The sequence below is a fragment of the Serinus canaria genome, chromosome 3 (assembly GCF_022539315.1).
Source record: "Serinus canaria isolate serCan28SL12 chromosome 3, serCan2020, whole genome shotgun sequence".
Lineage (NCBI taxonomy): Eukaryota > Metazoa > Chordata > Aves > Passeriformes > Fringillidae > Serinus > Serinus canaria.
In genome coordinates, this window is record NC_066316.1 from 28,989,405 (window position 1) to 29,061,493 (window position 72,089).

The 72,089-nt window shown below is 40.5% G+C and overlaps 1 protein-coding gene across 1 annotated transcript; it reads left to right on the plus strand.

Moving 5' to 3' along the window:
- Nucleotides 1–3,625: 3,625 nt before the first annotated feature.
- Nucleotides 3,626–38,140, plus strand: LRFN2 (leucine rich repeat and fibronectin type III domain containing 2). The gene is made up of 2 exons (XM_009091431.4): nucleotides 3,626–4,998; nucleotides 37,222–38,140. The coding sequence occupies exons 1-2, from the start codon at nucleotides 3,626–3,628 to the stop codon at nucleotides 38,138–38,140; spliced, it is 2,292 nt and encodes a 763-aa protein (XP_009089679.2).
- The last annotated feature ends 33,949 nt before the right edge of the window (nucleotides 38,141–72,089 follow it).

Genomic DNA, 72,089 nt, shown 5'->3' on the forward strand with positions numbered 1-72,089 from the left:
CTTGACACTTTATTTTCTGTCTTAGAAGAAAATTACCAGAAATAAAATCAAAACGATTTCTATTATACATCCATCTCCTTGGCAACTAGCAATTACCATGGCTTTGTGGGATGGTTTAGATTTTAAAGGATATTATTATAATTGTGCAGGCTCAAGAATTGCAGTATGACCTGGAATCATCCCTGGAAGCGCTCAAGTCCAGCCTGCATAAGGCTCTGAGCAGCCTGGTTTAGTTAAAAGTGTCCCTTGGAAAGTAGGTGGGAACTAGATGATCTTCAGGCCCCTTCCAACCCAAACCATTCTATCATTCTATTAGTCTATGAATTCCTACCTCATCTTTGGCCCAAGTGCTTTGGCTGTCTGGAGAGAGAGAATGGAAAATCATTTGCCCAGTGGAACTCCCAGATTTTCTCCTTAAGGAGTCCTGTCCATTTCTGTTGTCTCCAGTGTCCTGTAGGAAGTCCTTTTGGTTTATATCCTCATCCCTGAATTGTGAACTGTTCACTTCAGGGTTACATTGTAGAAACTCAGGGCTCGAAGCTTGCAATAACAACGCTAGTAAATGATCACAAAGGGCAGAAATTTCCTCTGTAAACAAACAATATTTACATTAGTACTCTCAAGTGCATGCAATAGCTGGAATGACAGTGGCTGTTGCCAATTTGCCCTCTTGCTGGCAAGAGCACATGCTGCACTCTCTGTGACTTTCATGCACACGTGCAAGCTCACACAGGCAGATGATGTGCTTTCGAGCCATCCACAGATGGTTTCCCCATCAGGGCTTGCTTTGCCATTTAGGCCTCCTGCTTCACATCCTCCTCTTGGTGCTTCATCCCTATTTTATGTAATTAACTTCTGTTCCTCCCCCCATTTTTACTTCTTTTTCCCGTGAATGCTCTTTACTCTGACGTTTAGAGTCAGCCATCTCCCCGAAGCACTGTGATATTTACCAGCATCCGGAAAAATGTGGTTAGAGAATTGAGACACTTAAAGGAGACACGGCTGTCGTAAGTGTGCATTCACATTTCTGAATAGATATTCAGAGGGTGGGAATGTAGATGAGGGAGAAGCTATGAAAGGGCTTATTACTAATTAACTATATCTATTTCTCTCCCTTTTAAACTGCTTTTTGTTTATCATTTCAGCTGGTAGGGTAATACACTAAATTAAAGCTGCATAATACATTTATAATTGAGATTGAAAAAGCCAATTGCCTGTTACTAAACCACCAATTGATAATATTGTAAGGGATATTTATAGCTCTTTGGTATGTATGCCACAGATTTGCATCAATAACACACTTGCTTATCTCCAAACATTTTATTCAGTAGCCCTTTATTTACTATTGAAGGTAAGATTACTCTTCTCGAGCCATCCTTTCTAAAAGTGCCTCACTTTCATCTTGTTTGTAAAGCTCAGCAAACACAGATGCTTCAGTCATTTCCTCTGCTATGAAATAGTAATAACAGTATATAATTACCATCATCACACCATGCAGAAAACCTTGCCATAAAGAACACACTCTACATAGTTCAGCACTCATAACATCTTGCATTTCTACAGCTCCTTCTTTCTGACTCATCTTGCATATCCTAGAGAGGAGATACCAAGCCACCTTACCCAGGGCATGAATTGAGACATTTTGGGCAGAGCCCCAAACAGAGTCCCTTAGGGGCCTATGCCCTCTACCATTCCTTTGACAAGAAGGTAGAGCAAGACCTGTTTAAAGGGTTCTTAATAAATTGTTGAAGGGACAGTTTTTGTTTTGTGTTTGGTGTGTCTTACTGGGGGTTTAATAACTCAAAGTATGTGCCAAGAAACTGCCAAGTGTATGGGCACCTGCATGTTGAGAAGGGATATGGCACAGACCAAGGAGTGCTGCAAGTTTACATGGTGATTGAAGGTTAAAGAGAGGCAAAATGGCCACGTTCAAAATGAGAGCCTGAACTGTGTCTGTAGCTAGTGCCACAGGGGAGGGTCTTGGAGACTGGTGCACACCATCCTAGCAAGAAACACCTGGGAGAGCCCTTACAAAAATACAGCTTTTTGTCTACCTGCCCCTTTCCTCAGAAAGAGAATGAGGGCTAGAAATGATCCACCCATTCTTCAGCCCTGCTGGATAGCAGGGTCTGGGAAAGGGATAAACAGAAAGAAAGCAAATTTCCCTATATCCTGCTCATGTGGGAAGAATGTCAGCAAACCTGTGTAAGTATTCCCAAACCTGAAGAAGGGCTTCAGCTTCTCCCAGCCACAATTGTCTCTCCAAGCCAGCCCAATAGTGAGTTCTGTTTATCAAAATTCAAAGATATATCGTTGAAGTTTAAGCTGGAAAAGTGTGTGAGAAATCAGAAAAAAGGGAGATAATGGTGCAAAGAGGAATTGACAGGGTGCAAGGGAGGGCCATGAAGATGGGCAAGAGCTTCTCTGTCGCTACAACAGTAGGGGTTGCATTTTGAGAGCATGTAGTTGTCAAAAAGCTTGCCAGGGGCTTAAGGTAGCATCATCCTCCCCTTCTCTTTGGAGCTAGATGCTGTCACCCTTTCCATGGTTGGGCTGAGCACAGTGTGAAACCAGGTGGCAATTACATAAGTGATTTCTGCTTCTAATGCTGTCTGTCATTAATTTTATTATGAGTGGGCAAGTGACTTGCCCCAGAACTGGCCAGATAATTACATGGTCATTATTAACCACATTACTGAAGGGTAAAAATGCAGTTATTTTTATCCATAAAGTCAGCTTCTTCAACCCTAAAACTAATTGCACATTATTATGCAGCAGAAAGTAATTACTATAGATACTGATTCTAGCTTCTACTCCCAAAGAAGCAGACACTATTTAAAATTAAATCTTTCAGGATTTTTAATAAGCCTTGCAATCTGCAGTAAAAGAAAGAAAGAGAGAGAGGGAAAGGAAGGAAGGAAGGAAGGAAGGAAGGAAGGAAGAAGGAAGGAAGGAAGGAAGGAAGGAAGGAAGGAAGAAGGAAGGAAGGAAGGAAGGACTGAATATGAGAATGAAGTCCTTCCATCTACGCATTACTCCTTCCTCCTTCCTCTCCCTCATCCGTCCTCTCCTCTCTCCCTCTCTCTCTCCTCTCCCTCTCCTCGCTCTCTCCTCCCTCCTCCTCTCGCTCCCCTCCCTCCTCCCTCCGCTCCCCTCCCTCCCTCCTCCTCCCTCTCTCCCTACCCTCCGCCCTCCCTCCCTCCCTCCTCCCTCACCTCCCTCCCTCTCTCCCTCTCTCCCTCTCTCCCTCTCTCCCTCTCTCCCTCTCTCCCCTCCCTCCCTCCCTCCCTCCTCCCTCCCTCCTCCCTCCCGCCCTCCGCCTCCCGCCCTCCCTCCCTCCTCCCTCCGCCCTCCCGCCCTCCCGCCCGCCCTCCCGCCCGCCCCCCTCCGCCTCCCTCCCGCCGCTTTTCATCCTGCTTTTCTCCTTCTTTTCTCAGCCCTCCTGTCCCATCCTGGAGAGCTGATGCCTTTAGCTGTGACTCCTGAGAGGAGGCATCACAAAGTCTCTCTGGAGGTAGATGTTAGGAAAAACACAAGAAGAAAGCTATCATAATTAGTACATCATAATTGCTGATGTTCCTTTTCACTCTTTTTGTTTCTTCCAGGTACTGTTGCGTGATTTACAATGGAAAAATTGCTCTGCGGCATCCTGGTGTTTGGAATGGCTGTCACAGTCAATGCTTGTCCCAAATACTGTGTCTGTCAGAACCTGTCTGAGTCACTGGGGACTTTGTGTCCCTCCAAGGGTCTCCTTTTTGTACCGCTGGACATAGATCGAAGGACTGTTGAACTCCGTCTTGGGGGCAACTTCATTATCAATATCAGCCGACAAGATTTTGCCAATATGTCTGGACTTGTTGACCTTACTTTGTCCAGAAACACCATTAGTTACATCCAGCCCTACTCTTTCACTGACTTGGAGAGCCTTCGGTCTTTACATCTGGACAGCAACAGGTTGCCTGAGATTGAAGAGGATACTTTGAGAGGTTTAATTAACCTTCAGCATTTGATTTTAAACAACAACCAGCTAAGCAGCATTTCTGATGATGCCTTTGAGGATTTTTTACTGACATTGGAAGACTTAGACCTGTCCTACAATAACCTCCGAAGCATTCCCTGGGAATCTATAAGAAAGATGATAAACTTGCACCAGCTTAGTTTGGATCACAACCTAATAGATTACATAACAGAGGGGACATTTGCAGATCTTCAGAAATTGGCCAGATTGGATCTAACATCCAACAGACTTCAGAAGCTCCCCCCTGACCCTATATTTGCTAGATCACAAGTAATCCCGTTGGTTGTTACCCCGTTTTCACCACCTCTGTCCCTTAGCTTTGGGGGAAATCCACTTCATTGCAACTGCGAGCTACTGTGGTTAAGGCGGCTTGACAGAGACGACGATATGGAAACCTGCGCTTCTCCTCCAAGTCTAAAGGGAAGGTACTTCTGGTACGTACGGGAAGAGGAATTCGTTTGTGAGCCTCCTCTTATTACACAGCATACTCACAAGCTGCTGGTCTTGGAGGGGCAAACTGCCACGCTGAAGTGCAAAGCCATTGGGGATCCCACTCCCATCATTCACTGGGTGGCCCCCGATGACCGTCTCATCGGAAACTCCTCGAGGACGGCTGTCTATGACAATGGCACCTTAGATATACACATCACCACCTCCAAGGACTACGGAACTTTCACATGCATAGCAGCCAACGCTGCAGGAGAGTCCACTGCAACAATTGAGCTCTCAATTGTCCAGCTCCCCCATCTCAGCAATGGCACAGGCAAAGCAGCTCCACCAAAATCCAGGCTCTCGGACATCACCAGCTCCACCAAGTCCAATCGTGGTGAAACAAAAGGTCCCCCAGAAAGGGCTGTCCTGGTGTCAGATGTGACCACTACCTCAGCTTTGGTCAAGTGGACAGTCAGCAAGTCGGCCCCTCGGGTAAAAATGTATCAGCTGCAGTATAACTGCTCGGATGATGAAGTCCTGATCTACAGGTAAATGCATTTTTTGTTTGGTCCTCTGATGGTGCCAGGGGGTGAAAATCAACATAAGTCTTACTCTTTGACTTTATACTGATTTGACTTGGAACTGAGATGGTGCTGTGACCAGTGGCATTAGTGGTATTTGATAAATTTGCTTTCTCTCTGTCAGTTTGCCTGTTGGTCTGTTCATTGCTTTTTTGTCCAAGTCACACATTGCAAATCTCTGTAGTACTCATTTTCTAACAGCTGTTTTCTGTAAAATTTTCAATTTGGGAAAAAATAGTACTGCAGTTGGTAGCCTCCTTAGTAGGCTTAACAAAGAAAGGAAAACTTGACGACTCAAAGTCAGAAATTTCCCTTTCCACCTCCTGTAGGTGGGATTGAAACAGACTACTTAGAGAGGAAGCAACGTGGGAGGAAGTTTGTGCTGTCTACCCATAACACAGGCTCTAATTATTCTGTGATTCAAGATTTGGGGTTGCTAACAAGACATTTTTCACCTATATGAAAAAGCTTGTTTCATATTTCAATAATATCTGTTCTATACAACCGTAATGGCTGAAAACTTTGGAGCACTTAGTTTTCTATACCATATTAAAAGCAAGAAGAGGTAGATATAATTTTAAGAGCAAACCTTGAATCTTCTTCGTGATCTTCCAGTTTTCAACTCCTCTGACTTCAAATGATGTAAAGCAGGAATCGCTCTTGCAGTGAAGCAGCAATAAATTTTTCTGGACTAAAAATGTGTAGGAACAGTACTGCTGTTTTTTCCTTGTGTAATGGAAGAATGATTGACATATTCATGCTAGTGATGAATCCCTAGAAACCACCTTGTCCTTCCTTTTTATTGCAAAGTTTCATTGAACTGAACTGTATCTTTGGTTGTATATGATCTATGAGCAAAAGTCAGAATCTCATGGAAAAATAGAACCAAACACATCAACTCTTTTACTTTTTAGCATCCTGAAGCAGTGGAGAAAAATTTGATCTGGTAGAGATATAATGGGATTTGGGGTTTGAATCTAATTTGAGAATAAACTCTGGCCAAAATATAGTCAAAGGCATTGATTTCCGTGGTAGGTTTGGTGTTATTTCCTGATGACCATTCCGTTCTCCTGCTGCCTGCAGGGAGAGCCAAGGCACTCATCAAGCCATGGTACTTGGCCTCCAGATCCCACAACAAGCCTCGTTATTTTCTTCTTTACCACAGGGTGGTTTTCCTTAGCATGAGGAAGTCAAAAGGAGAGGTAGTAAACACTCATGTGACATTTTTCCCTCGCTCTTCTCCTGCAATGAAATTTAATTTTAAAACTTCTCCAGAACAGAATTGTTGACATGGACAAAATTTTGTGCCAATGATACCTTTGTCTGAGTCAGTTGTAGAGCAGAAAGAATAAAGTGATCAATTTAGCTACTTCAAATTCACTCACTCATTGCCAAAAGCAGGAATATTGACCAGCAAGTCCAAAAAACAATTTTTAAAGGATATTTATTCAAACACTGAATTAATCTGAGGAAATTGAGTTCTGTCTACCTCCATTCCTCAATTATAAAACTATCTTGAAATAAATCAATTAGAAAGTGAAAATTATTTCTTTTGCTCTGGGTAATGTACAGTGGAACCAGCTCTGGGAATTGCAACTATGTGGAATTAAGCAGAATGAAAGGATAAGATAAAGTAATGAAACAGTATTAGGAATAGAATGGAAGAAAACATGCTAGTGCAATTTTTTTTTCCCAAGGCAAGGCTTTTGGCAAAAGCTCAGCAGTAATTAAGATCTTAGGCACAGTGTAAGGCTGAAAAACAATCTGAAAGATGTTTTGTCATATGTCCATTATAAAATGAATTTGGCCTAGTGAACAGGAGTATCCCTGCAACCCGAAAGATAAGTTTGCAGGGGTTGTCAGATGTTGGAAGTGGTTGGATGTGTCAATTTTTGAGGGAGGAGGATGGCCAGGGTTAAAAAAACCAAGCCATGCAAAAGCTCTGGCATGCAGCCGAGGAGCTGGATGGGTGAGAATTGGGTGCCACAGTGAAGAAAGATGGCATCTTGCCAGCCTGGTCTGGAAGAAAAAGTTGCTGTCAAGATTTTAGGCAAACCCAAAAGTCTTTATCATGTCCCCACTTCCATCTCCCAGTGAGGTTTTGGTCCTTTGCTACTTTATTTGGTTGTGGCTTAGTTTTTCAGAAGCTTAGTGAGGACAGTGTTATTTTGAAAAATCTCCCATCAGGCCTTTTTTGAGGATTCACTGATGATGCATAGTTCTTTTTACTCACAGCTCTCAAAAGCACTTCACCAAAGAAAACATTTTTTTTTCCTCTGCATTTTGCACCAGGGAAAAATGAAGCCTAGAAAGATGAAGTAATTGTCCAGCATCTGAGAGTTAATCAATGGTACTCATAATATCAAAACCAGTCCTTACAACTTCCAGTCAGGAAACCACTCAGTCCCTTAGAGTTAATTAACTAAAGCTGTTTTGCTTTAATTGGTCAGATGCATATCACTGCAATGAATGTGTGGAAAAACCTAAGGGAAAAGGATTTCTACAGTGCTCTGCTCCATAAAATGCTGTGTATGTGCTAAATGGGACGTGATACTGCTTAGCTGCTAAAATGATGGGCACTCAATATTCGCTAAGACATTCGGTATTCCAGGACTGAGACACATCAGCTGTGCTCAGCTTTTAGGAATCCTGCTTCACTAGCAAGAAATGTATGCACAAAACAGAAATCTGATGCTCTCTCTGCTAAGAATTTTTCATGAACATTGTACTCATTGTGAAAGAGTGAAAGCAGAAGTTCTCCCCTCCCTGTTGGTATCAACATTTCTCCTGATCATCACCCAGGACACCAGTCCCATTTCTCCTTCCATGCCAACTGTGATTTTCCACAGGCAGGGTGGTGCAAAACGGGACTACAGTCGGGTGCAATGGCTCAACAAAAATTCAAGTTTTGGGACATTCAGGCAAATGCTGTCTGCTGGGCCTCCCATTTGCCCTGAGCTGAAATGGTACCAGAATGTGAAGTTTGGCTTTGGATATACCAATGCCATTATAATGAAGATTAGCAGGAGGAGCACTGTTTGTCTGCCTTCACATCTGACCTTCCCTTGTATTTGCTATCTCAGGGCCTTTGCTCCAGTTCATAGCAGGTTTTTGTCTCTTTCAATGCATTCAGGGTGCATGTTTGTGATTGTGATTTAATGAGTAGGTCCTGGATCTGCATTCCATGGGTTTTAATGCAGCAGTCCTTCCATTCTTTCACCTTCTCTGTAATACCAACACCAGTGCTAGTAAATTACTTTTAGACAAGACCAGAAGCTTGTTGCAAATTGCAGAACTGAAAATCACTCCTTTTTAGAAAGAAAAACATGCAGAAAGAGTGACCAATGTCCAATGGAGAAAGGGATGGAAGAAGACCAAGGTCTGTTCTTGGAATCAGGGTTAAAGGAGTGAACACTGGGAAACCTCCTCTGTCATAAAGATCTTACCTGCTCCTCTCAGTCAGGGCTCCAAAGTGTTTTAGATGTGTAAAAGCATCTGGAATAAGGAATTTAAATGAAATAGAAATGTTTAGAAAATAATATCTTTGAGCCTCAGTTTCCCATCTTTAACCTGGGTGACAGCACCACCTTGCTTCATGGGAGATAAACACATTAGAAAATATTATGGAGCCAGGAGCCCACATAAATGAATAGGGAGACTTGCTTTGAAGTCATTGTGTGGTCTGCAGCAACAGGGATAGTCATGAATGATTAAGATGGAGGATTACATAACTGCAACACTTGAATTCAAGTGAGGCATCTGGGGAGAGAGATTGTGGTTTTTTCATGCATAGAGCACCCTACACGATGGGGGACCAAGTCTCAGTTTTGGCTGGCAGGCATTAGTGTAATCTATACTTTCACTACTTTTCCAAAAGCGAATAAATCTGCAAGTGTTTTGTAGAACTTCCCAGGTCATACTGAGCCTTCTGGCTGTGTTTTGAATTAAAGCAAAGATGCAGCCATTTAAAAATGTGCATCTGAAGTGCGACACTGCCATTAGATTTATGAGACATTTAGGTCTGTTTTATTTTGTGGTATTTCATAGTAAAAGTGATGAAAACAGCTGTACAAATTAAGAATTACTGTAGTGTTATAGTCTCCCTAACTTATAACTTCCACACTGGGAAAACAAGTATTTTATATGTTTCTGAAAGCTTATTTTTTAAATATATATTTTATGTAGCAGGCAGTCGAAATATTAAAATATGAATAAATGGCTCCACATCTCCAGTTTATTTAAACAATGGTGCCATGGATTAGATTACTTAAACAATATAATAATGATTTATATTTACACATCTCCTTTTACTGCAAGTGCTTTACAGGGTGGCTGAACAGAGATCCCCACTATCCTGTCACCTCTCAGTTAAATATTGGCTGTACTTTAGCAGTCTGCAGGTGATTGTTCAGTTCCTTTTCATGAGCAAAAAATAGCTCCAGCATTTGCACTCATGGATACTTTAAACTAGGGAGGAAGTAATTAACTGAGCTTGAATTTCCCACAGCATGGTGGTATAAATATACCCATGCACTCTTCTAGTCAAGTGCATGTCAATAAGAAAGTGCTTCATGACTGAGGTGCTGCAGACTTCAGGAACATCTGATTCACATAAGGAGTCTCTCTCAAACAGCAGTGCCACACTGAGCATCAGAGAGGATGCCATTGTTTAATGCTTCTTGCAAGGAAAGCCTACTGTGTGGAGATCTTCCAGCTCAAGACTGAAAACAGAGGAAACCCTGTCCTGTTGCTGGTAGGGCAAATTGTCTCAACAGCCTGATGCTATAGCAAAGTGTGTTTATGTCACTTTCTGTCCAAGGAAAGTTAGAAACACAGAGTACGGGTTAGCGTTGGAAAGGAGAGAGAATTCATTTATTCTGAAAGACCCAAACACCTGTCCTTACTTGTGATTTGGTCACTGGGTTCAGACACATAAAGATCTGCAGATAAATGTCTGCCACGCTTCTGCCCAATTTTCAGTTCCACCCTTCTCCAGCCTCTCCAGGCACTGACCTGCCTCCATGGCTCACACCTGCAGTAAAATTCCTGACTTAGCCTCAGCATATGAACTGAGCTATTCCCCTTGCATTAAGTGCAGGATAAATCCTTGATTTGGCCAAAGCATTTACATATTTAAACATGAAATAAAACAACAACTAGGAGGGAGGACAGCACACGAAGATGTTAAGCAGCATGCATTAATCTTTTATGGTAAAAAGGTAGAAAGGTAGAGAGCACCAATTTATAAAAATAAAAACATGAAGTCACAGTCCAAAGGGAAGTGAGATTTATATAATCAGTGCAGAGGGAAGTCTGGCATGGACATGTGGTAGTTCAGATCATTTGAGAGGGTTTTGCAGCAGGAGTGTGTATTGGCTTCTGGAGTACCCTCAGCACGTGCAAGCTTCCTGCAAGGCACCAGTCATAATGAAGAATTTACTTTACAGATGCCTGTATTCTGGGACTGTGGGGTTTTATTTGTGTCTGCTGAAAACATTTTCATCTAGCCTTTTTTTTTTTGTTTTCTTTCTTTTGCTGGTTTAAGTACAGGGACAAGGGTTTTTGGTGTTGTTTTTGCTTTTTGTTTGTTTGTTTGTTTGTGCTTTTTTTTTTTCCCCACCATCCCACCCTCCCTTGCAATATGAGAAATATTTAAAGAATAAAAAAGAGAATGTTGTGAAAAGGAGAAAAATTACATGTATTACCAGAAAATGAAGTGGAAATAGACATATAAAAATAGGAAATAAATAAATTAAAAAATAATGTATGCAAGAAGATTAGGTGTACATCTCAGTAATGTCCCTAAAGTCATCTTAGATTGTTGTGACAAACTATTATCCACTTGGTGCTTTTAAGAATCACAGAAAATGATGAGGAATCCATTGGTCAGAGCAAGTCCAGTTCATCATGAGCAGAGCCCGACCACGTGGATGCTGCCCAGACCATTTTCTTGTTTGATAGCTGGCACAGAAATGCAAAATACTAAATGGCCCTTTATCCCTAGAGGAAATATGCCCCTGACATATGAGCATGTGAGATGTATGTGAGGGCTCATGAGAAAGGGCTTGCACTGCTGCTGACTATTCTCCAGTGCTCCAGCAGAGCAGGGCAGGGCAGGGCAGCACCTGCTCCCAGCTTGGAGACATTCCCATTTCCTTCCAAGTTTAACTCCTTCCAAATAACATTTATTGAGGCCTGTGGAGAAGTTGTATGTGACAGCTCTACCCCCAAACTCAACCTCAGGAGTTGAATATGAAGGCAAATGGCCTGATTCTCATCTCACCCCACATCTAGGGGTGTTGCACAACATGGAAAGGAAATTAGAATCACTTTAGACAACACTCTAAGGCACCAGATGTGATTCTTAAGGCAGTCCTGTGCATGGCCAGGAGTTTGACTGTGATGATCCTTGTGAGTCCCTTCCAACTCAGAATATTCTGTAATTCTGTGATTCAGCATAAGACAGTGGTACCCTGTTTAATCTCTGTTACCAATTATTAATTCAGCTCACTAAGGCAGAGCATTTTCACTCGAGGGGAATTCAGGATGAACTAGGTCTTGCCCATAACATCTGCCACATCCTCTCTCTCAGATGCTCTGAACCTAAGTGCCAATATCTGCCCCCTACTGCCTTTATTGCAATAAAAAGTTATACATCTGATGCCAAAATGAAACATTGAAATAAGACTTCTATTCAGCTTCAGGTGAGTCAACAATTTGATTTCTAAATGAAAATCTTTACCATGTCCATAGTTTGTGTATGTAATGCACATTTAAGCACCCAAGAGGCTCTACTTGATCTCTGCATTTTCACTGCAGCTCCTGCAGCAAGTTCCCAATACTCCTTTTCTCTCTACTGCTCATCCATTGAATTCTAGTTTGTGTCAGAGATCCACTCTAATATCTTCTTTGTTTGGGTCACATTTGCTGATATCTGGGCCCTTTTAGGAGGAATGGAAAAGGTATCAGCAACCACAGAGTGTGACAGCTACTCCTAGTCTTTCTAAATCTGTAACCAAGAGCATCCTCCCTCCCCTCACTTCACCCCTCATTTCAACTGGATCACCACCAATTCAGACTACTTAGAAATCTCCTCCAAGGGTGTTGAACCAATAGTAAAACTAATGGCTGAAAAATACCTGCTTGAAGGAGGGGATGATTTATTTTTATCCACAGGTGTTTTGCAATAGTGTTACAAATGAAAAAATGTTTAAAAGCATATTGTGCTCTAAAACACCGTATTACTAAAATTTGCCTTGCCAGTTTGAGATCATTCTGCTCAACTGAGCTCCCACTTGCTCACGTGCAGGATCCAGGCTGTAGGCAGGTGAGAGAGGGTGCCTTGACAACTCCTACCTCCCCAGCTTTCTGACACCCCCCCAAACAGTTCCCATCTGAAGTCATTGGACTTTTTACCCATTTCAAAGCTGATGTGGCTTTAGATTCTTGGTAGGAGGGTCCTCAAAGAGAGCTCTTGCTCCTCCTGCAGTAGGCTCCTATTTCTCCTTGTCTTTCCAGCACTGAACAGTTGAGCTCTGACTGTGAATATTGTTTTCAGGGTTGTGCAAGCAATTATATTCCTTTGGTTATGTAGGAATATTTTATCTATCAAATACATGAGACAGGACAAAGAGGATGACAGGGAAAGAATAAGTCAAAATTACAAGCACAGCCAGAACACAGTGCCTTATTTCACTGGCATAGCTGCAGACTTACCTACCTAATTGCTTGCTCTGAATATCCTATTATACCCTTTCTCTTTCACACCAGGATTCCTGCTTGTAGGCTCAGGCTATTTTCAGAAGAAAATCTACTTTTTTGTACAATGATGGAACTGATTAACCCTTACACATAATAGCAATGATACAGCTTGTTTTCCTAGAAAAATGATTTAAAAATATAGAACTGGAAAAAGACACAGACAGCACTGGAAAAATTAAAAAAAAAAAAAAAAAAGAAGAATACACTGGAATAAATATATTATATTAAAAATTCTTCATTAGCTTTAGCCCTTACAAGTCTGGTTATTTTTGGAGTTGCCTATAAAAGGGAGGTTTTCTGAGCAAAACATTTGCACTCAGAGTGAGAAAAAGTCTCTTTTCAGATGCTGCAGTGCAAGATGAATGCAACACTTGCTTCTCATTTAAACCTATTTCGGGGTTCTGTTGGAATGTTGATGGTGAGCAGTCTTTGTGTTAACGTTTTGGTTAGGGAAATATGAAAGAAGAGAATTCAGACAAGCTGAGGATCTTAAAATTTGAGGCAGAAATCAGATTCATGCTCCGTGTAATTTTTTGTGTTCTGTACTTGTAGGTTTTCAATGAAGGCTTGTACTACAAGTAATTTATCTTTTCTTTGTTCTTAAAAGGGCACAGGAGAAATGTAGCTCAAATTTTGACTAGCACAGAAAGAAAATATGAGGTAAGGGATGTCTTTGAAAACAAGATATGGGTTATTTCTTTGTCATGCCATCCTTTCTCCCAGATTTGTCTTGTTTTGCAGTCTAATATGAGGACGGTAAAGACATGTACCCTGTAATCCATAAAAATCTGTAATAGGGCCTAGCAAAAGGGTAATCCAGCCCTAGCTGAGGATAGCAGACTTTACTTTCATCTAAAGAAACCTTGAAATTGTAATGCCATTCAGAATTGCTTATGTTTAAAATGAAAAGTTCTGATTTGCATAGCAGAGAAAAGCAGCCCAGCCAGCAGGTTGATCTGCCCTATTGTCACAGCCCAAGTGACCTCTCAGAGTCACAGAATCATGTTAGGTCTTGGGACATTTGTCAAGAATCCAATCAAGTGGCTCTGTCCAGAAAGGAAGCAGGTTTTGGCAGGGGGCATCATAGAGGGGAAGAATAATCGCCTGCGTGCCACAGCAGCAGAGATGGAGGCACTTGTGCTGGGCAAGGGAGAGAGATGTTAGTCTGGCATCCTTGGATGGGAAAGAGTCCATCCACTACATGGCTACGGCTTTAGGGTGGCTGAAAAATCCCTGGAGACAGCAAGCTAAGGCTATGCCCTAAGCCTCCTCTGTTCAGTTGCTCCTGGTTTACAGATTAGTTTATTTGCAGAGATGAACAGTTTGAGACAGCCAGCACTAGGTGTGAATTCATACTGTACGTGCCCATCTGTCGTCCCTCCCCTTCCTCTTCCATCACTTTGAATTTGTCTAAGTGCTGTAAGATATTTATTGTCTCATAATTTACTTCATTTTGACTAGAAAACAAATAAAAGTTCAATTTGCTCAACCCAACACTTTTTTTTTTTTTTTAATGATCTGTTTATTTAATCGGCTTAGTTTGTGGAACTAATTGGCTCTTATGCAGATATCCCAAACCGTGCTCTGAATTTTTCTCAGAGTGGGGATTGCACAGGCAGGAGCTGCCCAGCAGACATATGGGCAGCTGACAGCATCAAGACACCCCACCAGCAGCTCTGTCGTCTGGCAGATTGCCTCAGGGAGTCAGGCTTGATGAATCAGTCCTTGTGCTGGCGCTGGGAGCGTGGGGCACGCCTCTGCTCCAGAAGGATGGCTCAGAATGAGAAACAAGCACAGCCCCCACGCTCCTTGAACTGCAGGCTTGGGACGGCTGGCAGTGTCCAAATGGACTTGAATCTGGCTAATTTGGGTGTGTGGAGGCAGAGTTTCAGCTTGGTTACTCTCAGGTGAGGATGTGTCACTAGCTTGATGCCTGCTCTTCTCTCTGCTGCAGTGTGGATTTTCACAGCCTGGAAGTGCCATGGGGAGGAATTTAGCTATGCTGCCAAGGTTGGGCAGTAGGAGAGGGGAAGAGAAAAGAAATTGGCTTGGAACTGTCCTATCTCTCTGTGCCTCTTCCCTTCTAGCCCTGAAAGGGGGCCAAATGTACTTGTGAGCTGAGCAGGCAACAAAACCAAGTGACCCCTGCTTCTCTCCTCAGCCCCCTTGCAGTCTACTCTGGCTGCTGATTCAGTCAATGACGTGGCAGCCCCTGAGCAGGCAGAAGAAGGAACAGCCACCTGGAGTCACCTTCAGAGCCTGGCCCCTCCAGACAAGGGACCCATAAAGCCCAGGCTGGCTGCTGTCACAGGCTGCTGGCTGAAGAGAGGGGCAGGGACAGCTCTGTCAGCTCTGTCTTCTCAGACAAACCTCCTGCACTCTCAGTGGCACTAGAAATGCTGCAAACTCTTTGCTAGAAAAAAGCAGTGCAGAAGTACTTCTGTTTCTTGCATGATTTGCCAAGGGGTATGACCCCCACTGAGCACACAAGGTTTTATGTATGGCTAGAAGTTTAAGTTGTTTGCTGGTTTTTTTTTTTTTTTCCTCTGGAGACACTGGCAATTTCTATGAGGTGAAGAACTCTTTGCAAGGGGAAAGATGAAATGAACACTGGGAGCAGGATTCCCACTTGTGAAGAGGATTAACAAAAGCCTGAGGGACTGCAGCAGTCCCATCTCAGGGCACTGTACTGCACCTTTGTACAACAATAGGTTGGTGTGGGGTGAAGACCTTGTGCTACACAAACTCTGCCTAGGGAAAGCATAAGAGGTTTTAGCTGTTTGTTTTTTCAGGAGGTAAAGTTTTTTCTCACTATAGCAGAGTATCTTTTTTTTTTTTTTTTTTTTTTTGGTTCACCTTTCCTCTTTTTCCCTATTTGGCCTCTTTCATTTCCTTATTTGTGCTCTTTCATAGATAATTGTATTGGCTGTGGATTAATTAACCAATTATGCTGGAGTATTTTTCAGACTGAATCCTTTATTTCATTGTTCTTAAACAGCTTCCATTCTGTCTCAGCTCCTGACAGTTTGCTGCTCCCTGTACCTCCCCATTTAAAGGCTGTGTTAATGTCCTTGCCGAGATTCATGCCCATTACTTAGTGAAACCATGTATGTCTGCACTAGGTTAAAACCTGTTTTCTACTCTCTTTATGTGATCTCAGTCCAGAAACTTTCTGTGGTTTTAAGGCAGCAAAGGGGGTCCAAGAAAAGCCATAGAAACTTATAGGAATCCCTCCTACTTAAAGTCCCAGGGGACATGATCTGTGTTTTCCTGGCTCCTGCCTTTTTTGTCTCCTCTGCTTAAACCCCGTGAAGCTTGCTGGTGACAGGGAGGTATACACTCAAAAGTGCTGCAGGCTGTTTTTTAAATCAGGTCACCTTTACTAGTTCCCAAACAAAAGATGTTATTCTGGGGAAATTTTGAAGCTAGTACCTCAGTTTAGCCAAAGCAAACCTTAATCTGGCATATAATGGGACAGAACCACGATGCAATTGACTATTCTTGACATGGAACAAGGATCAGATTTAAAAACTGATTTAAAAAACCCAGATCTATGGTAATTGGTCTTACAGTCATTGCAGCAATGTGCAACATCTGTCTAGCACACCCTCCAAACACCTGCCTCTGCAATGGCTATGAAGAAACAAACCATGCATCAACTCAGTTTTATTTTCTAGCCCTGTTTAAAATGGAACAAACACTGGAATACCTCTCCCGTGGGAAATTCCAGTATTGCAACATCTGTTTCTGTAGACTGGAAATTCTCCATAACAGTTGTTTTGTTTGCTTATTGGGAAAAAAAAAAAAACAACAAAACATTTCATATGGAAATGTAGAAGTATTGCTATCAATCTCTTTGTGGATGTTACAGCTTTTGGAATGACAGTCTCATTTCCACCATACATCATGCCCCTTGAGGAGTTACTCTCCTCCTGGATGTAAGACTCTGTAAGTTCACCACATTCACTTTGCTCTCTCCCCCCTCCCATATTGTCCCTGTTTCACCTCCTTCAGTGGCAAAGGAGTGGTTGGGGTGAGCAGGGAGAGGAGGCAGCTGCTCATGGGTGAGTGGAAAAGGAGCAGAGGACATGGTGGAGGGGCAGAGCAAGGGCTGGGAGCACAGCACCCCTCACAGGTGCTGCCAGGGAGAGGAAGAACATTCTGGATCCGCACACCTATAGCTTTTATTTTAATTTTTCTTACAAGAGGCAAGAAAAAAATTGATCTAGCAGAGCCTCCTATTTTAATACTAAAAAATTATGTTTGATTTGAGATATCCAGTCAACTTTACAGTCAAAGTGTACCATGGGTTTACTAGCATCCACTATTGCATGTAGGTGCTTTGAACACATGGTCCAGGAGACACCCAAGTAATGCAAAATACTTTACACAAGCTCCTTTGTAGGGGGGATTGTTTGGCACAGGTAATGAGTCCATCTGCCAGACACAAGCCAAACAGCTCTGCCTCACACAGTCACAGCTGCAGCAGCTAAAAACCTCCAGCTGAGGTTTCTGCCCTGGGAGTCATCACATTTGTCAGGCTTTCCCTGACAGCAGCAGTAGACACTGCACTTGTACCATCCCAACTGCGCCCTCCCTGCTACAGGTGAAACAAAAAGGCCCTCTTACATATTCTGAGTTGTTTTGCCCAATTTTGAGAGTGTGATGTGTTGTGTTTTTGCTGGCAGTGACAGCACTGCTCAGCAGGTGACATGCATTGCTGTTTAACTGCAGCGCTGGCTCTTTCACCTTGTTTTAATGACAGTTCAAAAAGGCAGAGGGCTGCACAACATTTAGCCAAAGGCAGAGGAATGAAGATGGGAGATAAAATCTGAAAGGGTGACATGAGCACATAGAAAGGTACATGAAGGCAGAGAAATCAATTTGGGGGGGGGGAATCTTTACTCCCTCTTTCTGTTCCCAAATTTGCTTAATGTATTCCTTCTTTTCATTTTTTCCCTTCTGGATTTTTCTACAAATCTTAGTAGCTTTTCTATAAAGCTGAGTAGTTTTAAGTCACAACAAACCTCATGTCAAGACTGGATCCTCTTTTCCCACTTGTGATTTAATTTATGGCCAGACTGAAATTTCTCTGCTTTTATTTTCTATTCAGAATTATCAAGCTTGCAGGTCTGTGAGACTTTTTGCTAACTAGTGAACAGTGAGATCTATGACTGTTTACTTTTCTGTCATAGGTTTTTTCTTTAAAAATGTTAGATAAATGTTAGATAAATCATTTGAGCCTCTGTTTTATGATTTGACTGCCTGTTTATCCTTCTGCTGTTTCTTCTCACCCCACTATTTTTAGATACCTCTTTTGACAGCCAATATTTTACTGAGCACAGATAGATGAATATATACATCGGACACAGTTTAATGAGCCAGTATAGGATGCTCCTTATCCCTGTGTCTATCATAAACATGGTAACTAAGTTGTGATAATCACAAGTGGAACAACCTTCAGTGAGGCCTTGGAGATTAGAAATTCAGTGCTGCTTCCAAGGATGGGTTAACATAGACAGTTCCCTAAAAATCCACTATATTCTCTACTCCACCACAGAGGTAAAATGAGGTGCTTTCTTTTGCTGTAGAGCAGGCCAGGAATGGAAGCAGAACAGACTTTTCTGTGGGTTTCAGTCCTATTTTTCATCCTTAGAAACTATGGAAATTTAACTGCTGTTCAATCAGATCTGGATAAGCACCAAAACTTTGCAGAGACTGACTTTTCAATGAAATATTCAAGGTTTTCTTAATAAGACCGCTGTTAATTCTAAATGTCAATAGGTAGAACAATTCAGAAAATTGTAGATCTATTTCCCCCAAAATGAAAAGGGAAACTATGGAAGGCGTAATAAAAATATGTAGGAAATAATATTCTATTCCATCAATATTTTAAAGGTTTTCACTGAAAATCAAGCTTCCTAAATTCTGTTTTTGAAAATGGATATCTGAACAGGCTAACTTTTTTTCTTGAACCTATGAATACTCTTATTAAGATCAAAAGATGCAAACAAACTACTACATTTCAAATTTCTTTTTAATAAACTGCAGCTTCTGAGAACTACAAGATACTTTTCTGTTATGAATCCAGAAAAGCTCTGTTGAACTTCACAGCTGAAAATTACAGTGTGTAGCAGAGAGTTAGCATTTTGGCAATCTCACATGCCTTCTGTTTTGTTTACAAAGAGGTTGAGTGTAGTTGTCAGCCTACACAAACAGACTGCCTGGCTCCCCTGGAGAGGTTTCTGTACCCCAAGTTCCAGTATTTAGTTCAGACAACGGCTGCAGAAGGCAGCTCAAAGAGGGTTGCTTTTCCTCCTCCTGCCAGCTCCCACGCCCAGCTGGAGTGGGGTGAGAACCACTCTCACTTTTCTGGTGGCCACATCTCAGGTGGACCCAAGAGTTGGATTCACCATGTTTGGCCCCTCACCTTGCCAGGACAGGGGCAAGACTCTGTCTCTGCATAGTGATTCGGAGCTCTGAGCAGGCAGGAAGGCTGAGCTTTTGTGGCTAAGCCATTTCTTGACAATCCATTAGCCTAAACATAGTCCAACTCTCTTTGATGCATGATTTTTTTTCTACAGAGCTACCAGAAATAAAAGCTTTTGGTGGCTAAAATCAGCAGCTCTATCTCCAAGTGACTGATACACTACTCCCACAGGCAGCCCTTTTGGAAGCTGGTTCGTGATGTTATTATACTGCTGTTTTTGGGGTAAGTCGTGTGCTTCAGAGCGCACTTCTCAGCACAACTGCAAATGAAATGTCTGCCACAGACACAGACAGACTGGACAATAAATTACTGCCTTTCTGACATTTTCTTTCTGCAAAGAGAACAACAATGAACAGTTTAAAAGTGATGATAACCAGTCTTAAACTACTCCTCCAGTACCTCCTATCAGAGATCTGCTTTCCCCACTCTTGTGACACATGCACATGTTAATCTGAAAATGATACTCTGACTTGTGAGAACCTCCTAGAGAGCTGGTGATTTTTGTTGGCTTGGAAGGATTCATGAGTTTATCTGTACCTGGGATGTTCCATCATTCTCAAATTCTCAGGCGTTGAGTCGCTACGACCCTGAGGGGAGTGAAATGCAACCATTAATCATTGGTAACAATGGGATATTCTCCATGGGCATCTTGTGCCATTGTCAGTAGATCAGAGAGCTGCTGCTGACCTCAAATGGAGAAAAGAAAAGGATAAAGGTCACCTTTGTTTCATCTACACAACAAAATTTTTGAAAATGGCTTGTCATGAAAGCATTAAGGATCTGCTGCACAAAACCCTTGGGCTGAACTGGTGCTGGCTTCCCTGATGTGTGTGATAGTCGAACCACTTTAGAACTGAGTAGTACTGCAGAAACTAACATGCTCACCTGAACTGGTACTGGTTTTACATTCTTCTGTGTTCTTGTGGTCCTGTGACCTTCTGAAAAAGCTGCTAAATCTTAGGGGACTTTTTCTATGTCATTTTTAATAGTGATGATAACACACAGGAGTACCTCACAGTCACAGACGTGTTTCAAGTGGAAGTGACTGGATACAAAAACACAACCGATCTTTAGACACTCTAGAACTGGCTTTAAATACCTTTTATGCATGAGATATCATGGTCTTCCTCTTTCCATGTTGTCTTTGTATCCCCTTCTATTTCAACCAATTGTCTTAGCTATTTTCCCATAAATAAACTCTTGATACTTGTCTTCATGTTTATCCTGGCCTTGGACAGGTTGTCTGCGACCACCTGGGCTTTCTCAAATGATTGTCCTTCAATCGTTTTATAGAAATTATTTTCTAGAAAAACCATTAACTATTTAGCAAGTCATCTTGGCCAGTAGCAGACCATCCATCACCCATGAGATTATTTTTTAAATTCCAAATCTCCACAACACCTTGCCTCCTCTCCATAAGTATAAAAGATCATACCATCCTCTGATTCTTCCAAAAGTAAATTTCAGAACTTTAATAATTCTCAACAACTTTAAATAGACTATGTTTCCATCCTGCCTCAAAATCTGTTCTTTGCTTGTTGTTTTTTCTTTGTATGCAGATGTGTAAACCCCTCTTTATCTTTCTCAGGCTGAAGTGAGGATCTATATATTCAAAGTGGAAATGAGCTGAGACATTTAGATGTTGTGGTATGAACGAGTAGACAGACATAGAGTCAGCAACTTTTCATCCCCTGAGAAATCCTTAAATCCCCATGTCCAGTAAACCACAGTGCTGTGTATCAGTGGAAGAATCCTTGGATAAAGTCCCCAGCCTGTGCTGGACTTTGTTGAACAGAAAGCCAGACTAGATGATCATGACTACCCATACTGCTATTCACATTTGGGAACCGCCGCTTCCCACAAAGGCAAGAACATAAAAGCAGTCAAACTGTCAGTCAAAGTATTCTGGTGAAGTCAGCAGGTTCAATAAAACTGAACATCTCTGTGTAAGGTAATGCTACAGTTGTAAGCATTAAGGTTTCATTTGCCTTAACTTTTGTGAATGAATACTCATTGCTTTAACTGGCAGTCACATCTCACAGTCAAATGGATCTTCTGTGGCTGTATCAAAAAAGGTGCTACATGGCCTTGTCTTCCTTGAGAGCTAAGCAGAGCCTTATTAACTGATGTGGCAAGAGCTGTCAAGCTTTCAGTCAGTACTTGTCTCCAAGTACCAGCCCTTCCTAAATCTTACTGAAAGTCTGGAGGAAACAACAGGTACTGACCATTTCAGAAATTGCTGATTGTCTGGAGGTCTGGTAGGACAGACCCTAACAAACCTTAAGAGTGTCTACAGGTGCAGAAAGCATATGGCAGTATCAAAGTCTTTCTCTATCCTTGTTATTCTCTGGGTAAGCAATTAAGCTATGATCCAAGGAGACACTAAGGAGTGTCTCTTATCCTGTTTTATTGAAGTCTCATGAATTGATTTTATCTCGGCGAGATACAGCTTGCAAAAAAACACTTGTTCTTGACTAAACTAAGAGAATATTATGACACTTTACATTAGGCTGCATCTGAGATAGAAAAATATAAAAATGTATACTTCTTTCTTGCTTCTCTTTCTTGCATCACACAGGGATGTTCTCCACTAGCCAGTCCCTTGGATTGTTGGATCCAAGGATATTTTGAGTACTGCAGACGCACCTCTGCCTTTCAGGCTGTCTTCTGTGCTGTGGTTCATTGTGGAAGAGGTTTGGTCTAGATGTGTCTTCTGGGGTGTATTGCTGTCTGAGATGCTCAGTGGTCCCTGCAGCCATTCATCAGCATCTCCCTCTTTGCTGCTTCTGCTTTGCTGCTTTGCTGCTGGTTTTGATATGCCAGTGTGAAGGCCTCAAACATTGCAAAGCCAGCAAGGCTAGGGGTGAAAGATTGCAAGAGCAGATTTCTTTCAAGAAATAATCACAGGCTCAGTGCAGTGGTACGGATTAGTGAGCACAAGCTCAGCCTTAAAACAATTGCTGAAGGAAACATCACTGAAAGAATTATTAATACCGAGTGTGCTTGTGAGTGGGTAAGCAGTCTCAGTACCAGAGAGCTCACTAGGGCCCCTGTGCAAGTACCCATCACTCTACTCTGATTTAAAACAAGATGGAAATGCCCATGCCTTTGCATTTCTTCTGCATTTTCTTTTATGGTCACATTGACCCATATACTTAAACTTGCATGGGCAAGTACAGCAGCCATTCCTCTAGCAAGCTTTAAATCTATTTCAGCCAGAACCATTGGAGGAGCCATCTCTACCTCTACAGGATTTTCTTATAGACAAAAGTGGAAACAGTTGTTCCTTCAACTCACAGTAGCTGTCTCTTGAGTTATAGAAATTTCCATTAGAGACTATTCTAGTTAAATACTTTTGAATACTGGTTAAAGCTTTCTGAAATCTTCAAAGAATTTGCCTGACACAAGTGAATGTTCACAGAAAAATGACCCTTTGTGTCATCACATGGGTCACTCTGAAGATGCCCACAGCTTCTTGAGGGAGACAGACTTTGTAATCTGAGAAGATTGCTTTGGGATAAAATATTATGCTAGCACCTTCTCTCTCAAACTGAGAGCAGCATAGAAATTTGTAACTTCGAAAATCTGTCTCTTCATATGATTCCAGGTCATTCTCTTCAGAGACAGGAATATGTTCTATAATGTTACACAGAAATTATGAACACAGAAAGGAGGAAAATTTCTGTGTGTTTGCTTTTGAACCAAATAAAACTTGTCCCTGAAAGTAGAGCAAATCCAAGCTTGCTGAGCAATATGTAAAAGGCCAGTTGTACTGGGAGTGGGCTTTCCTCTCTCGAGGAATCATGAGTGTGTTGGAAAGCAGTAGACAGAGAAATGCTGAACATGAGCAGTTTGAGAAAGAAAAAGAGAAGCTATCATCTCCTAAATTCTCCGTTGGGGCCGGTGTGATAAGTGATGCATACAGATACACTCCTACAAGATAACCCTTTTTTTAGGCTCTACCATATGTTCAGGAGCAGCAGTCACATTTGTCTTCGTGCTGAAGGGAGGGTGGAGTGATTCATTCCATAGCAAGGTAAAAAAAAAATATCCACATAGCAGTGGAACCAGAAATATGACTATGAAAGTTCTGGACACTTCAGAGAATAAAGAGGCCAGTATTTGCCAACAAACCCAGAGTGCACATAAGGAAAAAAGACCTGAGTGAAATCTGTGGCAGGCTACCACAAATTTACACTATAGAGGGAGAAATTATGCAGGTGTTTATAGGAACTCTTCTGTTCATTCACCTTTTCTGTGGAACTGCAAAATGTTGCCAGCATGGCCATTAAAGTTTTACTCATTTTCTGAAGCATGGTTATGAATTTTAGTCATGACAGAATAAATTCTTTTCTACAGCTGAAGTATTGAAGCCAGTTAAGCATTCTTCAATATTTCATTGAAATTTAATCACTGTAAGGCAGAGTTTTATCTTCATTAAGCGCATAGTCACATGAATTTAGGATCAGACTCATTTTTGACTGGTAGTTTATAGTCAGGTTATTGTGCAAGAGAAAAACACATGCACTGTGAGGAATCATTGGCTCTGTCTGGAATTTCTGTTATCTGAGGTAAGTTAATTTTAGTCTGCCTGTGAGGCATATTAGACAGTAAATTCTGAGAGTTTTGTAAAAGCCAAGAGCTCTTAGAAGTTTTCTGCAGTGCCAAGTTATCTCCACTATATCTCTGAATAGAGCCCTTTCCAGACACTAAGTAATGATTTTTGGCACCATCACAATGGTTTTTGGCATTCTCACAGTAGGGTAAATATCAATAGCATCAATATCAAATATCAATAAAAGATTCAGCCTTGAGCATGGGGGAATGGTACAAATACGCACCTGCAAAGACAGAGAGAACATGACAGGGAAATGGCTACACCCTGAGTGTTGGGTTTGGAAGCAATTTTGAAGTGAATGAAAAGCCTCTGAGACACTTGGACACAGGATTTTTTTATATCTCTACTATCTCTGGAGAGAGGCAAAAGGGATGAAACAGGGGTGTGTTCTGCTTGAGATGTCTCCAGCCACTGTGGAAACAAAGGCAGCTTCCAAACGGATTTTCAGCACCAAAGACAGCTCTTATTAGACCATTCCCACTTTTTTTCTTTTATCATGTATATGAGGGAAATGTTGGGGTTCCTTTGACAGGCAATTGGGTACGGGCTACCTCTTCCCATCTTGTAAGTCAGAGCTGCTGTTCAGCAGATTTGCAGCTTCATTTGTTCTGTGGCTGACCATCCTTCTGTCTTTTTGGTGAGAGACAGAAATAAGGAAGGAAATGAAACTTCTAAAAAATTAAAACCTCTACAAAGTTGGCTGGCTTCCCTAGCAAGAAGGTAAGAAAGGGCATCTGATCAGTCAAGATGCTCATCTGACCCTTATTCTCTCTTCATGTCAAAGACAGACACTGTGCCTTGCTGGAGTCCTGCCACAGACTGATGGTTCTGCCTGTCCAAATTCCACATGTCACAGGAGTGGCACTGTCTGGGTGTCACCTAGGAAGAGGCCTGAAACAACGTTTAGAGAGGTGACCTCAGAGCCTAGCAGCTGTGTATCAAATGGTACAGAAGCAAGTTTAGGACTCCCTCTAACCCATCCCACTGCAGACAAGCCAAAACCAGCAGTTCTGCTAATGAAGCACAACTTTGCAGTACTTCATAAGCGAGCAAAATTTATTTATTCTCAAGTTCATGCACTCTGAGCTGCACTCTGGTACTTCTAAAGTAACCATTTATTGACAAAAGAAGGGAAAATGCTTTCCTGAGTGCAAAATAATTTGTTATTTAATCACTGCAGGTCTAAGAGTTCTCCCAGCCCATACAGTGGTTACAGAGGATCAGGCTTAAGTTTCCTCTTCAGGTTTACATTGGGTATTAGAAAAGTTGAGTCAAATGCTGATCACTATACTGATAATACTCATGACAAATATATGTGTGAGAAACCAGAGTCATATAACTAATGTACCTTAGAATGCAGTTCTGGCTGCGCTCTCCAAAGAAGCCCAAAATTTAATATTTCTATGTAGTGATTTTTAAAAGTATTTACTGTGCTTCTTCTCTAGGAATGAGTATGACTTTTGACTTTTTAGTCTTTCTGAAGGGATCACACTGAGGTTTTGATGCTGCTTGGTGTAATGAATAAATGTTCAGCTCAACCTTTTTGTTCCTAAATATCAAGGAACATTTGGCAAATTTCTACTACTGTTCATTTTGACAGGATGAGGACAGCATTTCCTTGTCTGATGGTAGAGGTGACTAATGATTCTGTATTCTTCAAGCACACAAAAAATTGTGCATTTAGTACCATTGTGCATTTGATTTGCATTTTATTTCACTCTCATTTTTAGCTCTCAGGGTAATTTTTGCATTTTCTATTTATTTAAGCTATCTGGAGTTATAGCAGGAAAGCTCAGAGAAGATTTTACTGAATGAAAATTTTGAGTTTTTCAGTCTTTACCCTTGAAGCTCTCCAAAGCAGAGCAGTCTGTCAGTCTCTTCCTTCATTACTCTTTGAAAGTTTTTCAAGCAAAGATAAAGAAAAATCCATTCTTTCATTTCCCTTTCAACAGTACAGAGCACTCTTACATGTTGTTCCACAGAATTTATAGTTTTTCAGTAAAATTATTCATAACCTGCCTTTCATTGTCTGTAATGACCTCATATGGATGCCTATAACAAGTAAAAGTTTTGTTCTCCTGGCAAACAATGAAATATCCATGCCTGCAAAAACCTCCAGGAATGATGACTGGCAATGAATCATGGTAAAAGAATAATAAACCCAGCAGATCTGGATGTGGCTGTATCAACAGACTTGATGCCATTCCTAGCATTTGTTGTATTTGGGGATTTTCTGCAAACAAATTAACTTCTTGATCACCTGCTCACTGTCTGAGTTGATCTTAAAACCATATTCAGAAATTTAAGCTGCAAGTGGGTAAATCTCAGGAGCCAGGTGAAATTTTATTCAATTGGTGATATTGAAACATAAGAAGAAATTCTGCTCTCTTCGTAATGTTACACCATCAAGCCTAAAGAGAACAACTGGGGTTCTCTTAAATAAAATGGAGATGCAAAATTTTAGCAGTCCTATATTTATGAACTCATTTAATATGCAACTTTGTTAAAGAGTAGGATTTATTTCCTTTTTTGGTACTTAAAAATCTTTTGTATACTTTCTGTGACTGAGAACTAATTTTAGATGGCCAAATATATATTGGCAAAGTATATAGCTGAAACCTGGAAGAGGGAAAAATTCAAAAAACACTGCTCAAGGTTTCCTCTTTCCAATGAGTTCACTAATGGGATGCATAGCCTGGATTCTGGACTGCTGATATTTACTAGGCTGCTAGTAGTCTGCTTTTAGACTCCTAATTGTGGAGAGCTTTTAAAATGTAAATAAACAGTAAACTACTTTTTGCTATTTTTTTTTCATGTACCAGAAACCTGTGGCACTTATCTAAGATCTTTTATCAGAGATATATATTGCTAAATGATAAAACATATTTCTAGACAATAAAATCATGTTACTATTTGAAGCTATAACTGACTACTCATTTTATTTCTCCTGGGGACATTATAAACTAAAAGTTGTTTTCTTGCTGGATGGGTTTTACTTTCCTTTTCAGTAATGGATTTGTCACTCTTCACGCAGTATACTTTCAGTCCAGCCTCAACTTTGAAAGAAGCAGGGTGTCTCAGGTTGGGGAGCAATGCTTTTATCTGATTTTGGTAGCACAAACTGAAAGGATGTAACTGTGTTCTATCCTTTAGTAGAGCATTCCAAAATTCAACATCTCCATCTCCTTCTAGGCTATCCAGTCTTTCTAGCCTTCCTTTTCCTTTGCTGTATGTACAATACCCAGAAAATGACTAAATGTCAGACCTCAGCTTCAGGAAATACCTTCATTACATCTCTATGTTACTTTTTTTCTATTTTGTTTCCTGCTTTTTTTCTCACTAAGGAGAAAAAAGATCATTAGTGATTTTTGCACCCCTTGTTCTTATTCTGCATATAAAAAAATCCTGGATATTACTGCAAAAGTCACTTTGAATCATTCTGCTTTACTTTGTGTATGCTTCATGGAAAATTTTGTTCCAAAATATTTCCTCTTCCAGCTCAGAATCTAGAAGCTTGATGATTACTTTGCTTATATGTTTTCTAAAAAGTTTCCTCAGTTTACAAGAAGCAAACAATTCTTCTGTTTCCTTTTTACACTGTAAAAGGTATTTCCAATGTTTGCTAATTGGGTAAAGGGTTTGCCAGAGAGATTCTCTAAACATAGGTAAACCCTGTCTGTGTGAGTTGATAGATATTACTTTAGATCATTTTTCTAGAATTGCGAAATTCAGTTCTCCCTTTCTCTCCCCTGGGAATTTAACTATTTTTTTCAACCTTCATGATAAGAGAGATACTTGAAATTCTGATAGATACCCATTCCTCATCTCTTGAGAATATTCACAACAAGTTCAAGCACTGAGGCGGGGAAACACTTGAATGATATGTGTTTAAACTTTTTTAATAATGCATAAATTGTGCTTTAAACTAATGCTGAGACACTCTTCTGTACAAACTCACATATCAGTCTATACACAGTTTTTGTGGGTGGTGATGCCCATTCCATTTCATTTCATTTCATTTCATTTCATTTCATTTCATTTCATTTCATTTCATTTCATTTCATTTCATTTCATTTCATTATTTCGTTTCAATTCTTTCTTTTGGTTAGACTATTAGAAAAGTCTTGTCAGCTGTTTGCTGACTCCACACTTCTCTTACCAGAGCACAAAGATTTTTTTGACAGAAGAACTTGAAACAGCATGTTGAAGTTTGCTTTGGCCAGCCAATTACAAAGTGTGGGCAAACATAACTTCAGGCAGTGCCTGGAGTTTTTGTCATTCCAGCACGACCTTCTGGACATAAAACTATCCTGTGTGGTCGGACACCAAGTTTCTACAGGACCTGTGAGTTTCAACCTGGCATAAGTGCTCTGAGCTGCAAACAGGGACAAAATTGCTAGTAAGTCACTGAGGATCCTGCTCATCTCAGCTCACATTAGCTCTCACAGAAAAAGGGAGTGGGCATCTGTTAATCTCTATAGGATCCCTTCATCATAATTTACACAGATTGCTCTGCCTGGAAATAAGTGGAAAACCCCACTTGTAACCCTCAAGAAAGGACAGCATATGGCTGAATCTGACAGCTGTTCTGCCACAAAAATAGCAGACTCCCTTTTCCAAATTAATTTCATTTGAGTTGCTAAATGTGCTCATTTCTTCTAATGTTGCTCCCTTTTGGTAACCTCTGCTGGTGTGGAAGAATGACCTTTTCTGAGGAAACTGTCTAACACTGCAAAAAAGAATTCTGAATTATTAGAGTCAGAGAGGATAGCCATGACCCTTCAGCCAAGTGTATGAGCCATTTGTCTATAAAAACCTAGGAAGAGTGTGTCCCAGGTCCCAAATTCTGCTTAATGACTTGAACACCCTTTTCATGGAAAACTTTCCCCATCTTTGGAAACAGAGTGGTTGTAACATGTTGCTTCCACTGTCAGTTGCTGACTTTACATACTGTTGAGAAATCTGAAATATTCTGGCTGGCTCTTTGAAACATTGCTGTGAAATATGAGAGCTTTCTAACTCTACATCTACGTGTGGATACAGAGTGAGTTCATTAGTGTGCCTCTGCATTGTTTCCATAAATACTTCAGCTTCACGTTTACTAACAGAAATATTGTGTGGGCTCTCAATTACTCTGCTAATGAGCTTAAATATGTTTTAGTTGGATTTGAATTAATGTGAGGAATTTTTTTTTCTGAGGCAGTTGGTATAATGAGGTGAAAGGTGTTCTGTGTGCTGCTGAATAGCTTGGGTGTGACTGGATTAATCTTTAGTGCTGACAAGGCTTCCTAGAGTGTATCTGCTTTCCCTCTAAAGATAAAATTAAAAGCTCAGGGCACTAAATTTCTGCTTCTGTCGTATCCACATGAAAGAAGTTATAGCACAGATCAGGGAGCCTGAAAGACTAATTTTGTGTTGTCATTCAACGTGAACCAAAATGAGATTGTCCCAGAGCAGCAGCTTACACCTGAACAGCTGAAGGGAGCACCTTCATTGATTCAAAGGATCAGAATGTGTTTCTGGTGATCTTCATCCAAGTGCCTCACCCATTGAGGCTGACTGTAGCCCCCTATGGTTTGCAAGAATTTTGTTGAGAATTATAAGGGAAGAGAGCAGTGGCAATGAAGGGGAGCAGAATATATTATACCATGGTTCCCCTTCCTCAGCCTTGTGAAATAATGTCCCCTAGAGGTCTACACTTTCCTATGTCACCTAATAAATTACTCCAAAGTGCCCCCAGGGGACATTCTTCAGCAGCCTATAAAAAAAATTATATTCTCTGAGGCAATAGTTTAAAGTTTTGGTTTTTATTTACTTTCCCTTTCAGCACAAGGCATATATTTAATATCAGTATCTCTCTGGCTCACCACCTTCTGACAGAGATATCAGCTGCATTTGTCTCTACCTTCTCTTCCCACCTCCAACCCCACTTTTCCAAATGAGCAAGAAAGAACCAAAGCAAATTAGGAAATAATAATTAAATGATTTGTGCTATGTGTTTTATTTGACAAGACAGATTCTCTGAAGGGCAGCTGGATGAATAAGTGATGAGAAGATAAGTTTCAGAAAAGCAAGAAGGGATTTGTCTTTAATAATAAATGTTCCATCTGAAGGTAAAATTATGATTGCATATCATAAAACCCCCCAAAACTAATAAAATAAAAATGCAATAAATTATTCAGGCGGTTTGATTTAGTGTTTACTGAAAAAGTCTGGCTACCTCCTGGTATTACCTGACATTTCCTTATGTTGACATGACTGACAGAGGAATTATACCCTGTTGCTAATACTAACAAACATCTCTTTTCCCAGGACACTAGAAATAAAACTGTCATTTTTCCAAGATGCAGGTCACAATAGGTCTCTGTCTTTCCCAGATTCTAAATTTAAAAATCTTGAATCAGGTGCCAAAAGAGCAATCCCACACAGAAGTATACTTGGTACTATTTACCTAGTTTTTGGGGTTTGTTTTTGGTGTTTTTTTTGTTTTGTTTTTTTTTAATTCCTGAGGCCTTAGGATGATATGAAGACAAATATTCAAGGATTTCTTTTGAAATCTGAAGGGTCAGATATTCATCTCCATTATTAACTTACTTAATTTTTAATAATGTTTGAGATTCTATTTTCATCCCATCACTACAGAAACTGGGGCTTTCCAGGAAAAAAATATAGAAAAAAAAATTGCACCAGTATATCCAATAAAACTTTCAAGCAAATCACAAAATTTGTCAGCCAAAAAGAATGCTAAGTGTGCAGCCCAAATCTGTCAATTGCATGCTCTTGCTCCCAGGCAATACATCATGTGTGACATTTTCACTTCAATTTAGATCCTTCTTGACTTCCTCTGATATTTTTCTGCCTTTTTCTCCTGATTTCTTAATCTCTGTCCACCATCTGAGGTCTTTTCACTTCACTATCTTTAAAATTGTCTTGGCTTTGCTGAAAGATCTTCACATTTTTGCATGGTTTTTAGTCAATCTTTCTCCAGTATGCCCCCACTGATACTCTCCCTCTCCCCTTCCTCTACCAGCCTACTTCTCTCCTACTGAGATTGAAGTTGGACACTCTACCTGAAATGTAGGGCTCTCTCAGACCTTTCTACAACCCTCAATGGCAAATCACCTGGAATATTTTCCCTTTTTTTTTCCTCTGGAAAAAACATAGGAAACTGGACTGAAGGAAAAAAAACCAAACCAAACCAACAAATATCTTAAAATAAGGGAAAAACTTATTAATGAAAAAAGGGTAATTTTTGGCATTAAATTTTCCCTGAAAAATACAAATTTTTCAGATTCCAGTGTTCAATTTTTTCTGGAGTGATTTCTACTTCTGGGAGTAATATTTTTTAGATAAGTGAGGGAAACTTTATCTAAGAGGAAGTTTAGGAGTGCACAGTAAGGCTGGTATTTTCACAGTAAGGCTTTACTATACAGAAAAGATGGTGTGCTAACTAACTGGAGCATAATTTTACAAACCAATTGCTATTTCACCTTTGCACCCCTCCTTCTCTTTCTTTTCCCCTCCTCATCACAAATTATAGCAAATAATGACACCATTCGTTAGCAGTTGCTCCATAATTAGTGAACAGTCTGCAACAGCTGAAAAATTCACACCCAAGGAATTAAGGTCTCTTAACTTTTTTTTCACCTTTTCCTGATACATCATTTAATAAATTAGCACGATTATTTTGAAGCCCTAGCATTCATTTCAGAAGGGGAAATTGCATGCAGATATTATATAGACCCAGCTGATAAAACAAAAATTGTGCATAGGCAGTATATAGTCCTGGGAAAAGAGAGAGAGAGAAGAGAAGAGAAGAGAAGAGAAGAGCAGAGAAGAGAATAGAAGAGCAAGAGAAGAGAGCTCCGCGCCTGCCTCGCACTCGACTCTCCTATCTCGCACTCACTCTCCTCTCCCTCTCACTCTCCTCGCCTCTCCTCCTCCGTCTCCTCTCCTCGCCCTCTCCTCTCCTCCCTCCCTCCTCTCCTCTCCTCTCCTCCCCTCCCCTCCCTCCCTACCTCGCCCCTCCCTCGCCCTCTCCCGCCCTCCCCTCCCCTCCCTCCCTCCCCTCCCCTCCCCGCCCCTCCCCCTCCCCTCCCCTCCCCTCCCCTCCCCGCCCCTCCCTCCCCTCCCCTCCCCTCCCTCCTCCCCGCACACAGCTACGTCTCTTATTCACGTCTCTTACTACCCTGCGTCTTGGAATTTGCAGTACCTTCCCAAAGGTATTGCTTTGACCGGTCCCTGCCAGTTCTGTGATTAAAGCAGTTTTAGACTAAAACTAGATAGTATCATATCCCTCTTTTGATGGAGAAAAGGAAAAGAATTGCCTAGCCAATTAACCTAATCTGGGTTTTGTCTAATTTGTCTGTTTTGCATAACCACAGTGTTAACCAGCAGTTCAGTCCTCTAATCCCCAGTGCTACATAGAAGAAAAGAACCATTTGTATATTACAGTGTAATCACAATATCTACTAATTTCCTCCGATACACTGCAGGCCTCTTTGGAAAGGAGATTGCTGGAATTATCCCCATTTTATAAATGAGGAGCCTTACAGTACAGCAAAATGATTTCTCAGGAACTGAGAGTTACTGATAAAGTGGAGCCTGATATCAGTGAAGCTGATAAAGGAAGAATAAAACTGAGTTATCCTAAATTCTCAGCACAGTTCACTCTCTGCAAGCTTCAGTGCTCACTTGCATCTGGGATTATGACTGAAGTCTGCAGCAAACGTTTTTCCCCTGCATTTCTAACTAATTTATTTTCTAATTTTCTTAATATCAACACACCAAAGTGAATAATTACAAAATTGCTTGCTTTCTGTATGTTGTGTCCACAAGGACATAACAAGGACATTTTAGTGGTGATACAAAATAAGATTGACTTCAAATGAGAGTTCTAGCACTCTCTTTCCCTTTTTTTAAAAGGGGCCCATTGACTCATTTTGGTGCTTTCCCAAAATGAGACACAATCCTCCATGGATTGAAGGGAATGCATTGTTTGAAAAAGCCCTGCAAACCTCCATGGCTTCATAGCTCTTCATCCCACATTAACTCTCCAAGGAGCCCCTGTCTATTGTTCTGTTTCAGACACTTCTGCCATCCCCAATCCTGGCCAGAGGTCTTCTCCCCTTTCAGTAACTAAAACTCTTGCACCAAAGAATGAGAGAAGGGGGCTTTTTCCTGTAAATTAAGAAGGTCAGTTGTAAGACCCCTATCCTCAGTTCATTCCTTATAGAGGCAGGATTTTCTGAGAGGTCAGAACCTTGTTAATATATGAATCGTTTTCTTTGGGGTATTTTGACCTTCAGATAGGATTCATAAACTAGATTAAGAGTCAGATAAAATCCTGGCAGAAATGTAGAGATTTGCCTGCTTGTCCTACTCCAAAGACAATAAATGAGAAAGGCAGAAATTACTGTGTCTTTTGTGTCTGGACGGTGAAATTTCCATAAGACTTTCAAATTGTGTTTTGACCTAGCTGGAGCTAAATTTACACTTTCTCCTTTGACATATTTGTGTGTTTGTTTGCTTTCTCAGTCCTCACTGCTCCAAGACTACTTAAACTGGATAGATTAAAACCTTTCACAGCCTATAATCTATAAACAAATCTTTCATTAGTTAATCTCCTCCTGCACTTAGCCAACTGTCACTTTTTTTTTTTTCCTGAAGAAAAGCTAGTATCAAATTTAGATCTTTATTCCTCTTTTGTGATGAGAAGCATCTCTGCAGGTCACCATGCCCTGAAGAGCAGGTGGACAATATCAAGCTTGTTGTTTCAAGGTACCACAGCTGTTAAGTATGTTTGCTCTCTGAGGGCTGGCAGGTGAACACCAGGACCTCCTGAGTTCCAAAAGCTAACAACTTTAAAAAGCTATTTTGATCTCTAAGGCACCAGATCCTTGCTATCTGAAACCAACTTTCTGTGCTTAGGTGATGAGTGGACTGAACAAAGCCTTGCAGGATCACTACCTAGACCCAGTTCTATTGGCCCCTCTTGGGTTGCAGCAGCTCTGTGCTGTGGAGTCCCAGAGTTAAGGGCATGGTTAATGATTAATGGCACTGCATACCTGGAGCAGCCTTGAGGAGACACCCCCTTTTAGCCAGCAAAGCTAAGACTGAAGTGGCATCTTGCAGCTACCTGTGTTGGGGACAATCAAAGAAAGAGTCATCAATATCCCAAAATGAAAATGTGTCTGCATTGATTTTAGATGTGGGGAGCATGAAGAGATGTCATCCATCATATCTGACTGGCAGCATGTTTGGGGAGGGTAGACCAAAGCATGGAGCCATGCCAAAATACTCTTAAAATTTGGCAAGTTTAAGAGAACAAGATTGCCTTCCCTGCAAGACAGAAAACTAAGTTTGAAATTAATTACCTAACTCCTAGAACTCCTGAAATTGTTGCTTATTCCTATGCTTAGCTGTTCCTTAGCAGAATAATTTGAATATTATACAAGAGCACTTAAAGCTTATTTGCTGAAACAACCAAAATTCTTTATTTTAGATATATATGCAAACTTGATTGCTTTTTCCTTAATTGGCACTACACCTGTAATCTTTTGAAAACACATTAGTCCCACCGTTGTCACAGATGTACCTTCCAGAATTCATTGAATTTAGAAATGATTCCGTTTCTTCCAGGATTCATTGAATTTAGAAATGATCCTCGTTTCTCAGACGAGGTTTTTATTATAGCACATTTCAACACAATTAACCTGTCCAAGCTTTAGGACTAGTTATGGCCTCAATTCTGTACATTCAAAAATGGAATGGCTATACACTTCTTGCCCCTATTCACCACCTGCCAGTCCTTGAAATATTCTAGGCAGTTACATTTCCTTGGGAGCTTGCGTGTTTGAAGAAAGCAAGTTGCAAATTATTTGGGCCATCAATGTTCACTGAAATTGGGCATTAGTGTGTGAGGCTGAACAACTGTATTTCTATTTTTTTATGTTTGTTTGCTTTTTAAAAAGAGCCACATCATTACCTGAGGCCAGACTGAAGGGTTGTGTAAGTGGCGAAAAGCCTAGATGCAAAGATCACAGACACATGCAAAGCTGTAAAGTGAAAAAACCCAGGTGTTTGCTGTTTGCTCAGAGACAGTGGTCTCTCTTGTCTCTGTGTTTCACCAGTGCAAAGCCAAAGGAACCACTCTAACAGGTGGTGTTATAGTCCTGTTTTTCCAAGGATTATGACCCAAGTCCAAGAGCCAGTTTGTGGGGCTGGCTACTCTTTCTGATACAGTACAACTTGTTTGTAATGAGGTTTTACAGTGAAATAACTTCTGAATGGCTTTGCAACTGCAGAATTTTTTAAGTTTTTAAGGTCTGGGAGTGGTATTGAAAAGTGGAGTATAGTACTACAGAAAGAGATAGGAAGCAAGTGGTGAAACTATTCAAGGGTTTAAAATCAAATATTTAATGATCAATAGCATTCTGTTATTCCAAACATCATCCTTGGTGTGTGCATATATACTTAAACAATTCAACAAAGCACAGTCTGCTGTTAGCAGAACAGTTCTATTCACAGAGCCACAGGGAGAGCAGAACAATTAGAAATAGCTTGAGACCAAATATTTCAACTTTTGGAACCATTTTAGCAACAGTATCTGGAGTGCTTCATGAGAGCTGCTTTATGACCTCTCGGCTCATTCTGAATAGCTTATCTATATTTGTGTCAAAGTTACATTAGGATGATAAATGTGCCTAGAATTTCAAATACAACATTGAGTAAACCTGCCAGATGATGTTTATATTCCAAGTGTCTCTCACCGATATTTCTTTTCCTTACAGATTTTTTTTTTTCTGTGTTTGTTTGCTTTTTAAAAAGGAGCCACATCCTCGCCTGTGGCCAGACGGAAGGGTTGAGTAAGTGGCGTGAATGCATAAATGCGAAGATGATCAGAAAATCATCTTTGCAGTGCCTTGACATTGCTGCTTCTCTGTGTGGGTCTGTTCCCTCCCACTGCACAGGAGGGGCTCTGCAGAGCTGCAGTTTGTGCTGGCTGTGGCAACGATTCGAGGCTAAGGAAGCCTGGCGCTCCTGCAAGGAGTCAGCCTTGTCCCTGTGCCCAGGCCTTACCCTTCCAAATAGTCACAGCAGCTCACTGTGTGCTCTGAGTGCCTGTAGGACTCCCTTGTTGCTGGTGCAAAAGACCTGCAGGTCTAAGTCATAATGGGCTTTTTTAATTTCAGTTTTTCTCTCTCGCCCAAGCCTGTAATGTGGCAGTAATGGGAAACATGCATGGGATATCTCTCTGGTGTTATTCTTGGCTACCCACCAGGCACCAAATCTGGGATTATCCAATGTGTTCCACTAATGGGCTGCAATTTTCACCAGTTTGAAATGGGGGTAGACCACATTCATTCCCATCTGCTAATTTTGAATGCTAGTTATGCTCTAATATTGCATGAGTTCAAATGACGGCTTAAGTATTGTGGCAGCAAAGAACAACTTCATAAATGTCACAACTTGGAGCACAGCTTCAGCCCAGCTATTTGGTTTTCGGAAATGGATTTATACTTGAGTAGAATTTTTTATTGTAAAGAAACCTTCTTATTTCCATATCTATACCTTCCTACCTCTCCTCACACTTCCAGAGCCCATACTGCCAATGCCAGCGTTCCTTTTTCACTCACAGAGGGGAAGGTGGTTGCAGTGATAAATTTCTGGCAAAGATGGTGATGGTAGCTGCATTTTTAGCAGATATTTCCCACAGTGGGGAGTAGGAGGATGAGGAAAGTAAGTGGGAGAGTGGAGAAAAAGAGAGAAATGGTTGCCTGCCTTTCATTCTCAGTCAATGAGAAGACTGAGTGCAGACCCTTGCCTTCACAAGGTAAGTAACCTACCGATGTGAGACAGTAAATGTTCAGGCACCTGTGAAGAAATGTGACAACTGCCATGTTGAGACTCAGCAAGCACAAGGGTTATTTGCATACTCAGAAAGAACTGCTCTTTGTATGCTTTTATTCTGAGTTATTTGTTCAAGTTTGAATATATTTCAGATTAGGACAGATGCAAGTGAGGAGAAAAAGAATCCCCAGTTTAGTTTGGTCTGCTTTTTCTTATTCCCTTTATTGTGCATTTGAGAGCTGGCTCTCAAAACTTGCGTGTTACTGAAAGTTGAGATGTTGAATCCTCAGGAGCTGGGAAGCTGGAACGATTGTTTGAATTTTATGGCTCTGAATTTTATGGCTCCTCTCTGCCAGTACTCGGAACAGTTAATATCACATTGATCTAATCTCTGTTCTTTCTTTTACCTTTGTATCAAGACTAACCAACTCTTTTTTCTTTTTCTTTTCTTTTTTTTTTTTATTTCAAGGATGATACCAGCTACAAACAAGGCCTTTGTTGTAACCAACCTTGTTTCTGGAACAGGCTATGACCTCTGTGTCCTGGCAATGTGGGATGACACGGCCACAACTCTTACTGCCACCAATATTGTGGGATGCGCCCAGTTCTTCACCAAAGAAGACTACCCTCAGTGCCAGTCGATGCACAGTCAGTTCCTGGGTGGGACCATGATTCTGATCATTGGAGGCATCATTGTGGCGACCCTGTTGGTGTTCATCGTAATTCTCATGGTCCGCTATAAGGTCTGCAACAATTCCCAGGGCAAGATGTCTAACGTCAGCAACGTCTACTCACAGACGAATGGAGCACAACCAGTTCAGAACGGAGTCTTGCCCCAAGTCAATCCCAAAGTGGTGGTGAGAAATGAACTCATGGAGTTTAACTGCCAGTCTGCGCGGAGCAGCATCTCCTCTTCCTCCAGCTCCGCAAATAGCCGTGACTGTGACAACTACAGCCTCCAAAGTGAACAGGGCACATTGTCCAGTAAATGGAGGCCTCCTTCCCGGTCAAAACACAATATTGACCGGCTAATGGGAGCTTTTGCCTCCCTGGAACTGAAATGTCAGAAAAAGGAGGAAATGACAGACTCCAGAACTTCCACGGTGGCCCGCCACTCGGACAAAGAGCCACTGCTGGGCCAGTCAGAGTCCAAACTCCGCAGCTTCCTCATGTTGCCTCTGGAGGGCAAAACTAAACGTAGCCATTCTTTTGACATGGGGGACTTTGCCACATCTCAGTGTTGCACCTACCCAAAAAAGATAACAAACATTTGGACAAAGAGGAGCCTCTCGGTCAACGGCATGCTTTTGCAGTATGATGACAATGACCTAACGGGGGCCAAAGGGACTTTCGGGAGCTCAGAGTGGGTGATGGAAAGCACGGTGTAAATATCAGTGTCTCCCCCTTTCTCTTCTCCCCCCATGTGTTACAAAGCGTGGTTTGCTTCAGGGCCGTGCAACTGGAAACAGAGGGGAGGAAACATTTTCTCTTGCACTGGCCAAAAAGATAGGCAAGCAAGTTACAGGAATAGCAAAAGAGAAAGAGGGTCATGAAATGTGAATAGGCACACATGGTACCATTCCTGTTCTGGCCCAAACTAAACCATGCGTGAATGTTTCAAGGAATTTGCTAGTTGTATTTAGCATTGCTTTCCAAAAGTTACTCAGACTCCCGGTGAACCTTCACACAAGATTAAACAAGAAAGATGAAAAGGGGTTTAACAGCAGAAATTTAATTTTACAGGGTTTCTTTTTACTTTCTTTCTTTGTTTTTTGTTTTGTTTTTTTTAAATGGCACCTTTTTGGTTTTTTTTTTAAACCACAGAAATATACTTCTGTGGATATAACTGGTGCTAGGATATATCTGGTTGTCATTCCAAGGAATTTTCTCAAAAGTGCAAGCAGGGCACCGACAGGGGCAGCTCAGAGTAAATTTTTTAGCATAATCTATGGTTTTAACTGTGATATCTGGGCAAACAATATTTGTTGTTGAGATGGATTTTTGGTTGGTATTTATTTCTCTTCTGTTTTGATTTGTTACTGCTTTTGAGCTGCTTTTTTCCCATAACACAATGGTAGGTTTCCACGCATATTTTGGTTTTGTTTTCAGCCTCATCAAATTCCCCAGATGGAAAGGAGGATATGTACAAAGGTCAAATATCTGATGTACTGTGTAACCCACTTCTAATACTATCCCTTTTTGTCCTAGGAAAAATTAAATCTAGGGACAAATAAAAAAAGTATCCTCTTTCTTCCATCTCCTTCATAACCTCTTGTCAATGCTCAAGGCAGATTGCAGCAAATAATTGGCATCTGTAGGGATGTTGCTATCAAAGATGAGGAAAATAGTTATCAGCATACCCTAACAAAGGATAAAGAAAGGGAAAAAGTAGCTCCTGGGAGCTCTCCACATTATGAATAGAAGTGGCTTCTGGTAGGGGTCATGCTCTGGCTCCACTAAAATGAGAGACTTGCACCCTACTGTGACAAAACTCCTTGTCTGTACAGTCACCATGACGTGTCTTGACTGTATCAGTAGCATCAGGAAAATTGTGGTTTTGTGTATTTCAGGGGATTGGTTACATTCCAAATTAGCCACAGAAGTTGAGTAAAATTTGGGTATCACAGAGGAGGGACTGTCCCATGTATCCCCTGCGTTACATAAAGCTCTTCCCCAGTCTGGTGCACTCCTAGTCCCCTGTCTCTCATCCTCAGGAAGATACTTATAACAGGAGCTCTTCAGGGTTTGTAAACAGGTTCTCAAATTGTTTTTTGGTGAGCATTGGTGTGGTTGTAGAAATACACATGGCCCATCCATCGGAATTTATTTTCCTTACCAATTTTACTGTGATTTCTAGCATTCTGCTAGCTACTGCAACTGTCCTGTCATTTGTTTATTTATTTGTTTGATCAGTTGTTGGGAACCATTCTGAAATTGCACATTGTTATTATGATTTTGTAAAAGAGGTGGAGAAAGTATGCAAGGCACAGAGAAAATAACACATGAAAAAAAACTCTATGTATATTTTTTTTAAAAGGTTCAGAGATATATTGTGACATGGCTGTGTACTTGATCTTGTATTCGTCATGTTTCCTACTTGGAGTTTTAGATAACGACATCCCTGTGATCAGAATATTTTTTTCCTTTATTTCTCTTTTTTTTTTTCTTTTTGTTACAAAATGTACAGTAAAAAAACATCCTTGGGAAAAAAAAGCCCTGTTTTTCATTTATTTGTTATTCCGTGGACTGCTTTGAAACCTAAGTAATTATTTTTTAAATGATCTTTAAAATTTAGACATTTGCTTTTTCTTTACCACAAACTGTCTTTGACTTCAGGATTTTAGGTATAAAGCAGGAATCAAGAAATACATACCTTTTTGGAATGCATGAAAAAAGACCTTGTAAAGGCATTTCACCTCTTCTCTTCTTACATTTATACAGGTCCATCTAACTACTAGAGTACTCTAAACACTGATCTAAAATCTGCAGAGAGAAGAGGTAGCATTTTTAGACTTAAGGACCCAACTTTCTGTAGGTTTTTGCTCAGATTCTTGCTCACCAACAGCATTAATAGATTCGAGACAGATCCAGTCAAACTTTGCTTGGAACATTTTTCAAACTCCGTTTTTCTCACACTTTCTGAGACGAATGACACCTCCAGTGCCAGAATCTACATAATCCAACTGTCCAGATGGCAGTTCATATTAACCACTAATGACATGTACATTTATGTTGCACTGAAAACTCTTCAAGAAGTTCTTGTAGTGAGTTCATATTTTTCTTTTCCTTGTTCCACTGTGGTGCAGTTGGATTTTTTTATTATGTTGCTACTTCTCTCCGAACAGGACATCTGGGTTGTTTTTAATTTAGACATCGAGTTCATCTTAAATATTAGTAACATATGCAGCCATGAATTTTCAAAATATATCACATACTTAAAGAGGACTACTCTTTCACATTCCCATGTAAAATTAAAAGAAGTAAGCCAACAGATACAGTTTTAAATAATGGATAGTTGCCAAAGAACCAAGGTAATAAATTCCAAACTCTAGCAGCTGCATTTATTATGGTTAATCATAATATTAATTCATTTAGCTTTAATGAATGAGGCTCAATCCACACCAGCTAATTTGCAAATACTGAGCAAAATTAAGCAGGTGCTGGGCAACTATCTTTTGTGTTCCCAGTACTTGGGAGGAAGAGGATTCAGGGACTCAGAGGTGAGGCAGGGAACTGCTTATGGGTGGTAATCATCCTTTAGGTGCCTTCAGTCGCTGCCCTACTGCCACTACCAACAAAGCAGGCCTTTGGAATGATCCTGTGGCTTCCTCAGTACCCCTCTGAGAGCTGCTGAAGGCAGCACTGTAGTTTGGGCTACATTAATCTGACCAATCTCTACCTTGCCTCTGTTTTCCTAAGTGTACCTCACTCAGCACCTCTGGGTTTGATCATTCTTCTGTAGTGCTGCCGTAGTAGGGATTCTTTTTTTGCCTCACTTCTGAGCACACCTGCACATCAGTGCTTCCTGAAATGATACAGAGATGCCCACTCACCTGGTGCAATAAATATTTTCACTCATCTTTGAGGAGCTGAGATACCTTCAGTGGCTTAACCCAGTCATCTCAGAAGAGAGAAGAAGAGACAGCTTCTACACTGAGATGTTTATATGGGGTCTCTCAAGTTAATATGGGGTAGTCAGATGGGCAGCTGCACCAGCCATACTTTAGGGGCAAAGGTCAGGTAGTGCAGATAGTAGGGAAAACAACAGAGATCAAAAGGAGCCTTTGGAAAAGAGAAGTCTGAGATATTAGGGGGGCTAGAGAGTTTAAAGTGAGGTCTATGGGAACAATTAAAGACATCTGCATATGCATATGTAACTCCTGTAAGTTCATTTTTTTTGAGGTGTTTTATGATAGAGGAACTAGCTTTTTTCCTAAAAATGTATTTCATTGGCTTGAAAGAAGAAGATATGGTTCTACTGTTAAGTTACACAGTTAGGCCTGCTAAAGCTCCAACCCAAATCCCCAAAATATCATCCTATCATCCTGAAGAATATTAAACAAGATGACAAAATGAAAAATTTTGAAATTAGTGATTATGTGAATTTCATTTGATGTCTGCTAAGAACCAAATGGTTGTATGAAATGAAAATAAAAGTGTGTGTATGCCTGTGTATGTACATATGCATAGCAAAGCAGACCAGACTATTTCCTTACATTTACATCCTTACAGATTACATGAATTGTAGTATATTTCTGGTTTCAAATGTTCTTTCTGAGTTTGCCAGCTCTAGAGAGCAGCAAACTTTCCCACTTCTCTTAGAGGAAGATAACCCATTTGATATGTCTCCAAACTGCACACTTTACTTGGTTATAATTGAAAATAATTCACTTATAAAGCAATGCATAACTAAGAAATGAGAGCTGTCTCTGCCCAACATGACGTGAGATAGAAAAAGTGGTATATTTCCCTTTGCTAACTTGTTTATATTTCAAATCATGGGACTGATCTGCTCTGACAAGAGAAGAAAATAATATTCCAAAAGCCTGCTTGTTTCATTTCTCACTCTTCACCCAGCAAACAGTTGCAAAGACAGATAACAAAACACAGTCCTTGGAGGTTTCTGAATGAATGCAATAAATGCAGCAACTTTGATACAGCAAATTTAAGCATTCTAACCTGGAGAGCAATGAATAATTGTACCTGATAGCTAAGAAAACATTTTAGTCTTTGAACAGCTTGAATGTCACATCTGCTCGCAATGTTTTGCACCCATTAACCTGTGGGTAACCCACAGTACACCATATGGTGCTCACAGTACCCCCTTCTACCCCTTGCAGCCTGTTTCTCTGGAACCTTTTCTCAGTGACTCTCTGTGTTCAGTGTTTGTAATTGGGCAGTTCTGGATGTGGAATTGTCAAGAAACTTTATTAATATCTTACATATTTCACCTTTAAATTCCCCTAAACATGATTATGAGCTCCCTCTGAAAACATTAAATTAGGGTTGGTTTTAGGCTGTGGGCCAGATGAAAACCAAATCAGATTGCCTTGAAACTCCTGATTTCAATATAGGAATTTTCTGTTCTGCAGTATGTTTTCCTTGTCCTAATTAAGCACTCCTTAATCCCCAGAGGTACGGCATTCCTTAGCATCAGCTGTCAGAAGGCCCTACTACATGAAACAGTGCCAGATGCTTATTCCCAGTATTACACTTCCAACAGATGGCAAATGTCAGAGATATAAATTCACATCCAGATACAGATATATCAGCAAGTGCAGGCGTTTGGATTCAGGCGTGTACGTCCCCAAGCACACGTGGACATGTTGCACTCTTTATCTGCATGGTTTATGATGTACAAGTTTCCTAGCTTGGTAAGAAAGGAACATTTACATTTTTCATTAAGTACTAGTGGAAGAAAGGGAGAGAGAGAACAGAAACCTCTTCTTTATAAGAAGCAGATTAGTTGATAAGCTGCATCTCATCCCGGCTGGGAGACATCAGTGCTTCAAATAATGTTAATTGGTGGTGAAAGGGTTCATTCATTTTCTATGACCACAGCGAAGTCTCAGCTCCTCTGTTAGCACATTTATTCAGCTGATGTTCCCACCACATGATGCAGATGTCTCCTGTGGATGAGGACTTGTGTTCTGCAGCCACAGGGAGTTACTGTTCTGCATTCACTAAGGACACTGTGCTTTATTAGTTACCTTGTTTCTTGGGAGAGAGCAGCATCACTCAGTCACATGAGGTGCCCAGACACAAGGCTAAAGAAACTGGTGGGAAAGAGAAACACTGAAAATCAATGGCCTGTATGAGAAGAAAATAATAACTTTTAAATCCACAAATCTTAGTTTGCAAAAAGGAGAGGAAGATGCTCTATTGGTTACCTGTACAGTTACAGAGGCGGGCATCAACTTAAGGCAAAAGTTTGCCCCTAATATTTTTCATGCAATGGGAAATCGAATGGATATCTTGACACTTTTCAAGTTCCTTCTGTGTGACTAGTCTAATTTAAAAGTATGAATACTCCTATCCCCTTCTCTTCAATGAATAATGCAGACTAGTTTAATGCTGGGCCCTTAAACACCACCTGTACCATTGATGTGTCAAATCATAAGATAGGTGTCTAACAGGAAAAAAGACTGTTGTTTCAGGGAAGCTGTTCCTCTTTGACAATGCTGTTGGTTTACAGGCATGAAATGCACAATCTGAGAAGGCAAAAGCATGATGAAATGCCATCTTTACACCCTGAGCCTTGATGAGACAAAGTAAAATCCAAAGAGTGGACATCTTAATCTTCCTTCCTCTGAACATGAGTCAGAGAAGGGAAACTTCAAATAATTAGGCTCATAAATGGGATGTGCCATCGACAGAAAAATGGTGCTTATCAGAAGGATGAGATCCAAGTGTTGCTGAAGCAGGGAGTTGCATGCTATCACTGGTGGAACAGTCATGCACAAAGGCTGCTGAAGCAGCATTCAGAGGGGATCACTACACAGGTCACAGCTGAGACAGGAGGCATGGAGATGAAGGAACATGTTAGACCCAGCTATTCCATGCCTAATAAATCATTCTATCTTAGTATCCTGTGACATGACACTAGTTATTTCAGACAAAGTACCTTAAGGAAAACTTGGGAGAACTCTGTCCCAAAGCCTGATGGGCTGCACATCCTTATCCCCTTCCCCATAAGGAAGCAAAGAATTCCTTTCAAAATTCACACCCTGAAAAATAAAGCACAGAGGAATTAAAATTAGGACAAAAAAGATAAAAAGCTCCGAATGCTTCTTCTTCTTTTAGAGTTCCTGCCTTTGAGTCTCTCAAGCTTGACTTTAAAACAAGATAGTTCTTGTCATCTGTGACTGGGCTGCCTGAGGGACATGTAAATGGACAGGTGAGTATTTGCAGTGATGATGAGAATATTACTCATTTGCAAGAAGGATAAATTGCATCTTCTGTGTGCTTTACTGTCACTAAATGCAGACCAAAGTTCTTGGCAACAGAAACAGCGACAACATTAAACCACATAGCCACTTTATAAAATATCAAACTTTGGGCCATAATGCAAAAAAAAAAAAACCCTGAAAAACAAAAAAACAAACAAAAACTCCATCATCACCTCAAACAGTGACTTCCTTACCTAGTTTTGAGAAAAAAAAAAGACCAGCTATTCGTTCTTGTTTTCAAATATACCTCTGGATGTGTATATAATAAAAAACCTCTGAAGAAAAAGAAGTTTATCTACGAAGAGATCATTGCATACTACCAGGTTGTCTGGTACTCTCCAGTATTATCTGGAGATCAGATAAGAAACACTCCATATAGCACCAATTTGATCCTAAGAAACTGGTGCTCCTGAATTTTGGGACAGTAAGAGATGCTGTCCTTTTTTTTTTTTTTTTTTTTTTCTTGTTTAATAGAAGACCATAAATGATGGCTGTCTACTGAAGAAACCCCAGCGGGATCGTGAACCTTTAAAATCAAGTTGTGAGGCCAATTCCAAGCTCAGCAGGTGCATGAAAATGCAAACAGGCCCGAGGCCATTAGTACAAATGCTTTTAACAGCTGCCAGAGAGCCTCAGCTTGCTGTATGCTTGGGCTGCTACACAAGCACATCCAAAATGACTGCACAGACCCAAAATTGATTGAAATGTAGCTGCCAGTGATACACTGAGTGTTGGCTAATGGGTAGCACTGGTTAGAAGTCATGAATGCAGATGAGAGCAATACAGTTTCGGCTGCAACTTCTGGGCTACAGTTTTCTGTACCTGCTGGGTGCCCAAATCAGAGCATTACTGCTGGTCTGGGCCACCAGAATCTGAGGATCAAAGCCTACCGGGTTGTATTTCCCTTACAAAGACCACTGAGCACAATCTGAATAAGGTCCAGGAACATTTCCCTTCTTGGGGAATTTAGGGTACAGAATCCTGCAGAAAGTCATTCCAGAGGGGGAACCCCACTTCTGGCATTAGATCAGCCTGTAAGAACTTGAGTTTTTTTGAAATGGAAGGAACTTTCATCTCTAGCCTGGCCTTCCAGGTCTCATCACCTACCCCCCTCTACTTCTCTCCTAACCTCCAGCCCCCTTTCCCATCCCCTGATGAGACTTTATTATTCTCTGTTTCCTTTTTTACTGATTTGATTTCGGGCAAGAGGCTGTTTTTCATCTGCTGTACACACCAGCCCAGCCAGTGCCATGAAGTAGCTGCACAGGACAGGAGAATGGACATGGCTGATGTGATTTCTGGCCGTGCTCCATTCTCAGTTACTCTGCTGCAACTTTGCTGCTGACTGCACTGACTCACAATTACAACTGTAATTGCAAATGATGGTTACAATTACAGCTGTTTGAATTCTTCAGTGTAACAAGACAACCAAATGAAATGAGATCCTTCATCGCCCGCAAACTGAGGATCCAAATTTCTGGAGATGTATCTGTTATCATCCTTTAATGATCTCTAAGTGGGTACATGAACTCAGTTCAATACTGGGGGCTTTGCTATATTTTCACTCCTAATTAATAATTTGGGGGTGGCCATTTAAGTGTGATTTCTCCAGAACAATCATACAGCAAACAATTGACCATAAATAGAGACCAAACAGACCCCCTAGGTTTACCATGCTTCCAGCAGGATGCAAAGCATAGACATTAAGAATTTCTATGGTGAAAACTGGTGAGCCAGTTTTCAAAGAGCTAAAATGCATTGCTATGTCAGATATGTTAGATTTGCTACTAATGTCACCATGTTTAAATTGCATCTGGCATTAATATGGATGATACTAGGTGAGGAGCTTCAGAATTAATCTCCAGGACAGATGACCTGAATTTTAGTGAAGAGAGGATCTCTTACCCTTCAGGTGCCTTATCCTCTCCTGAATATTTTTGAGTATCTATTCTATATGTTTAGTAAGCTAATTGATGTAAATATTTATTTTATGTAGTTATATAGCTTCATTCCCATAAGTGTAGAATGCAGTGTGGCATGTTCCCATTATCCATATTATTTGTGGTATATATAGATGGGCCACACTGTTGTTCAGAATGAAATCCCATACAGATACCATATGTTTTTCAAAATCCACCAAAATAAATATCCAGTCATTAAAGAATGTATATCCTTAGTACAAACCAGAGTGGGAAAATAAGAGCTAAATATGAAATAACTATTGACAGAAATATTCACGTATGCTTTCTGCCCAAAACTTCAACCCCAGATATTCTGAACAGAGGTAGATCTGAATTCTTCTGTGTCAGCACTCTTCCCCAAAAGAGCGGGGGGATATTTTCCTACAGTGATAATCATTTCCCTTGAGTGTTTTGTCCCTTGTTATTTTTCACCTGATACAAAGCAGATGATGAAGGAATCTCTTTATTACCTGTGTTAGTGACAACCCAGATAGGCTCAAAATGTGTGTGGTGTTGGTGTGGTGTGCTCACTCCATGTTGTCTTCAACTCTTAAATACCTTTGTCAGTTGCTTTTCATGCATATGACTGCATGAGGAATGGTCTTTCTACCACTGCCTGTATTAGGGTACAGTACTCCCAAATGAGTACAAGTGTTCTCCACTCACTATTTGCTGTTTGTCTTGTCCTCCTCATCAGTTGGCCATAGACAAAATTGTTCTGGTACAGTAAGGGCCTAGAAGTAATAACATTGGTTTTACCACAAATAGCTGTATAGGGAATGTAACAGCTGAAATTAGCAATATAATCACAAATCATAGAATAAAACCTCCTTCTGCAAAATTATCTGTAAACAAGACTTAAGATTTGCTATAAAAACACAATAGGAACAAAACAAAATTCATTCTATGATTTATCTGGGAAATGTAACTCTAAGAGCTTTAACGGTGAGTTAAAATGGAAATTATAATGTTTCCTGAACTGTGCTGCATCTACACTCAGAGCAAGAGAATGAGCTGAGAAGCTGATGTGGGGTTATAGCATGTAGTTTGCAACCTAAGACCGTACAGTTTCTAAAAGGGTTGTGAAATTCCTGAAGGAGAAATGCAATTACCAGAAGTGGGATTAACTAATATTAGTTAATCAAATTTGAAAGGCATTTCTTTAATGTCCTTTATGGAAGGGAAAAGGAAGGTAATGTATTCAAATGAGTTTTGAAATAAATAAATTATTTTTTAAAAGGCTGAGAGTGGATTTGCGATCCAGACCCAATACTCAGTTTGCTCCTAGTATCCAGATTATAGGAGATTATCACAGATCAAACCCCTTTACCAGAAAAGAGCTTTTTAAACCACCTCAGCATTGCCCTTATTAGGAATGAAGGAGAGAGGCTCCTTCCACTGGGAGGAAAGAAGCCCTTAATTCATGTCTTGTCAGAAGAAAGGCGCTTGCTTCAGCACTGAGCCAGGTTAGTTATGGCCCTAATTTACACAGCAGCCTGTCTTCCTGGAGGAAGGGACAACACCTTTAAGTAATAATGAACAAGTGTGCATTGACAGAATAATAATCACAGATTGAAAAGGTTACAGCAGAGAAGGTGGTAAAGCTAAGTGCCTGCTTTAATTCCACGGGGTGCCATAACATCAGGACTCGGGAGCTGCACTTACAATATAAAATAACATTAGTGTGGCAATTAGGACTTAATGGTTTGTGGAGAGAAGTCTGCAAGACTTTATAAAAACATCTAAATTAGTCTGTATTCAAGGTTTACGTCACTCACACTTTTTTCTGGCCGTATTGCCCTCTCCCTCAAAGGCAGAGCTCTTTTAAAACATTGAGAAGAAATGCTAGAGGAACTGGGGACACTTCTCAGTTTGTATATATGGGTATATTCTGAATTTCAATTATTCAAATTGAATAATTCTTTCAATTTATTCAAATTAGAGAATCTGGCCAAGGCTCCCTGAATAAAATTGCTGACCTAGAGCAAACATTCATCTGCTCCAGTAAGCAGACAAAAACCCAAATCAGTAGATGTATTGACCTGGTCTCCTATTCAATAAATTTTGACCTATCTTAAGGTGCAGACATGCTACAGCATTTAGAGAAGTACTACTCCAATGAGACCTTTTTTGAATTAATTCACATCCCACACATTTTGTTCGGACCTTCTCCTCGTCTCAGAAGGAAGAAGTCACCCAGATTTGAAGGAGATCTACAGTTTTTAAAATTCTGCTGAATTCTGAATTCTGTCACCATGATAGCAGGGTACCAATGACCTGGCAGGGCTGGTCTTGCAGAAAATCTTGGAGAGCATGTGGAAATTTCTCCACGTATGTGGGATAAGAAGCAGGCAAAAAACAGGGCTTGTTTTTTTGCAGTCCACCACATGGCACCAGATTTTTAGGTTCTATGAAATTACATTTGTTCAGTAGTTTTCATGTAGGACTTCCATTCAGGCATCAGTCAATGGCTGACTGCCTGTATAAATCTCAGGCACTGAAAGTACACAGAGCAATTGTCTCCATTCCTGTCTCACCATTACACAGTTCTGAAGCTGTCTGAAAACTGAATTTACACATAGTTCTCTGATCACTGCTGGCAACAGCTGATTTCCTCAAATTTACAGTAAGATGACAGAAATAAAGCATGTCCTTGCCTCTTCATTGATCTCTCTTCCCTTTTTTTTCACACACATACAAATTTTCTGTTTCAATTTATTGTGCATCCTATCTCTGGTAGATATGTTTATATGAATATATATTCTCTGTCTGAAACTGAAGGCTCAGACACCACATAGGTCTGCATTGATCCAGGTACTGGCAGTGCAACTATTCTATTCCTTCCAGGGGAGATTTCAAACCACTCCTTTCCTTTTAGGATATGCTTTTTGTAGGTTTGTTGTGAAAGAAAAAAAGGACATGCAGGGCTTTGATTGCTGTCTTTCAATAAGCCTGTGAAAATATACAGGCAATTTGGAAATGTCTGGGAAAAAAAAAAACCAAAACAGTCCCGAAAAATTCTTTACTGTGAAATAAAGACACAGAAACAGGTTGTCCAGAGAAGCTTGTACATATCTACATTCAGGCACACATCTATCTAATAATTCTGTCAGAATTCGGTGACAGACATGGAATTTTCTTTTTTTCTCACCAAAAAAAAAAAAAAAGTAAAATGGCCAAGCTTACAGAAAGGGAGGGTGTCCGAGCAGACAGGCTGGATGCAAAGACCCTGTACAAGCAGCTGTCTGTCTCTCGTGCTGATCACGCTATCAATTCCTCACTATTCAGGAATTCCTTACTATTCCTTACTAGTCAGGGACTATTCACTACACTTCATTTCCCCCTCTTTCCAAAAGAGAACAACTTCAGACACTGCCCCTTTGGGTATGGTTTCCTTCTTTCTGTAATGACTGGATGCATAAAAAGCATCAGGGATTAGGATTAGAATTTTGCTGCAAGACCTGTGTGAATCAGGGAAATGAGAATACAGCAAGACAAGGCAGGGTAAGCAAACTTATCTTCTTACGGGTGCAGGATTGGTTTATGGGATCTTCCCATTATTTTCTTCCCTTCCCCACTGTGGAGCAGAAGAGTAAAATTAAACTCAATAGCAATAAATGTATTCATTTGGTGCTGGGTTTCTAAGCTTATCTCCACCTGGTGCACTGGAATTTGAATACGTAATTACTGAGTTTATCCTTTTGTCAAATACACCTTTTACTATGATATTCTGCTCTTCTTTCTGCCTGCTGTGTGGGGAATGTGGATATACTCATGCCTACATACTGCCAATGTGTCCTTTTAAGTAGATACAAGCAGGAAGGATTTATGTATTAAATACCAATAATTTTTTTGGAATAGCTGACCTTACACTGATTAATGACCAAAACCACAAACTACCCTGATTTCAGATTCAAATCTTATCTCTTTTGAACACGAGCACCCCATAAACTTGTGGAATTAACAGACCACATTCAAAATCAAGTGCAGAATCACATGTTAAACAAAAAATAAAGCAAATAGTTCTTCATAGAAAAGAGAGTCTACTTCAATTAGTGCAAACAGACAGTGACCTTGAAATTTTTAGTGTATTTTAATTTTATGAGCCATTCAGATACTGGATTGATGGGGACAGAATAAGTATCCAGCCTGAATCCACTAATTAGGCTGATTTCTAGCTGAAAACATTTTGGTAAAAGAGTTATATGTTTCATTTAGGTAAATAATGATGGGATCTGCAACTGCTCTTGCTGGCATGAAAATTCTGAGGTCTGTCACTCTGTGTGCTTCAAGGCAAAGTGTGGATCCAAAGTCAGTGATTTTATCATGGCCCTGCTATATTTGGTATCTTTCATAAAGGTCCTATACTTCAATTATTTTGACAGATTGTCAGCTTCCATTAAAAAAAAAAAAGTTTTTAGCCCTCCAGACTATGGGAAAAAACCCTCTTGACTAAATTTGAAGATCAGAATGTAATTCAAATGCCAATTTTTTTATTTTAGCACCATATTATCTTGTGATTGGATTGCGATGACCCTTGCTCACGATTTTTGAAAACTTAATGCCTTCCATCCTGTGTGTCAGACTGAGTCAGAAGGAAACCACATCCTTTCTCCCTTCAGAATAAAGCCTGTTGACTTTGTTTTTTACAACACCTGGCAGAGTTGACAGTCTGCTTAAACAGGACACTTAAACTAGAGATTCTGTGAGACCCACTCGAGAAGTCAGCCCTTCTCAGGTCCTACTAGGGAAACCCACTGTCAGCTATTCCTAGGGTGTGTTTAACCCAACTTTGCAAGAGGAAAATAGCAAGTTAACTTCTCACTGCCAATTCGATGTGTCTCAGCTGAGCATCACACCCTGCAGCTGCAGCTCCCTGTGTCCCTGGGGGCTCCAGCCCCGGCGCTAAGCCGCTAACCGGATAGCAGCCCTCCTCCACAGCCTCCAGCTCACTGGATTTTAGGGACAGAATGAGGTTTAAGGTTAACCACCTTCTTCCACAAGATTATAAATAATTAAGTAAGGCAGGCATGTGAAAAGATTCTGTGGACTCCTGCAGGGGCACACAGCACAGGAGCCTCCTGCCCCTGGGTGGGTGGGGATTGCCAGGCTGATGGGAGCAAAGCTGGCGTGGGGACAGTCGGGCTGGTACTGCAGGTGGCCACATGCACAGCTCCCTGAGCCATCTGCTCTGAATTAGACTGGATTAGAGACACAGCATAGACAAATCCCTTCCTGCTGCTTGTGTGAGATAGATTTATCCCATGTGAAATATGGCTCAGGGGAAAGGGCTGCCTTCCTCACTTGCTGGGAAAAGGCAGGGAGCAAGGAGAGCGTCTACAGCCAGATAAAATAAGCAGCACCCCTCAATGAGAGATGACACTTTGGCAAGCAGTCTTTCTTTTTGATAGCCCCAGCACAAAGTAAAAAAAAACAAAAAACAACAACAACAAAAAATCAGGACAGGTACCAAAAACTGCATGCAGGATTCTCTGAAGGCAAGAAAAGACACAGGTAGGCAAAGAAGTCAGTACAAATAGCACTGGGTTCATAATCGTTCTACAGACATGAAAGGTACATAAGAGGAATGGACAAATCTGAGGCAAAATGTCCTTAAGCACCATTTACATCACAGCTGCAAAGACAAAATCCATTTCATTCTTGACTTTCTTAGGTGGTTGTCTTGCCATGGGAGCAAAAAAACGAACAAAAAAGAGCTGCAGAGCAAGTCTGTCATTAGTATTTCAGGAGCCTGTACTTTTTATCCACTTCATCTTTATTTTGCTTACTTTCTGCATGCATGCTGCTCCCTGAGAGGCTGTCCTGAACCCAGTGGTCGTGACCCACCATGGCTGCTTAGCCCTAGGGTTTGTGAGGCACTAATTGTGCTTACTTATGCTTCTTCCACCTATATAAAGGCCCTTTGGCAGAGCTAATATTTGCTGTTTCTTTTCCAAACAGCTGCTGGTTCTGCCTTACAAATGCCCACTTTTCCTTGTGAATGAAGCATACTGGAAAACATAAGGGAACAATGGAACAAAGATGCCAGTCTCTAGCTTCGAGAAACTAAAAAAGAAACAGTTCCAAATGAAGTCAAGCCCTGTACCTGCCTCCCTAAACCAAATGCAGTGCACTTCTCCATGTTACTTGCACCCACAGTTCAACTCTTTTAAAATGAAAACTCTCCTTGCCTTTATAATGCTTGGGAGAAAAGAAGGGGAACAGTGAACCCAGTGCCATGCAGGAGACTGAATCAAGGTTGAAATAGAAGCAAATAAAAAGGAAGAGAAACACTATAGTTAAGGCAGAGACTACAGGTTCTGAATATGTCATAAGAGGAAGGAAAAATGCCTTTTCTTTCCAGATCTTGTGCAAAATAGAGCTTCATCAGAGAGTTTATCACTGTTATGTCAGGAAACTGGAAGGATTTACAGTTTCAAACAAATTTTGAGACATGATATGGACTCTTTAACAATAGTAAAAATTAGAATCAGTTAAAACCAATGGAATTATCCCAGACCTGCATGTGTTATATTGTCTAGGACTGAAATAGGGTTTTTTTTGCCATTTCTAGTCAGAAATTACTGATTAATAAAATAAAAAATATTTATGTGAGTAGGCCATTCCTCATGAGGCATATTTGTTTGCACAGTATTTCAGGAAAATACAGCAAAACTGTCATGAAAGGACATTTCAGCTCCTTTCCACAAATAAAAGGCATAATTTTCCATTAAAACAGGTGTTTTCTTCCATTATGAAATGAAAAAATATGACTCAACAATGCAAAATAAATTGAAGAATGGTTTTCTTTTGTATTCCAGTTGGAAATGAATGCTTTTTTCAGTATTAAATTTTCATAGAACAAGAAATCTATTTCCTATGAAGTACTAATAAAGACATCCATATGACTAATCAATCTTATTTGTTTCAATGCCATCTTTGACATAAAGAAATGCTGTACTTCCAAAAGCTCTAATTTTTTATGTCCCCTAAGACTATACCAGCCACTTTACAGTTTTGGCAGTGTGCTGTGCTGTGTGGTTTGATGCAGCAAAACTTAATAGAAATTTAATGTTTAGCATATGTTATGGTTGGTCCACACATTGATTGAACAATTCTGTGCATAATATTATAATTAATTAATATTATAATTAAACTAGTTACAAGTTGTGCAGGCAAATCCTTTAAGTATTATATTCAGATTTTACAGTCCTTTTGATAGGCATAAACTTCTATCTTACTTCTAAATGGGATCCAGTAGTGGTACAACACATTACTGGAACACAACTTCGTTAACTGTATTACTTGAAGAAGTTTGGAGAAAATGCTGTTGTCAAATACAAGACAAATTCATATAATAATCCTGAAAAGATGATCAAAATATTCCTGGATTCTGTTCACACTTGACCACTTCACCTCTAAATCAATCTACAAAATTTTTCAGAATATTTCCCATATTTTAGGGAAGAAGTGAACATTTTGCCTGTTGTGATCCTTTAATTTCCAAACTACCCCAAGATCATATGTTAAGTGGCACGAGTAAGGTCAAATGAGATTGCTTTCAGAATACAGCAGACATCACACTGGATTATAGAAATGTCAGCCTAGCTTTCTGTATCATCTCTGACAATTTTAGCAGCAGGTTCACAGGTGCTCTGCGATTGTAAGCGAAATATAGCCTCCTTCTTTGCTTTGACAATAAATTCTATCCAACAGAACTTACAAGCCTGGCTGAAGTCCCCATGTACTGGGTTTTTGTGACAAGGTTTTTTCAAGGGGGGACTCCATGGGCAGCTTCTGTGAGAAGCTCCCAGAAGATTCTCCCATCTCTGACAGAGCCAATCCAGCCAGCTCCAAGATGGAATCACCTCTGGCCAAGGCCAAGCCCAGCAGCATCAGTAGTAGCACCTCTGGGATAACAGATTTTAGAGCCAGGGGAAAAACTGGGCAGTTGCAGCCAGACCCTGGGGAAAGCCCACACTGGAGCAGGTTTCTGGAAGAGGTCCCATGGAAGAGGAGCCCACGCTAGAGCAGGTTTGCTGACAGAATGTGTGACCCTATGAGGGACCCACACTCAAGAATCTTGTTCCCAAACACGGAACCATGTGGAAGGGACCTATTCTGGGGCAGTTCATGAAGAACTGTAGCCTGTGGGAAGAACTGAGGTTTGGATAAGTTTGTGGAGCACTGTCTTCAATGGGTGGGACCACATGCTGGGACAGGGGAAGAGTGTGAGGAGTCCTCTCCCTCAGGAGGAAGGAGCATCAAAGAAAAAGTGTGAACTGACTGCAGCCCCCATTCCCTGTTCCCTGGGACAGCTGCATGAGGAGGAGGTAGAGAAAATCGTGAGTAAAATTAAGACCTGGAAGAAGAGAGGAGTGGGAGGAAGGTGTTTTAAGATTCAGTTTTATTTTTCATTACCCTTCTCTGATTTGGTTGGTAATAAATCTCCCCCTACTCATATCTCTTTTGCCTGTGACAATAACTGCTTAGTGGTCGCTCTCCCTGCCCTTCTTTCCACCAGAAGCCTAAAATTTGTATTTTCTCTCCTCTTTCCAGCTGAGGAGGGGAGTGATAGAGCAGCTTTAGTGGGCATGTGGCATCCAGCCAGGGTGACCCCTTCACACACCAGTGAACAGCTCACTGAATTTTGTTTACAACTTTAAAAAAGAAGTCCACACGTGCAGGTCTTTCTGCTGGATCCACAGAAGAAAATTAAATAGAAGATCAGTTTGTCTCTTCCATTTAGCCCTGTTTACCACTGATATTGGAAGTTTCTGTGGTCTGCTGCTGATTCTTTTAACTGGCACTTCATAATTACATGGTCAGACATCTGTTATTTAAGATAAACCATTGTTCTCAATGGCTCTTAATAAAATTAAGACACACCCTTCTGGAGGTACTACTTATTCAATAATCTCATGATGTCTCTGTAACATTTTTGATTCACTCTCCTTGTGTCTCCCTCTGATCCCACTGTTCCTGCCAATGCTGACAGCTATGTGGCAAAACAGTACCGTTGTCACTTCCAATTATGCTGGCAGGAGCTGAGCCAAAGGCTGTGGACCTAATGAGGTGTACCCAACCAGGAGCAAAATGCAGCTCCACTTCTATTCCCTGGGTGACAGCTATTTTGAGAGAGAGATCCATAGCTGGTTACCTTAGGAAGTGGAAATAAACATGCGTGCATAATTACAGTGTGATCTCCTGCACAGCCAGGGTGGGCAGGGAATTGGGCAACCACGAGAAGCATGGGAAGATCCACAGGCCGAGTCATTGAACACGTTCTGCTGCTGTGATAGCAGCATCTGTCTTTGCTAGTTAATACTCTCGTTTGTAGCAAACAAGAAGGGGCATTAGGCTTGTTTCTGCAGGTGTGAAAAGCAATCAAAACCTCCCACTGACTTCAGGGAGAGAGCACAAGTAGGCACTTTGCAAGGACACAGTGCTGCTGCGTGCTCTTTGGATAAGGCTACAGCAAGAGCACTGTTAGAAAAACAGACAACAAACAGAAGCAGAACACTTAGGCTGGGATTAATTTCACCTGCTTTTAGCCATCTAAAACTTTAGTACCTAACATAGATTAGTCATTTAGGCTCCCTCTGCAGAGGAAAGGATGTACTTCAGGAGGCTGACTAATCCTTTCTGCTCCACCAGCAGTATATAGGGGTGTCCTCTACAGAATTAGGGTGATGTAGTCTCCCATAAACAGGTCACACAAACTCTCTGGATGGCCACCAGCAACAAAGATAGTTAAATTCTTTGGATGTTACCCAAAATCTGGTTCTAGTTAACAAGCACATTTTGCTTTCCATTGCCTTTAACTGGATATATATATTAGTCCACTGTAGCCAAGGAATAAAGTCATGATTTCAGAGACCTGGTAGGACTATTTTATACAAAAATATTGTTTCAATCTAAGAGACTGTGGAAATGTATGGGGGCAAGCAAGCAACAGTGAGAGTAAGAAATATCTTGCTGTTTTGGCTCTGCATTTCAGGTTTGATCTTTCCTGACAATCTACCTATTGGCACTGGATGCTGTGACAGTACAGGTTTGCCAATCCTTCTCTCAAGCTAAAACTCTCTCTTTGTAGGGAGAAAACAACAGGAATAAATGTCAGAGAATCCACATAACACACAGAGAAATTTTTGGGTGCCTGTTATATCTTGTGAGATAAAAACTCTGATCAGGCCTAGAAGAATCTTGACAAGGGCATGTTTGACAAGAATTTGTTCTAAGTAAGACAACGGTGCAATAAATCACATTTACCATGCTAACTTTTACTAAGAAGCACTGAATTTGAATAAGTGTTGCATGAAGGGCATTGAGACAGGCTCAATGCACAAAATTTTATCAGTGGGGTCTGGAGGTGAAGATATATATATCAACTTCAAAGTTACTAAGGGCATTAAAAACAATAGGAGTAGAAGGACACAAGCAGGGGAAAAGCCAAAGAAGGCTTCTCCCTGTGACCAGCTGGGAGTCATTGTGAGGCAAGCATTCTCCTCTGCAGTCTCCTTCTTAACAGCAGGTTATAATAGTGATGGCAGCATCCTCATCCCCATCCTCATCCTCATCCCCATCCCCATCCCCATCCCCCAGAACTTCATACCCACATCACAACCTCTGGCAGGTCCCATGGGCTGCTCCCACTCACGATGCCCTTCGTGCTGACTCTGGCACACTTAGCTGGCCACAGGCATTGCACCCAGATTGGCACAAAGCTTTGGTGCAGGTGCTTCACTGGATAATCCTGACCAGGCATGGAGGTGACCTCTGCCTGCTTTGCTGTACTCTAAGCTTTGTGTTTCTGCCATAAAAACTAAAATTTATGAGATGAGTTGTAGCAAAGGTGTAGAAAGAAATTCTTCATGCCAATGGCAACTGCATGCTGCAAGAACTGTCCATATGATCAGTATATGGGCTTGAAGGTATAAGAGGGTGAGGCCAACTCTGTGTGTCCAACAGAATAAAACAACAGAAAATACTGCCCTCACAGCTCCAAGCCCTTCCACAGGAGCCCTGGAGAACAGCTACAGTGAGCTTTGAGCAAAGGCAGCAAACAGAAAGTGTTCAGCTTCACAGTGATTGCAGCCCCTAAGGCACTGTGCAAGAGGAGAATGTCTTTTGGCTGCAGATTTCTTTATTTCAGAATTCCTTTTCCTTAAAACAAAAAACCCCATGCCACTGTGCCAAACACATTGTGTTACACAATTCAGAAAAATGCTGTAATGTGGCTTACAAAGTTTCCAAACAGGAAATGTTTATATTTTATATTAAATTGACAAAAATGTCATATTTTCTTTCCCTTAATATCAAATTTTAAGTCTATTTTTACAACACTTTCGATTTGTTGAAAGTAAAATTAAACCTGGAAAAATCAAATCATTGACCTGTAATCAGCTTTAATGAAATTACTTTTTCTCTTTTATAATGTGAAAATATTAAATGTCTCTTTGAACCATATTCTACACAGCCTTTTGTCTTTCCCACTTGTATGTTTTTCACTTCATGCTTCTCTTTAACTACCTGCATTAAACTTGCACCTTCACATGTAGAAATATTGGATTTTGCTATAATATTCTTTTTCTTCTGATAATGTCCTCTTTCTTTCATTCCCTACCTTCTTGTCAAGTTCTCCTTTCCTTCTTTGTTGCACTCTCATTCTCTTCTTCCTTTTGCAACATGTCCAAGGGAAAACCTGGAATAAAAATTTCAAAACAAGCTGTCTACATGTGTCATGGATATAGGGACCTTTCAAGACTTTTTGATTTCCATGAGAAATCAGAGCAGGTTGTATACTCCCTTTGAGGACTACGCTCCCCAGTGTAATCCTTTGGCCCACAAGAATGAAGTTCTTCCATCTCACTCAGCAGAGAGCCAAGGCTTCCAGATCCATTGTCTTCCTTCAGAAAATAAGTGGCAAAGGTGGGCTCTTCTTCCCCTAAATATTTCAGATTTTCTCCCTAGAATGTTCTAGATAGAGGAGAGAGAAGTGGCCGCTGGTTAGTAGGTAAGAAAATAATGACTGAATCAAAGTATTCTGACCTTGAATTGATAATTAGGGTCTTGGACACTTCACAGAATGAGAAATTCCACTTTGTCTGGTGAGAAAGTCTAAAGTCAATGGCACAGGTTGGTGACCTGATGTTGGCACAGATTAAATGACATGTATGCTTTGTCAGTCAAACTGAGAGCCAAAATCTGACCCCTGCCTCAGACCCAAGATGACACATTTCTGGAACATCCTTTCTTCCATGTTTCTTCACAAATATTTTGGCCTTTCATCCATATATTTCCAATTTCTTATGCTGGGCTCTGAGTGTGAGGAGAAGACCTTTACTGTGTTTCTACTCTTACAAAAAACTCTCAGTCAGCTTAACTGGCCATTATCCACTGTGGAGACACAATGCAAATAAAACTTGCCTCTGCTTTTTTTACAAGAAAGAATGCTTCCTTTTCAGTCATATGTTAAAAAGACAATAAAAAATAAAAAAAATAAAAAAAGAGAGAGAGACATGGCAGTTTCCAATTAGCAGCCTCTGTATTCCTCTGCACTCGGTGTTCAAAATAAGTTGATTGAGACTGTAGACTGTGCACACAGTGATAATATTGCTGATGCTGGCTTTGCAAAGTACCATTGTGCCCTTTATGAATCAATCATCCTTACCTGGAGGAAGAGGCAAAGTAAAACTGGTGAAACCATCAAGAATCAAGAGAGCAGGTAAGTGACAAGTGCCTGCAAGTATACAAGTACAAGAATTTATCTCTCTACCCACAGTCTGGCAACAGAGAAGCCCAACTCCTCTGCAAGGTTATTGTTTTATGCTGGCAGTACATAGGTGTATTACATCCCAGAAAATGCAGCTCAAAATGGTGGCTCTTAGTGGATGCTTGGCATGCTGCAGGGTCTGGTGTCATGATTTGGGTGGTGACCATGCTGAGGGCTCAGTGTCAGTTTCTGTGATGTGTCTCTGCCCCATGGCAGCAGCTTGTTCAGTCTTTCTCCTCACTCACAGGTATTCTAGGTGAGCAGACTTCATCCCAGGGATCATCACCAGCTTTGCTGGCTCACCTACTTCTGTAAGGCAAAACCATGAAGATCAGCAAAGGCCAGCCACAGAAGCAGACACTCTGACTAGAAGAGGTTCGAAATTAGCACCCAGAAACTCATGGGACAGCTGCAAGAGATGATGGGGAGAAGGAAAGGTGCTAATATGCAGAAAGGCTATCTTCAGGTAATCTGGTCCAGCCAAAAGGGCAGATGTGCTCTTGCCTTCAAGTTCACCCCTGAGCAGCCAAAGGACCCCATGAGCCTTTTGCTCAGCCACTGTCATTGTGCTGCATATGCATGTAATCCTCCTGCTGGAGATGCCAGCATTCCAAGTGTATCATTCCAATGTATCATTCCAAATGGCTAGTGCAGGAAATATTTCTGCCTGTTTATGCTTGCAAATTTTCCTGTTCTACTGGGTGTTCAGACAGGCTCACAAAAGCAGCTGTAAATGAATTAGCAGGCAAATTGCTCTGCACACTGGAAGATCAGAAAGAAAATGCAAAAAGAACGATACACATTAATGCTGTGTTTGCTGTAAACAAAGAATTGTGTTTTTCTTTTCATATCCTGAATGACTCTAATAGGGCAAGGCAAAAAGAAGAAAAAAAGAAAAACAAAAAAGAGGAGATAAGGAAGCAATTCTCCTATGAAAAGGGATAGCACGTACCTCTCCTCTGGACCATCCTACATCTCAAAATCAACATAAAATGTCACCTCTCCCAATTGATAGAAAGCTCCTTGAAATGCAAAAGTGCACACCACAGAAAAGTGGTCATGATGACATCCCAATAGCATGAGATTTATTTGCATCCAAACAATTGAGGAACTATTGGCATTCATAGAACATTTGCATACCAGACCCTTCATGTTCAGGAAATTTAGAGAAAACTAGAAAAGACTCACAAGAGTAAGAACATCCAAACCTGAAGGATTCCTTCACATTAAATAATGATTATGATAGTATAAAGCTTTTCAATTTTAAGTGTTATACCTGAGAAATTTCATAAAGCTTTTGAAATATTAATAAATGCCTAATTTTCCAATATATGTTTGAAATAGTTAAATACTGGTTATCTTTCAGATAGAGGAAACAGGTGTGGTTTATTCATTGAGTCCTGCTAAGATGGAGAGCTTCTCAGAACATAATTTATTTACAAAGTAACCCTTTGGTTCTTTCCTTTCATCAGCTCCCTTAAACTGTGAAGATAAGAAGAAATACTGGAAAACAGGGGAACACATACTTATTCCTTCATTCTTTTGAAAAAGAAAACCAAAACAAAACAGCATAAATTCCATCAGATTTCATTAAAAATCAATTATTTTAATGGTCCAGTGTTCATTTCTGCAGAAGAGCGATAAACTAAATATCCTTGGTATCTGCCCAAAGGGAATATTTAGATTATCTAAACTGTTACATTAGCAAGGCTTCTATCAGGCAGCCAAACAAGTGCTTTATATTCATAGTGCTCCACACCTATTATCTTGCAGGCTGGTGGGTAAGGCTCTAAACTTTAATGTAGTCATGGTTCCACATGCATAAATGCTGCTGCACAGTCACAACATTTCACAGCACTGCACTTTTCACCTGCAGAGCATCAAATGCATCAGAAGCTGGGCAAGTCCTACTTTCATTTCAGAGGTGGGAAAACAGAGCAGCCAGAGAAACACAGCAGCTGAGAGGAGAACACAGCCCTGATAACTTCCCATGATGGCACAAGTCCAGACTTGCAGGATTTAATTTTCCAATTTAACTAAGAAAGCTAAGTGTAAACTCTCTGTGAGGGATGGGAAGAACATAGGAGGAGAAAGATATATTAAGTAGAACACTACTGAGGCTGGCTCCTCTAAAATCAGCTTTATCTCACCCACGATATGTGTAAAATGGGATGTGTTGAATGCCAGTCAGTTTCTTGCTTTGGACTATACTGTTGCATAGATGAGTGATTCATATTTTCAACACTCTGAGAAAACATGTGGTCACATCAGTGTATTTTATTCTAGCAACACTGCACAGCTTTCCCCCAGACAACTAAAATCTACCTCCTTCATTTTAACTAATCCTCTGGGCTAAGGAGCCAGTCTTTCCCTAAATAGTCCTCTCCAGGACACACCTCCATACCACTTTAGGCCAGGCTGGGGTTTGCTGTGGACAGTGAACCATATCAAAAGCATCGATATCACTTCTGTGAGATTTTCAAGCCACGAAACCCTTCAATTTGTTTAATTCAAATATTAATATATGGCTAATGTTAGCATCCATTTACTGAGTTTTACAACCACAGGTCCACCTCAACCACCACTGACATTTCAACCACAGGTTCTCACAAAATGTGGAGTAAAGACATTCAACATCCAAGAGATATCTGTAAATTGAAGCATCCAATCACATATCCTTGCCACCCTGACAGGAATTCTTCTCATTGGTTTGTTACTAATGAACATCATTAGAGTGCTGAAAGAGCTGGCAGTGCAAGGTCACTCTCCATCATTTTTAAAGAATTGGGGCAGTTGAGGGAGGTGTCTAATTACTGGAAAAAGGCATATATTACAGATTTCTCCCAAAAAGACAGGAAAGAAGATGTTTTTAAGGACAAAAAGAAACATCAGGGTTTATCGACTCCTATTGGCTAAAAAACCTCACAACACAGCAAAACAAAGCCAAAAACCCCAAAAACCACACAAAGCTATGAACACAAACACTCAAACCTGTCACAGCTTTCAGTTTCATGGATCCTACATCCAATCCTTCTATTAGGGAAAAATCTAGTTAACCAGATCTGGAACCAGTCTGGTTAACCACATGGAATCCCAGCATCACCACCTGAGTTAGCACACTAATGCCTTTTGGACTAAGCTGGCAGAAGTGTTATGTGCCATGCACTGAAAACCCATGACAGAAATATTTCCTTCAAATAAGTTTGATAGAAGCTTTGTAGACTTTGCACATTTCTTGGTCCACATCGTAGACCCCTTACTCACAACCAGAGGTTACTGTCCACAGAAGGTTCCAAAAAATGAAACCAATGGTTGTCCATGATTGTGTCACTGTAGATTTTAAGAATATTGATACTTTTAAGGCTATTGCAAACTAAATATCTAAAGGACTAAAAATAAGAGGTCTTTGTATAACCAAATACATCTCAGTTTTTAAACACAAGACTATGCCTTTTGAAGTTGTGCAACCAAAATCAGATTTTACTACAGACAGTAATAGTAATTATCATACATTTTACTAACACAAATCTCCCGTTGGACATTTTCATTGTTTGTCCTTTTACCACTTTCAATTCAAGGATAATCCTACAGATTGAGCACTGCAATAAGATGCTATTTCATGTTTTACATCCAGGAAGAGAATAGCTCTAGTCCTGTGTGAGCCAATATTGTCTGGTTTACATAGTCAATATCAGATGTTCCCATTAAAAGCAATACTGAAGTCATACAATTTATTGCCCCAGCCATTAGCTATTGGCAGCTAAAACCTCAAATATTGCAGAAATAATTGCAATATAATTTCACAGACTGACCAAAATATATGAACTAATGTATCAATTGGGAAAGCAATCCAGCTACCTCAGAGAGCCTAATATGAGGCTCTGAGATCAGATGAGGACCCAGAAGGTCATCTAAGGAGAGCCTTTATGGTCAAAGTTCTTGAACTTTTGACATAGTTCCTATTCAGGACTGTCTAGAAATGGGATGTGAAGAGAACAATTATGATCCTGTGAAATTCATGAAGAAATGATGAGCAATAAGCTAAAAATAAGTCCTTTTCTCAGGATAGGTGCATTGCAAGATACAGAAATCTGGTCTGAGCCTTAGAGCCAGCTGCACTTAAGACGATGTTTTGGCTTCCAAATCTTTGCTGTCACTTGTGAATATTGCTTGTGGAGTCTAAGGAAGTTAAAGTTGATTTGTAAGAAATATGTCAATAAATACAAAATAAAGTGAGCAATGACCTAATCACGAGTATATATGCAAGCAATGTCAAATAGATTTCTCTCCTTTCTCTTTATGCACACAATCTGTATGCAATTTGTTTACAGATACATACTGATTACATAAAGTCATTAAATATACTGTAGTACATAACATACATGTATATTCACTACAAAACTCAATAATATTTTAAAAAAACCGTGAAACTAGGACTCAAATAATTAAAAACCTAGAAATCAAATATTTTAGAGCTGGTGTTGAAGCAGATGTCTGGCTTTCCTCCACATATGGCAATGATGCTGTCTGTGGGGTAGATGGAGAACATCAGATGTCTCAGGGATTAAAAATCTCTCTGTAGTTAACAACTGAGAAGCTCTGAGAAAAGATTTACATTCCAGTCTTCCCCTGACCTTCAGCATCTGACAAAGGTTTTGGAAAGCAATGCTCCACTTTTAGGCAATAAATTTTTCTGAAATCCTGAAATGGCAAGTATCACTTGCATCACCTCTTCTTCTCTTCTCTCCCCCCATTAAAGAGGGTGTCTAATTCTGTTCTGCCTGCCCAGCTGCATATCAAGTCTTGAATGGGGCTGGCACAATGTGAGACCTGTGGGATGACATGCCTTCATGAATTGGCAACTGGCAGGCAAAGTAAGCCTATTTTACCTCCCATGCCCTTCAGTTGTGCAGTTAATTTGAATACAGATGGGTATTTAAACAATAATGGACATCCCTTTTTAGGGAGTGCAATCCCACCCGTGGTGATGGGAATTAGGTATTGGTCTTTAATGCTCCTCTCAGCTGACAGAGCATTGAATGAGCCCATTTGGCTTTGTGATAAGTCTTAGCATCCACAGATTTGACAGGTCAGTTTATTTGAATGTTCCTAGTTTTAAAAGTACTATTGATTTTCCTGTTCAGCAGTGCATTTGCTGCACCAAAGAAGGCTCATGCATTTACTAGCTTATAGCTCAGTACAAATGGAAGCATAAGGGATAACTGTAAGAGAGACATCTTAACAGGAGACATCACTGAATCTAGGATGGAGTTATGCTCAGAAACCTGCACATCCCTCATTTGCCACAGGGTGGAAACAATCTCAGGAATGCATCTCCATAACATTTCTGCAACAGCTCAAATGCAGTAGTCAGGTGCCATATGCTGTACATACAGATGCAGGAGCAGCTGATACCTTCAAAGAGCTCTGAACTGAGCACATGATATGGCTTTAAGTAGCTGCCTGAATGCTTCTTTACACCCAAGAAAACAGCACAGCTCCTCAGGTGCTTTTCTAATATAGTCTTTAAATTGTACACTAGTTTTATAACATTCCATGTAAAACATGTTGTTTCAAAACAATCTAGATAAGTGTAAAGAGTTAGTGTACTAATAAAAGGAAGAAGAGCTCAGATCTGCAAATGCCTTTAAGTACTTAATGTCCCCAGGCATTTGTCTCCCATTAGATTTTGAATGGGCGAATTAGGACATAAACTGCTCTTCTGAGCTCAGGCCAGAGGATTTCTCTCCTACATCACTAATTTGGGAAGATTTTCTAATGATCAAAGAAAGTTATCTCTCTAAAAAGAGACTTTTGATGGTGGAGAGAGGGGAGATAGCATAAGACACATCCCTTTTATTCCTCTACTGACTTGAATAACTGATTTGAAGACATGCACAGAATGCTCCTGTTCCTCCCAAATAAGGGACTAGTTAAACTCATTTGATTCAAGGCAGTGGTGTGTCTTGCAGTGCAGCAGCTTACTCATGGTGAGCCAAGCAAGCGATCTCTGCATTCTCCGTTCTCCCCACTTGCTAAAAAATAGAAGATTTCTGTCCCCTTGAGATGCCAATCCAGCAATCTTGAAATCTCTTAATATTCATATTGGACTAAGAGAATGTTTAGATTTGTCTCTCATGCCTGGTGCTTTCCTACTCCAGCTCAGGGGTAGGAAAGCACCTATTTATCCACAGCTGTCTGTGGGTTCTTCCTGCTTTTCCTTTTACACGACATAGGTGTAAAGCACTTTTAATCTGAGAGTTATGTTCAGTTTCTATTTTAAAGCAGATGGCATTTCCAGTGCAACATCAGGGGGCTTAGTATAGTCAGGAGCTTTCTCTGGGAAAACAGCAGCTAAGTACCAAATGAGCTGATCTGAAGCCTGTGTGAAAAAAATCTGTGGTTTCAGAGCTCCCCCATTTTTGGGGTTGTCTGCTTCAGGGGCACTTTGAAGCATTTACCCCCAGGGCTAACATCAGCCCAATCCTTGCAGCAGCTGCTGTCCAAGGGAGCCCTTTGAGCCACTGCGCTGCCACTGGCATTTTGAAGGCTGCAAGTAACTGGCAGGAGAGATGTTCACTGGCAAACCTTTCTGTCACTTTTCCATTCCCCTCTGGATGTGCCACATCCCTCACTCAGTAGATCTCCGGGTGCCCCCGCAGTGCAAGCGCGCTCTGCGCAGTTGCAGCTCTGGGCACTGTGGTTAATCACTGTCATTTCAGCATCTGGAGGCTGGGAAAGGCTGCACAGACCCGTGAAGCTGTTTGCTTTCCTCTGACCCATAAAGCAAAGAAGAAAAATGGTGACAAGTCATTAACAAGATATTCTGTGTTTCATTTTATGAGTGCCAGCTGTTCCCCAGCAATCACTCATATAAAACCAGCACTAAACCCTGACTGCTGTGGGATGTGAGTGCAGACCACATGAGCACTGAGCAGCTTTCCAGTCAGGGATAGAGTGGATGGTGCCACGGCACTGTGCGGGCCAGCAGCTCCCCGGGACTGGAGTGATGGGAACTGCAGGGGATCCCTGGGATGGCAAGGAGGGAATGTGACAGTGTGAGGGGCACTGTGGCAGCCCCAGCCAGGAACACTTTGGGCATATACCCTGAGGATGGGGGAGGCCAAGGCAAGCCTGGGACAAGGGCTGGTAGGGCTGGGCAGGGCAGGGCTGTGGGGAGCTGCAGCCCAGCCCTGTTGGGTGTTGCTGGGACAAAGGTTCATGGCCCTGGGAAACTGCAATGGGGTCCCAGGCCATGGACAGGGTGGAGCAGCCCTGGAGTCCTGGGAAAGGGCAGGCAGGGCTGGTGGTGCCCCCTCGGGCTTGGCAGGTAGACAAAAACTGTGTGGAATACTTCTATAACGTGGAAGACCCTGACTTTAAGCAACTCAGGTGAATATCTCAGTGCTGCCACAAAACTGTGACAAGTCCATGACATCTGGTAAAGGCTTGGCCAAAGTCTGTGTTTCCTTCATAACGAAAATTAATGAAAGTATCCTGAGTTCAGCCAAGAGGGACCAGCAAAATAACAGCTACGATGACATTAATCATGGAGTCAAAGCTGGCTCCCTTCATTTATCTGGGGACTCCCCCTTGAAATCCAATGCTATTATCAAACTAAACCCCTACAAATCCTTTCTGCTAATGCTTGGGAAAATGCCTGAGCTGGAAGATTGAGTATCAGACAAACAATACTCAATGATCCATGTGTTGCTTGAAGAGATTCCTAAAATAACTGATAAGACGTATCAAGGGCCCAGAAGCAATTTCGATCAGAATATTCTTGGTTTGTACCTCCAAACTGAGAAGCAGTTTTAGTTTTTCTACTGATTCTTATGAATCTAGCTTGTTTCAAGCCAGAAACACAGCTTAGGAGTCTCCATAGACATTCTCTTTACATTCCCAAAGATCTTCCTGCCTCATTCCATCAAAAATTTAATTGTATGAAGGAAAAGCCAAACAAAAAGGAAGACATAAAGTCACTGTGGTGGAAAGCAGAGGACCTTCTGCAACATATGCTATCCGAAATGAACACAAAATGGCAGCAGCCTCCAGCAAACACTTAGAAATTTAAAGATGCAACACACAGAAAATTAAGCCATAATTGCTTCCAACAATAGCAGCATAAGCCATAGCTAGTTATCACCTGAACCATCTGCTCCCCCAAGCAGCAACTCTTAACACAGGCATGAGATTGAAAGATCCTCTCACTTCAGGCACACACTCAGTTCACATCAGAAAAATGGCAACAAAAATCAAGTGTTTTCCTCTGCACTTCAACACACGGGAGATGCAACAGCAGGATTAGCCACAGGAAATACAAAGATAGAAATTGTATCAGTCACGAATGTCTCCGCAGTACAAGCCCAGTCCTGTTTCACACAAATGCTGACAAAACTGATAAGCACATTTTCTCCTTACAGTCAGAATTTATAACCTGAAGTGGCTGTTATAATGGAGAAGTAAATGATCCCCTGATACTCAAATCAATCTTGTGAGAAATAACCTGCATAATGAGTTACAATTGCAAGAGATGAAATTAAGACAAGAACAGTTAAATAAGGGTCTAAAGGAACAGATAACATTTAGTATGGTATTGGAAACCTAAATTAGACTTTAAAATGTATGCAGAGACAGAGGAAGAAGGGGGGAAAATAAGGAACTGGAGCAGAAGCCTCAGACAAAGATGAGCCTTTGATGAGAAGTAATCAGAAGCAATGTCAGATTCACATTATTTGAGGAAAAATCCCCATTTCAAATAGAATTTTTTATGTAACTAGGTTTTAGAGCTTGGCACTATAGAGAGATTTCAATTTACAGTATGAAATACTCCAAAATGCTTACAGCTCAAATCAATTTGTTGCAGATGTGATTAGAAGTTGTCTCTGAGACCATGCTGCAGCACAAGATGTAGAACCAAGCTAATAACACCTTTTTCCCAGTTTGGTGCCTCACATTGATGGATAGTCTTCACCAGAGAACAGTACAACAAAAGGAAAGTATTATCCCTATTTTAAAGGAAGAGACTGGAATGGATGGCACTTCAAAATCACCTAGAACACTAATGACTAATTGATGGCTTTTATTGTACATAAAAGGGATATAGGATCCTGCCATAGGTTCTTGACTACAAAATCAGATTTGAAAAACAAAGAACCAGGGATAAGACCTCTTAGTGTTTACCAGTATTGGATTAGTTACTATGACCCTTGTTTTGCATCCAGGCTTGGTAAAACTGTTTTCCTCAGAATCGTACCTAAAGCTGGAAGATATGAGGTTGGAATTTATCTCATCTGACTGCATATGTCTACACTGTGACCATTTCACTGAGTGCTCTTGCACTCCAGCTTTATAACAAATGGGGAAAAATAGTCACTCATAGGATGTGACTCAACTTGTGCTAAAGCAAATGTTTAACTCACATGAGAAAACTGATGTTCCCTCATTGCCCACAAAACTAGCCTGGTAGGATTAGTTTGGATGTTAGCTCAGATATTTATTCTGCAGATGTCCATGAGATGAGTGCCTCAGGCACTGGAAAATGATAATTAAACTCTAAACAATATGCTCTGGTCTATATAGGTATTATGATAACATCATCCTATCCCCTTCCCAAGTTCTCCCCATGTCTGTTCAGGTAATTTTTATTGCATCTGATAAAAATACAGCCAACTGCTGGGGAAATACAGCAGGAAAAAAAAACCCCATGATCATTCAGACTTTGTAGGATAGGGAGAAAATTAGGAGAATTTTTGTAACCATTGATGGTAATACATTGTGCTTGATGACTATTGTCATCCAGATTCTTCTGCAGGGCACTTTAAATCAATAATGGCAGAAACACTAGAAAGAATGTTAAATAAAAGCTATTTTGCACTGCTAGGGAATTAAGGATGGAATAATAGATCTGTCCTACTGTTTGCCTATTTAGGTATTCTTCCACTGTCTAGTTATTTATCTATTTCTCTAGTACTTGTTGGCTGATGTATTTCCCTATGAAGATAATTTTTAAGGAATGCCTCAGGTTATCACCTTGAGTCTAAGTACCTGTGCTAACTCCTGTGATTCTGTCCTGCAGACCACATGATAAGTAAACCACAAGGAGACAAGGTCATCATTGAAAGGTTAAAGAATGGGAATGAGCTAAGGGGAAGTTTCAACAGATGGTTTCTGTCATGAGACCAGTTAAATCTAAATTTTACAAATAGATCATTGCAACAAAAAAAGGTGAGGAAATTCTTCTTTGCAACATATTAGAAAACATTAGAAGAAAACCATGACAGAGGCCACTACTGTCCAATCTGGAGCTGCAGTGTCAATTTCCCTTCAGGAAACACTGACATAGAAGACCTACAATATTTCCTGCAGCATTTAGTGCTGGGTTTGGCTTTGACATCAGCTGGGATTAGATCAGTTCCTTCTATCACAGCCTTGATTATCATGCATAACCTGAAAGATGTTGGAATAATCAAGCTTTCATATAATCAAGGGCATATTAAAAGTATTAAATGCATACCTAGAGACACAACTGTGTAACAGCTAACAGGCAGTTACAGATCACTGGCTTTTGAAAAGCACAAAGAGAAACAAATCTTTTATTTCATACTGCTATTATTTCAGTGACATTCTGTAATCCAACCAAAGCCCTGTTAAAAAATAATTAAAGGGGTTTTCAGCTTTATTGTATTGTGCTATTTAATTATGGTCATGGCACCTGGAAAGACTCTCCTAGCTGAGGATGATTATGAAAAATAAAATACATCGTAAATAATAATCCTTAATAACCACCTTTTCAGAAATGTTGAGTCTCTAAGCACACTTGGAGCAAAACCTGGTGTATTGCAAAAAGAAAACTGAAGCTTGAGAAAGCTTTGTGACCCCTCCCCAACAAGTTAGTGCTAGTAGCATCACTGTAACCTAGACCATCTGCTTCATAGTCTTAATTTTTCTCTCATTAGGATACAGTCCTGAAGGGATTCCTGAAGTCAGTCTATTCCCATTATTAATTACAGTGTCAATTCCCTTCAGCCTGAAGATTTAAGACACTATTTAATATAAAGATGAAATCTAATTGCTGCTTTCTTTTAAATGAGTAGCCTAAAGTTTTTGTAGTACTGGATGAAAAGACATTGGACACCAGTGAGGTTCAAAACATGGCTTAGATTCCACATTAAAAATTAAGCCTTGTTAGATACCATATGCGTATAGCCAAAATCATTTATCAAAGTTGACTAATAATCAGTATCTGATGACTGTGGTGCTTGACTCAGAAATGCACCACCAGATGAAAGCATCTCTTTGCTGTGGAGGCTAAATAGCATTTCATGACAGGTGAAAGATTTTGGAAAGGAAAAAAAGAAATCTCTGTAATGCAAATGGCATTATACATACAGTTTGTAAACATGAAAGGGATGAAATGCACCTGCTCTGCAAATAAATTCTCTGCATCAGAAGAAATAAAACATCAATGCATATGAATCAAGGCCAATCTGAATAACTTGGGCATAGTGGCATTAAGTTTCTGGGTTTTTTTTGCAAGCTTGATTTTAAATATTTTTTTACCTTTCCTACTATTTTTGACATTGGGGTGCCTAGCAGGAAATAGTGCTACACTTCCAGGACAGGATTGAGTTCCATGGGCTCAGAACCCTGTCCCTGATGTCACTAAATACTTTTTCTGTGACCATGTGTATTTTTCAATCTCTTCCTTTCTTTAATTCCTAACTAGACATCCTGGTAGTAGCTAAGAATTACATCCAATCTTTTCTCTGAAGATCTGATATTTCAGACAAAGGCAATGCATATGAAGGTGCCAGACCAAAGTCACCATGGAGGCAGAAGTGGGGAGATTTTGAATCACAGAGCTGATTTTTTTCTAAACACAACTGTGTCTAAGTGCAATAATAACTTTTTTTTTTTTTTTTTGGTAAGCATTATATTTACCATTCTCCTTCCCCCCCCCCCCCCCTTCTCTGTCTCTTTTTATTTAACTTCTCATTAATCCCTCCTCCAAACTTCAGTTCCAATGACAGAAATTCATAAAACCATTTGGGACACATGAGCTGTGAAAGGTTTTAATCAAGTGATGAATGCAATTTTCGTTTCACTCCAGTCTCCAGTTTATTTAATGCAAGAAAAGGTTAGGAGGATTTTGCAGGACATTTCATCATAAATCCTAATTTGTGTATTTTATTTCCATTGCAAAACTTCAGACTGTAGTGAACTTGACAGAATTCATTAGGTTTTTTTTTACAAGAAAGTCCCAATACAAGTCTGGATTGAGACAGTTCTTGTTCAGTGTACACTTGACTACAAGGATATGTAAAGCTTGAGTTTTGAAAGAAACACCCTTAAATAATCTGGAAAGAACAAGAAGTAGCATGAAAATCGGATTCAAGTTTGTGAAAGGAAAAACAAAGCAAAAACCAGAAGAAAAAACAATTCTAGATAAACCTTCAGTAGAAGGTAGGATGGATACTTTCCTTTCATTCATTCCTTCCAACAGCAGGAGGAAGACCAGCAAGCATGTCTGGACAGTGCAGAATATTTCAGAAATTACTGCATTTAGTAATAGGTAAAATGATTCCCTGGGTGTGGGGGGTTTTCACAGTGAAAGATATCTCTCATATGTATACTCCCATATATAACTAAG

What these genes read in the sequence shown, in the direction of transcription:
- LRFN2 (XM_009091431.4), top strand. Translation starts at nt 3,626, where the DNA reads ATGGAAAAATTGCTCTGCGGCATCCTGGTGTTTGGAATGGCTGTCACA. An exon ending in GATGAAGTCCTGATCTACAG is followed by an intron (nt 4,999 to 37,221) that starts GTAAATGCATTT and finishes TTTTATTTCAAG; the next exon opens with GATGATACCAGCTACAAACA.